General features: G+C 37.6%; 4 protein-coding genes across 4 annotated transcripts; all 4 read left to right on the forward strand.

Moving 5' to 3' along the window:
* The first annotated feature begins 12,267 nt into the window (after nt 1-12,267).
* On the forward strand, nt 12,268-16,899 carry LOC139716432 (sulfotransferase 1A3-like). Its single transcript, XM_071627978.1, has 7 exons — nt 12,268-12,277; nt 12,758-12,940; nt 13,226-13,353; nt 13,794-14,043; nt 15,227-15,321; nt 15,920-16,118; nt 16,790-16,899. The coding sequence occupies exons 1-7, from the start codon at nt 12,268-12,270 to the stop codon at nt 16,897-16,899; spliced, it is 975 nt and encodes a 324-aa protein (XP_071484079.1).
* A 9,260-nt stretch (nt 16,900-26,159) lies between these two features.
* Nucleotides 26,160-40,087, forward strand: LOC139716434 (sulfotransferase 1A1-like). The gene is made up of 7 exons (XM_071627980.1): nt 26,160-26,181; nt 26,759-26,941; nt 33,069-33,199; nt 33,883-34,123; nt 34,623-34,717; nt 37,687-37,873; nt 39,978-40,087. Exons 1-7 carry the CDS (start codon nt 26,160-26,162, stop codon nt 40,085-40,087), a joined length of 969 nt encoding a protein of 322 aa, XP_071484081.1.
* A 12,001-nt stretch (nt 40,088-52,088) lies between these two features.
* Nucleotides 52,089-58,798, forward strand: LOC139716435 (sulfotransferase 1A1-like). The gene is made up of 7 exons (XM_071627981.1): nt 52,089-52,110; nt 52,640-52,822; nt 53,965-54,095; nt 54,960-55,209; nt 55,692-55,786; nt 58,130-58,316; nt 58,689-58,798. The coding sequence occupies exons 1-7, from the start codon at nt 52,089-52,091 to the stop codon at nt 58,796-58,798; spliced, it is 978 nt and encodes a 325-aa protein (XP_071484082.1).
* Nucleotides 58,799-62,583: 3,785 nt separating this feature from the next.
* On the forward strand, nt 62,584-70,119 carry LOC139716471 (sulfotransferase 1A1-like). The gene is made up of 7 exons (XM_071628018.1): nt 62,584-62,753; nt 63,584-63,766; nt 64,855-64,985; nt 65,458-65,707; nt 65,979-66,073; nt 67,018-67,204; nt 68,356-70,119. Exons 1-7 carry the CDS (start codon nt 62,729-62,731, stop codon nt 68,463-68,465), a joined length of 981 nt encoding a protein of 326 aa, XP_071484119.1. The 5' UTR covers nt 62,584-62,728; the 3' UTR covers nt 68,466-70,119.
* Nucleotides 70,120-72,089: the final 1,970 nt, after the last annotated feature.

Genomic DNA, 72,089 nt, shown 5'->3' on the forward strand with positions numbered 1-72,089 from the left:
TACGTAAATTCTCGATCAAACTACAAGGGTAGTTCGTGCTAGCTTCTTACAAACTATTTGGAAGGCTACTGTCATGTCTGAAACCACTTCTAGGTGAATAATGAACTTTTTAACTGAAATAAAATGAAAGAATGTTTTCAATATTTTCCTTCTTGTTTCATGTTTTCATTATGTGTTCTGTCAAGGGCAATTTGTCAATCAGTTGCAATGAAAATATCTCGGCGGAAGAATTGCATGAATTTTAATAATTACGCAGTACCTGCTGCATGCTATAAGGATTAGAACCAACACTTGCTGTCGGGCGGAAGCTCGGTGGTCTAGTGGAGATGACGCCTATCAGGAGATCAGGAGGTCGTAGGTTCGAATCCTGTTCGAGTACGTACGCCCATGATTTTTTATCATGGCTACTTCTAAAACACTCTGATCAATTCAGTATTTATTTACGTCGATGTAGGACAATTTGTCAATCAGCTGCAATGAAAACATCTCGACGGAACAATTGCATGAATTTGAATGGTCAATACTTTTTATTGAAAATATCTATGATATAAAGGTTTCTACGCCAGTAAAGACTTTTCTATTTTTATAATCTGTTTCTGTTGGTATGAGATGATAAAAAACTCACTGAAGAAGAAGGGAAATTGAATAGTAAGCGCTTGTCCCTTAGGTTATCTATGCAACGAAGTAAGTATCGGCAGTTTAAACATATTTAGCTTTTCATCTATGGTTGACATGATTATTGAAGTAAGAATTTTTTTTTCTTACATTTGCGGTCAGTATTACATTTAGGGTTTACATTAAGGTATCACATTTATGGTCGATGTTACATTTAGTGGTAAAATATTTTATATTCTATGGTCGATATTACCCTCCGGGTATAAAACATGTAAAGGATTTCCCGGTCAATTTAATACCCTTGCCGATTAAATTCGCAAAAGGGTCATTTGAATTCAACGATGCCATACGTTTCGTGTGTATCGGTCATTCAATTTAAAGATAATAATCACTAACTAAACGGAAACAAAGTTCATGCTGTATTCACCAACTGTTTATTTCGGCACACAAATTTTCGAGCGATTTGCTTTTTCTGAAGTGTTGACACTGAGAGAACAATACAGCATGGTAAATATAACATGAACCTTGCTTTAGTTTTATATGTATATGTATAAATTGTACGTATATATGTGACCGTGTACCTCAAAACAAACATAAAGTCGCACACACTGATTTTGCGTGAGGACTGAAAATAAGTGAAATGGGTCAACCTAGCCGAATTTTACTTTTTCATATTTTCTGAAAGAGCGGGTCTTCTTTTACATTATGCTAAAATTTGGTATCATAAAACGGGCAGAAAAGTGTGGTTTTTTTAGCAGTGTATCTCGAACATTTTTGGTAGAATAGTGTGATTAGGTGTGTCTTTGGAATCCCTTTTTCATTTCTGAAAAACCTTGTCGACACTCTTCACTTTCAACTCTAATAACTTTTGAAAGAATGGCGCTACTGCTTTGAAAGTTGGCATTGATTATGGACAAAATGTGTTAATGAGGCATGCTTAATTTCAGTTTAATCTGATAATTCCTTCATTGTTGTTACTCTGGTGGTTTACTTCCTGTTTTTTGTCCCATTCATCGCACAGCCAGCACGGTTTGGTAAAGATTAAGTGCTTGAATAGACACTGTACTTCAGAGCCTCTTTTCTCAGTTCACACTTTTCCTGAGTTTGTGCTTTCTTTCCAATATTTAGATAGGTTAGGAGAGTCCATTTGATTTGAGTTATACATCATTTTAAAGCTTAAAGTCTGCTCTTTCAGAATATGGTCTTAACTAAAAATTCATGTCTGGCGACTTCTTGTTTTGTTTTGAGGTGCAGGGTCACATATATATAAAGGATTGTCATGCCAACACGTGGACAACTTACTCAAATTTATACGTGCATCATATGTACATGCGTGCGTGTGTATATTCATATATGGATATAATTTGTATCAATTTGACTGGTGACACCTTATGTTTGTTCTCGCAGGTGTTATTCAATTCAATTCAATTTCAATTCATTTCATTTCCATACTTCTCATTTATGGACATTATAACAGAAATCAAACAAGTTCTTTCACCTTGTAAACAATGTGCAAAACACAACAATATACATGGTGATAACACAGTAATTATATGTAATAACTGGTCAAATTCGAAATCGAGATGGGGTTGATCAAAGAAAAGTATGGCGGGACCTACATGAAAGCAAGCTTGTTTGGCTGTAAGCCCCGAGTAATCAGTGTTTGTGAAAAAGAAACGGAGAACGGATAGTAGATAAGACCAGATGATGTTAGGGTGCCAAATAAGAAAAAAATAAATAAATAAAATGTGAACTATTACCGAGACCGAGCTTTCATTGGTTTCAGGAGTACAACATGATTTGCATAATCATAAAGCCTACTTTGGTATATACACTATAAACTGTTGTTGCATTAAAGCTATCGCCAGGGTATGATCAGTAAGACACAAGAAGTAACATGTACAGCTATCAAGCCATTTGGTGTCCGCCGTCAAGCTCTGTATAGAAAGTTAGAGAGAGAAAGAGGGAAAGAGGAAGAGAGGGAAGCGAAGTAGAGTGTGGAATTGATAATGATGAATTCGGAGAGCCTGACAGCAAGACCCAAAATGGAATCTGCAGCGTGTTGACAAGAATGTTTGATCGGACAATAACATACTACAATATTACATAAGACATTACAATTATTCAGTTTCTGCAAGATATGCACTCAATAAAGACTCTGGCGACTGGAAAAACAGTTATTGGCGACTGGAAAAATTATTTCAGCGAAGAGCAGAATCTGCGATTTGACCAACTCTATGCGAAGAAAATGGCAGACACATGAGCTTGTATTCCACTTCGAATAAATTTGGCAGAACAATTTCTGATACCTTCAGACCTTTGAAATAATTCCGGACATCCGTAGTGTCATAGCTTTTAACACTGCATTGGCCAGAGTCTTTAATTTGTAATAGTTAATGTTTGAAATTATTATTCTTTTTTCTCTGTTTTAAGCTCTCTTGAGCCGAAGGTTCTGTCGAGATATTGCGTTCACTCACCATCTGGCGTCCGCCGTCCCGCGTTAGTCGTGTCTTGTGCCTCGTGCCCCTTGCGTACACTTTTTACATTAAACCTCATCGTTGAAAAGCTCATAACGGATTCTCACCAAACTTGGAAGGTAGCATTCCTAGGGAAATATAGAATGTCAGTTTGTTGAAATGAACACCATCCTCTCGCAAGGGCCCCGGGAGACCAAAACCGCCAAATTTAAAAAGTGAAAGATAAAGAGTGAAAAAAGAGTGAAATGGAGTAATAAAAAGAGTAAAAGAATGACTGTAGTTTCGAGTTTGCTCACGGCGGGGGGGGGGGGGGGATGGAACTGTCCATATTGGGGTCTATATCATTGTATATCGATATCATTCTTGAAAATTCCAAGATGGATATTTTCCTTGCAGATAGCTAGCATTCTTAAGGGGATAGGATATCTTTTGGAGAAAAAATACCCAAATTAAGGAATCTTTAGAAATTTTCTCATAAACCATATTAACCGAAGTAATGAGGTAGGGTAGAACTTTGTGTTGGTTTAATTAGTGACTGTACTTCAAATTTGTTTGTGGCAGATTGAGGGATGATCCGGAGGGGTAGGGCAAGGGAGACCATGCTAATCTAGGTAAATCTTTATATTTTCATCTTCTTTTTGAAAGCACATTATCGTATTTTAAAAAAAAAAAATTGACAAGGATTGTCACAAGGGTTACAGAAAATGTAAAATATGCAAATGGCAACCATTCACCTCCTGGGGGCTCCAACTGAAAAGATGCTAGAGAAATGGATAGGTTGGGAAAACAAAGTCCCCCAAATTTAAGTTAACTTTGATAATCTTCTTTCTACAACCAGAAGAGGTAAGCTAATACAGTGCTATGAGTTTGTAAATTTGTTACTACAACACAATTTCTACTTTTTGATGAAAACACTTTTAAATTTGTCATCAAACTCATTGCGTAATCACAACGGTGACAATTATAAACTTGATATAGGGACCCCAGATTTCCATATTTTAAAAGAAAACAAAAACTGGAAACATTCTGACTGAATACGTTTAGTGAGTGGATTTTCAAGGTTTTTTTATAGTAGATCCTGGTCTTGGATGGGGAGTGATGCGGGGAGGGGGGGGGGGCAGTTTTTAGCATTAAAGTCTTTTTTTTGGGGGGGGTGGGGAGGGGCTGCAAAGTCGCATTTTGTAAACAGAGTGTACTTGGCAGGATTTTTTTTTTTAAAACAGTGTGACATCATCCCCGCGCCAAGTACGCAATGTTCTCAGATCAGATAATAGTCTGCAAAAATTCTTGAACTTGCGATACTTTTGCTGTTTTGCTAAATTACCATAAACTCACAAGAAATATCAGAGATTGAATCATGCATATATAAGGGCCCTATCATTCAATCACTATGCCTATATTTCCGAAAGTATCTTTATTTCTAGATGTTCGTATGAAATTCGCTGGTGTAACGTTTTAGCAGGAACCTGAGCATTCAACGATTTCATTCCTCTGAGTAGTTCAATGCCAATTTCAACCATCTTATCGTATACCTTTATACAAATTACCCCGAGGCCTCGATCCATGTCAAGCTGCTGGTTATGATCGCGGTCTCCTGATTTTCCATTTTCTAACAGATAAGAATGCTTAATTTTAAAATAAATTTATTCAATCTCCTCTTTATTATTTTTTTTCTGAAGTTCGTTTATTGTAACGACATGAAATATTCTGAATGAATAATCAGTTATCATTTACATGATTTACAATTGTTAATTCCATGATTCCCTTCTAAACATTTTTTATGAGAGTGACATTATGCTATACGGCTCATACATTGAATGCTGTCATGCTCACAGTGCATGTATGTACTTTGAATTAATGTTTAAGACAGTATGCTGAGTTATACGTTGTGCAATGTTAAGTTCTTATGTACTCTTTTGTTATTTGTGATTTGGAAAAAAGGCAGAAATAAACCCAAACCAAACCAAAAATCTTTAAGTTTGATGCAAAATAATAGCAGTTCTAGTTTTCAGTAAAAAATTAGTGCATTCATGACACACGCAGAATTTTGTTGCAAATGGAGAATATATAAATATGATAACCCCATTCAGTAGTGTCCTACATTTCTCCTGCATGTGTATTGTGATAAATGACACTTATCCTTAGGGTAGAAATCAACCACAGATTAACCCTTATGCTAATAGTTGAAAATAAAGAATGAAGGTGGCAGAATTTCCCTTACCAAGAGTCGGTATCCAAACTATCTTTGCCGGTCAAGCAAGTGAGCTGCTAGCAATGAATCAAAACTATGCCTTCTTCTCGATTGTGAGTGACCTTATACGAAAACAGCTCACCTGCAACGGATAAAGGCTTTAAAAAAATGGGAAAAAAAGTGTATTACTCTAACATACGTCAGTGATGTTTGCCGCTTTGTTGATGAGCGGTGCATCTTTTTTTTTAAGTATTATGCGACAGTTTCATGGGACAGAATTCTCGGAGAGCATTCAAACACTGCGGGAACTGACATTGTATACGTTGAAATGGCTAGTGCATGTGTAAAAATGCACACGTTATAAATTGAATCACTATAAAAGTCCTCTCTTTTCCAGGGATTTCAGGCTGTTTGAACCATGGGCGTAAATCCGGGGGGGGGGGGGGATGGGGGCCCCCCCTGAAATGGAGGAGGGGGGATGGCCTGTACAATCATCCCCCCCCCCCTGAAATTTGAGAAAAAAATGGAGGAAGCAGAAATGTGATTGTATCATTTTTTGTCATATTGTATGACGTTCGTACGCCCGCCTTCAGACAGGTTACAGAGCTGAACAGTATTCTTGTAGGATAATGTATACATAATTTTCTCAAGCGCTCGCTCGCGAAGAAAGTGATATCGACATAAGGTATGGTCCAGACGTTGACAACGTCAAATAGCATAGGCTTACATGTAAACATGCTATGAAGCGAGCAACTCGGGACCATCTGCAAATTATGTACGAAAACAAACTAACAAACAATAACAAAAAAAACTATACCGCCATAATTTAACCCCCCCCCCCCTCCATTTCCTGCATCATTCCTGAAACGATGATGACTCTGATACATCTATGGGCACTCACGCAGGGATGATCAGGGGCGTCGAATCTATCTCGGGGGGGGGGGGGGGGGGGCAAAGGGGCATTTACCCCGCCCCTACGGAAATGTTGGGGGGCAGACAAATCATTTGTCCTCCAAGCAATTCCCGAGATGAGGACAACTCTCGAACTTTCTTTGTGGAAAATTGGACAAGTACCGCCAAATGCACCGGATCGCTAAATTGCAATCATGAATATGCAAAAGATCCGCTACTGGGTCCCTTTCGATAGACTTTGTACACTTTTGAGATTGACGTTTTATTTCCTTGTATTCATCAAAGAGTGTGCAGCGGATCTTTCACTTTAAAAGCTCCCTCATATGCAGAGGCGTCGATGGAGGAGAGGGGGATGGTTCCCCATAAAAGTATTGGGAACAAACATATCATTTTGCTCCTCCTCGTAACTCTCGAGATGTGGAATTGTTCTTACTTTTTTGATAGAAAACTGTCTAAATATTTCACCCAAAGACGGCTCAATTTCAATTCTGAAAATACAAAATCTCCCTAGCGTAAGAGTGGGATAGGCCTAACCCCTCCCATACCCTCCCCGTACAGTCATTTCTACTTAATACACTTTAGATCGACAGATTTCAAAATGTCTCATCTAAAGTGTGCACCAGGTCTGTTACCTTAGTTTAAGGAAATGCAAATGTTCCTTGGGTGGGAGAAAATATCTAGATATTTTCAATTAACGGAGGGTTCCCCCCCCCCCCTAAAAAAATAGTATACACTTCTGGGATTGAAAATTCCCCAGATTACATCATTAATGTGTTTACAAGATATTTGTTGCTGCCAGTAATTGCCAGCAGTTGCGCCCGGTGCGCCCCTATCCCCCTTAATTTCCTAAGCGAAAAAAGTAGAGCTACAAACGGCAGTTTTTGGACTGTAAAATATCAAAATTTTCAAGCTCGCTCGCTTCGCTCGCTCGCATTTAATCGTTATGTCATTCTCCTGATGTTGCTGTAAGCAATTGCCAGCAGTTGCGCCCGGTGCGCCCCCACCACCCTTAATTTCCTAAGCGAAAAGAGTACAGCTACAAACGGCAGTTTTGGGACTGTACAATCTCAAAATTTTCAAGCTCGCTTGCTAAGCTCGCTCGCATTTAATCGTCCTGCCATTCTCCTGACGTTGCTGCCGGGTAATTGTCAGCAGTTGCGCCCCCCCCTTAATTTTCAAAGCGAAAAAATATAGCTACAAGCGGCCGTTTTTGGACTGTACAATATCAAAATTTTCAAGCTCGCTTGCTTCGTTCGCTCGCATTTAATCGCTATGCCATTCTCCTGATGTTGCTGCCGGGTAATTGCCAGCAGTTGGGCCCGGTGCGCCCCTCCCCCCCCCCCCCCCTTTGTTTTCAAAGCGAAAAAATATAGCTACAAGCGGCCGTTTTTGGACTGTACAATATCAAAATTTTCAAGCTCGTTCGCTTCTCTCGCTCGCATTCAATAGTCATGCCATTCTCCTGATGTTGCCGGGTAATTGCCAGCAGTTGCGCCCGGTGCGAACCCCCCCCCCCCCCCCCCCCCACAGCCTTAATTTTCAAAGCGAAAAAAATATAGCTACAAATGGCAGCTTGGGGACTGTAAAATGTCAAAATTTTCAGGCTCGCTCGCTCGCATTTAATCGTTATGTCATTCTCCTGATGTTGCTGCTAGTAATTGCCAGCAGTTGCGCCCGGTGCGCCCCCTTAATGTCCTAAGCGAAAAGGTATAGCTACAAACGGCCGTTTTGGGACTGTACAATGTCAAAATTCATGATCGCGTTCATGATCTTCAGTGTAAGAATTAATACAAGAAGTTTCTCTAAATGATGCCATTTTATAAGCAAAATTGTTCAATGATAATCTACATAAAATGTACTGTTACCTTAAACATGTTGGACTGTTTCAAGTCGATAAAACACGCAAAAAGATGCATCAAATTGCACCATTTACAACATCAATATGCAAAAAGTTCTCACTGTGGGAAGGGGACACCCCCTCCAACACCCTCTTCCGCAAACAATATAATTTTTTGTGTATTATGTAGACAGGTCCCTGGGCTGCCACGTGCTCAAGCTTTTGCTTATAGTGGCAGTCCTTCTTCCTCATAATTTCTCAGATAATTATTTGGAAGATTGGTAATACGATTTATAATTTGTTAATGAAATTAATTTACACATCGATTTTCCTTCTTTGAATTATGTACTTGTAATCTGCTTACTGATATTCCATGTGATATTACTGAAAATAATTTTGATTTATGTATAGTCAACTTCAAACTTCAAACTTTATTTTCACTCTTTTTCCAACAGAATGTACAAAAAAAAACCAATATGATACATTTGGCATGCGAGTCTTTGATAATATACATAGTCAGATAGGGATAACAACATGTTCATGTCTTTATGTGTAGTACAAAAAGAAACATTTATACACTCTGTGAAAAAAAGTGGAGGTACCCACTCAAAAGGCTATGCTTGTAACATGTGGGTACCTCTGAGGGAAAAGGGGGAAAGAGGGGAAGTATAGGGGGTGAAAAACTTACAACTACAAAGAGTGCGGGAAACTGGGAGAGTCGGGGAAAAAAAGAAAGAAAGAAAGAAGAAAAAGAAAGCAAAAGTGTGAAAATAGGGAACAGAAAATGGGGAGAAGAGGAAGAGAGTGAGAAAGAGAGAGAGAAAACCTAACTTATTTTGATGCATACACCACGGGGCGAAGCCCACAGAGACAAATAGCCACGCGTTTTCGAGAGTGAAACAGTGTTGAGCTGCTTTCCAGCGGAACAGACTGTAACCGTGAGGGCACGTGGGGAATACAAAAATACTAAACGCGGTAAAAAATGGTCGATGCCTCAAGAGAACGCTGCCTATGATGAAAGAAGATACATTGCAGAATTATGTTTATTCGGTTGCATTATAAGACTTCAAAAGAAAACTCTTCAATCTCTTTTTAAAAGAAAACAATGATGGTGCATTTTTTATGTCCATGGGAAGGGAGTTCCAGAATCTTGGACCTACATAAATGAAAGTCTGTTGAGCAAGCACGGTTCTTAATAAAGGTAAATGAAATTCATTTGACTGTCTGGCTGGATATCCATGATATGTCCGGTTGCGCATGAACATGGAGTTAAAAATAGACGGAAGACCGTTATTATTATAAGTATACATAAATTGCCCGAGTTGAAACAAAAACAAATCTTTAATTTTCAGAATCTTATTATGAAAAAACAAAGGATCTGTATGAGAATATGGAACGGTGTTACAAATAATGCGAAGAGCCTTCTTTTGTAGCAGTAAAACCCTATCCAATAATATTTGATGAGTGTTTCCCCATACTAAAATTCCATAATTTGAATAGGGTAATATCAAGGATGAATACAATGTAAACAGCGAATGTTGAGGAATAGAAAATTTTAATCTATTAATAACACCTATGTTACGTGAAATTTTCTTACAGACATTTTCGATATGAAATTTCCAGGAGAGTTTATTATCGACTGTGATTCCGAGAAACTTGATATGGGAAACACTTTCTAAAACAGCATCACCAAAACAAATATCCATATTCAAATTATCTAAAGTATTACTGAAAAGCATATATTTAGTTTTTTTGGATATTTAAAGACAGCTTATTTGCTCGTATCCACTCACATACTTTTTTTAACTCAGAATTAACTGTCTGCACAAGGGTGTTTGGGTCTTCATGCGAATAAAATACATTTGAATCGTCGGCAAAAAGTATGAAAGATAAAACATCGGAAGAAACACAAAAATCATTAATGTAAACAATAAACAACAGCGGGCCCAACAAACTACCTTGTGGGACGCCACACTTAAATTCTCTCATATCAGAGTTATGATTATTCAAAAAAACATATTGTTTGCGATCAGTTAAATAACTCCTGAACCACTCCAAGGCCTTCCCACGTATACCATAATGAGACAACTTGTATAGTAAAATATCATGATTTATAGTGTCGAAGGCCTTGGAGAAGTCCAGGAAGATACCAATCATATGAGAGTGATTATCTAAAGTATGTGCTACTTTATCAACAAAATTTAACAAGGCGTGACAGGTGCTATGCTTTTCTCGGAACCCAAACTGCGAATTCGTAAAAACACCATACATATTCAAAAAATTCAACGTTCTTTTATATATAATTTTCTCTAAAATCTTGGACAAACAAGATAATAAAGAAATAGGCCTATAATTACTTATATCTAACTTATCTCCATTCTTATATATAGGAATAACTTTAGCTACTTTCATTTGTTCTGGAAACACACCCGTTGACATTGACAAATTAAAGTATGAAATTGTGTTGGAAGAAAAATAAATCAAACAAACACCCCCCCCCCCTCGCTCGCATCGCTCCCTCGCATCTAACCGCTCCCCCTAAGATCAAATCCTGGCTACGCCGGTGATAGGCCCCACTATTTAGTAGGCTTTCACAGTGATGTCGCACAAGCGGAGCAAGAGCTGAATACCACGATGTAGTCATTCAATTATCTATGAATATTTGTTTTCTTACTTTTTTATAGGAAAAAAAATCCCAAATTTCACCAAAAGTGTACACCAGATCGCTGAATTTCAGGTCTGAAAATGCCAAAGTTTCCTTGTGTGGCAGGGGGTATCCCCCTCCCACACCCTCCCCTTGCTAGGCCGCTCCGCTCCCTCGCACAGATATTCAAACTCAAAGTCCCTCCCCTACACCCCATCATTAAAACGGAACGATACCCCTGGGATGATTGCTTAAAGAAAATTGAAGAATACTATTCATAGCTACAGGAAAATATATACTAAATACAAAAAAATGGGCATTTTTGGGGGGGGGCATATTTCAGGGCATATATATATTTGGGCATATTTGGGCATTATTCAGGGTTACGCTACGTTTTTGAAAGGGGGGAGGGGGTCTAAATCGCCTGTCAGTCAAGAAGAAAGAACATCAAAAGACAAGAGAAACAACAACAAAAAAGTCTTCATACTTTTAAGGTCTGTTTTTCCGCCGAAAGTCGGCTGACAAGCAAAAAAAAAAAAAACAACCAAACAAATAAAAATAAGAACAAAAAGTCTTCATATACACATTGCTGCCACTTCCCTCCCACTTTGCATGGAAAAGAGTGGGACATTAATTGATCCCTGTAAAGTGTGTGTGTGGGAGGGGGGCGCAAGCTTCTCCCCCCCCCCCCCCCCCGTTATATGGGCTTGTAATCGTGGTGATGGTGGCTATCGCCGATCATCCCCCCCCCCCCACTCCTCAGTAGGGATTTACGCCGTTGGTTTGTTTGTTTGTTTGTTCATTTCCATCTAAGAAGATGGATGGATAGCACATATGCAGCTACGTTAAGCTAGTCTTCCATGGGGTCCAGTTGGATGAGAGGTGGGACCACTTCACCGGGTTAAACACCCTGCTCTTTGCGATGGATGAATGAAGCGGGATCTTTTACGTGCATGAGTTGTGACTCTCTCATACACGGGACCTCCATTTTATGTTCTATCAGAGGGACAGAGTGTTTTTGCCTCTTGTTTGAGGGGACGGTATGCTTACACACAACATTGCTCCGTCCAGACTCGGGTTCGAACCCGGGCCGCGTGATCATGAGGCAGACGCGCTACCGACTGAGCCAACTCACCGCTACTGTATCTATTGTATGTTTTCCGTGCATACAAAGAATCAAGTACTTGAAGTTCCGAGATAACAAAGAATCGTATGCTTCTTTTATTCCCATTAAAAGAGAGAAAGAGAGAAAGAGAAGGCGACAGAGAATAGGTAGAAAGAGAAGCGTACATAATTTCATGTTGAGGGAGTTGTGTGAGAAACTTGTTCAAAGACGAGTCATATATCAAACATTTGAATGGAGAACAGAAAAAAAAAGCGCGCAAACAATAATGGCAGTCCTCCAGGAGTAGCAACAAAGTCTACACTAGTATCCCGGCTTTTCAAGGCTTTTTATCCTGGGGCATTGAAACACAATTGGCAAGTGAGAAAAAAAAAGAAAAAAAAAACCATACCGTCTATTCTTCACTGGATAATAGTTCTCGACATAATACTGCCGTACATTCCTGGTAAGAGTGAAGTGAACCGAAGCATGGCGAAAGGTATGCAGGGCCAAGTGCATTTCAACAACAGACGACCTGACATGGTTCAAAATGGCGTCCGTTTGTTCTGCAGGTAAATACAGCGACATTCTATATTAACCGTATCTGGATAACGACCTATATTTTAACATGTTTATATGTGTGTTCAATAGCCATAGTTCTCTAGCAAGCAGCGTTCGATCCGTGTTGAGAAAGTTTCTATATTATCATCGATGTAATGTATAGGTTTTTGAAAACGCGAACTTATTCTGAAGCATGTATCTATCTCTGCATAGGCTTATACAAATATGTAGAATATATATATATTATATATGTATAATATATATATATTATATATTATATATATATATATAATATATATATAATATATATATTATATATTATATATATATATATATATATATATATATATGTAAATTACAATATCAATTTTGCAATAACTTTCAAGTCAAAGGTCATCTGCATGCATTCTTTACTCAGAGGAGTCAGTCGACAAACTTTCCAACATCATATCCTTCGAGGTACCACCCTCTGTCTTAGACACCTGTTACGAGTACCGTGGGGTGGTCATGCCGAATCACATGTCAGTGGAGTGCATGAGAGCTTTGGAAAATTTTGAGGTCCGTCCGGATGATACCTTTGTCATCAGCTACCCAAAGGCAGGTGAGACACTCTCTTTGGCATGACATTTTTTTAATCGACATGTAACCAGATGCCTATATTTACTTGTTGTGATATTGAAATTTCTTTCGGCAGTATGTTCGTATGTTCCTCTTCATTCTCTATTAAATGCACTATACAGTATGTTTACCAGTGAGTAAACATTACACATGACACACACACACGTATATCTATTTTCAAAGTTTATAATCGAAATATATATATATATATAAAAAGAAGTAGAGCCATCATATTTGACGAGCCATCAATTCGCCGTTTTCCCACTAGGTACCCATTGGTTACAACAGATACTACTGCTCGTTCGGTGTGGAGGCGACATGTCGAAGCTTGGAGAGAGGCACATGATGACCATGGTTCCCTTCCTAGACATGCTTGACGTCGTAAACTACTCTGACGTGAGTACATGAAAACAAACGAACAAACAAACGACAAACAACTCTCATGTTAACTTCCTTACCGACATGAACAGGTATTGATATTGACTTGGCCAAGTCATGAAATTAACAACGAAACTGAATAAAGCAGGTGTACAAAATACTGGTAGATTACCTATTCAAAAAATAAACAAACAATCTAACCTTGAAATAGCCTGAATATAAGTATGCAGTGCACTCATGTTATAATAACCACGGTTTTGGTAAACGAAACTCCGGGTACAACGAAAGCGTTATCTACTCTCTGTATTTTTTACTGATTATTTGTTCGGTTATAACGGGAGTTCACGCAATATGTGTTAGTATATTCATGCCGCTGTGAATGTTTAGTTTGTGTTTATGTCATTCATTTTGTTCAAATTTTGAATACTTACCATTGTGGTACAATGTTTTCTTTTCAGCTGAACGAAGCTCCTATGATATCAGGCTTTGCCAAAAGAATGCCGTCCCCTCGAATACTAAAGAGTCATGGCCGGAGCGACTGGCTCCCAGCAGAAATCAGAACGGACGATCCCAAAGTGAAAGTCATCTACGTGGCGCGAAACCCCAAGGACACCGCAGTTTCTCTTTTCCATTTCTGTCTGTTGTTATGGCGTCTGCCAACATATGAATCTTGGGATATCTTCATTGAAGAATACATGGCTGGTAGAGGTTAGAATCAGTAGGCACACAAGTTTGTGCTACAAAACAAAATCCTATTCTTTTGCACTTGTTTATGTACACTCAGCAAAAAAAGAAAGTAAACACTTTTTCAAGTTTAGATTTCTCACAGAATATTTGGCTGAAAGCTAAAGGCATCCTATACCAAATTGAAGGTAATTTAATTGACTATCAACCTGGTAGGTCGATAAAGAGGGAAACTTTACGCATGAGTGAACACCATTGATTTCCTCTTCCAGGGCACAAAAGTAAAAATTGCAAAACTGAACAAGTTGTTATTCATGCGTATGTGATCTTCCATAGAGCAATAAGAACAAACAACAAATTTCACACAAAAATAAACATGAATTAAGTTGCAAATATAAACCTTTGATCTCTATGATTTCTTTAAAGCCCAAAAGACCAATGAAGGCTAAAATTAATGTAGGAAAATAAAGCATCTTATGTCGAATCTAAATTCAACTGAAATACAAGAAGAAGTAATAATTAACAAAATGGTAGAAATTTGAACTTTTTTTTCAAACTAGGAAGTAGTAAATGATAGCTGGTTCTTAAAATTGTCACATGGATTTTATATCACTAGTTTAAAAGAAATAAATAAAGAAATTCTGCTCATTTAATCATCTTTATGGTTATTATTCCCCATGTCATTTGAAGTTGGACTTGACAGAAAATTCTTATTTTTCCCCTTTAGTTTCACGCTTTGTTTTTCTTAGAGCTTATAAAGGGATAAAGAGAACAAAAACTTATTTTTCCTATTTCATCCATGTCTCTTATTGTGTTAAACTGGTCTTTTGTTGTCAATGTTATCATGAAGGGCTTTTGCAAATGAAAGAGAACTTGTCAATTTTTGCAATTTTTAATTTTGTGCCCTGGAGGACAAAAACAAATGTGCTCACTCATGCGTAAAGGTTTCTCCTTAATTGACATATTAGCGTAATAGCCAATCGAATTACCTTTGATATGGTGTATAATACAGTGATTTTCATAAAAATCTTCTATGAAAAATATGACCTTGAAAAAGTGTTTACTTTCTTTTTTTGCTGAGTGTATATAAAGAAACAAGATCACTAGTTGTTGTTTTTTCGGTCAAATATCAGAAACGTTTGCAGTCTGTCACTTAAAGGTTCAAATATTGGTTCTAACGTGCATTATCGATTGTGAACTGTTGCAGCACCTTTCGGGTCGTGGTTTGAGAACGTCCTTCCTTGGTGGGCGAGACGAAATCATCCAAACGTGCTCTTCGTAAAGTACGAAGACATGAAGAGGGTACGATATCTTTGTTCTCTTTCTCTCTAAGGCGAAAAAGCATTAGCAGTAATAATAATGATGATGATGATGAAAATACTACTACTACTACTTATGATAATAACAAATAATAATAATAATGATAGTAATAATGATGAAAATACTACTACTACTACTTATGATAATATCAAATAATAATAATGATAATAGCAATAATAATGATAATAAGGCGAGAAGCCTTTTTTATTTATTTGTTTGTTTGTTTTTTTCATTCTAGCAGCAAGTTAACAATAAAGCATGTCAGTGTGTAGTGGAAATAACAACTCGAGACGGAATATCCCAAGGTTTGTTTCCACAACCTTACTATATACACACTATTGATGCAACTGATTAAGTCATATGATAGATATCACTGAAACTAAAACATATTTCTCTAACATCAGAGATTAATCTTTTTTTTCATAGTCCAAGTAGTCAGATTCATATTCAAGCTCGTATAAACTTGTACATTCTCTTTTGATGTATGCTGCGGATTACTACACCAAACTATCAAAAACGTCTGTTTGCATCAGAGTATAACAAAATTACCATATTCTAATTCTGATTCTACGCATTCTAGGACCATCGTAGAGTGGTGGAACAGGTGGCCCAGTTTATGGGAGAGTCCCTCTCCGATGACGTCATTGATGGAATTGTTGAAGCCTCTACCTTCAGTGCGATGAAGGAAAGCCAACAATCGAATCCTGACACCGTACTCAGAAAAAGCAACGATGTCTTCAAAGGCAAGCAGAAGAGCAACGCTTCCTTCATGAGAAAGGGTAAGCATTTACCATTAATGTTTGTGTTTAGGGTTTGTGTTCAGGGTTTCTGCTAACATTTTATGCTTCATAACCTTTGATAACCTTTAATGTAACCACCAGTACGGAATCTTGTCCCTCCAACAGAGATCAACCCACACAGTCCATTTTTCTATATGACCATATTCAACACAGATAGCTCACAGCGACAAACCATGTCTTGAATATGACGAGAGAAATATGGATAATGGTTTAGCTTTTAAGGAAAGGACCAAGCTACCGATAATGTGGTCATTTTGAAGGGTTTGAACCATAAAATGTTAGGAGAAACCTGAACCTGCAGTCGTATAGACTGGATTGATGATTCGACCACATTCATTGACAGAACTCATCCACAAATGAGACATGCATTATTCCTTCACAATAACACGTAAAGTTGGAAATTTTTTCATTGTTGTGTTTTAAAGTTCATGTGCTCAGTCATGCATGACGTTTGTAAAAAAAAATAATAGCCCTTAAGAGTTTGATTACTTTTTTCAATACGCACTGTATGTATTATTATATATATATATATATATATATATATTTTTTTTTTTATTTATTTATTTATTAATATAATCATACATACACATATTTTGCTGGATAGGTTTAGTAACAGTTTGGCTGGTGATGTGTTCTGTTCGTCCGCCCAGGTTCTATTGGCGACTGGAAAAATTATTTCAGCGAAGATCAGAATCGACGATTTGACCAACTCTATGCGAAGAGGATGGCTGACTCGGATCTTATGTTCCAGTTTGAATAACTGGACTGGGCTGTGAATTTTTGTGAATCGCCTCGGAATATTTCGAACATTTTCTTGAAAAAAAAATGAAGTACAGTGTAACTTCTAACGTATGCATTTTCTAGATAGGGAAAATGTTCAATTTGCTCCACTAAGGATTTTGGAACGATTAGTACATTACGAAGACAATTGACACATTTCGTTTCTGTAAACATATCATAGTGAAATGCGAAAGGTTTCATCAGTTAACATGCACATCGTGGCCCCTGCTCAATCTAATGATGCGCTCTATCTATTTTGTCTCAAACAATCGAACTTAAAAGTTAAGATCGACTTTAAAATACGGTATGCCGTTGGTGCCTCTTTTCAGGTTTATCTAATGTTTAAAAAAATCCACTTCAAATTGTTATCAACATTACAGAAAAAGTCTTTGACCCTTTCTTTATTTTGTTAATTAATGCCTCTATGAAAAAATCTCCAAAGTTCCATTCTTACATAATTATTGAAACTTCACACAGTCTACCATAATTTTAAGTTGATCAGGTTTATCTGTTTTAAGAATCCACTTCAAATTGTTATCAATATTACAGAAAAAAGTCTTTGACCCTTTCTTTGTTTTGTTAATTAATGCCTGTATGAAAAAGTCTCCAAAGTTCTATTCTTACATATTATTGAAGCTACACACAATCTACAATAATTTTATGTTGATCTTTAAAGTTAAAATCGACTTAAATTCTATGTGAAACACCCCGGATCAAACAAAATATTCACACTTCTTTCACTGGAAACCTCAGCTTGTGATAAAAATGTTAAGAATGAATGATTTAGATTCTCCCACCTGTAAAATTCATCTGTGGGTTTATCTTGATTTAAGACTCAGCGCCTTGTGATGATTTAGGATTTGAAAAACATGCAGCCATTAGGAAAATTCGTTACAATTTCTGAACGATTATATACTCACGAGAAACATCAGATATTTACTGTTGCGTCATTGTTGCTCGGATATAGAAAGATTTCCTGTTAAACCTTATTTTTTTTTTCTTCGTTACCTATCACGTGCTTATGAAGGGAGATACAAACATATTTCCGAGCTGCTAAATGCGCTAAAATAGACTTTAGGTAGCAAGTATGACAAATGTGGAGAATTCTAAAGCAGATGAATATACGGTGGATATAAGAACCTGCAGCGTAAGACATAAAAAAACTACTACTGGATATTTTCTGCTACATGTTGTATGCGTTCCGTTTATTTGTTTTACGGTCTGGATGATATTCTAGTTTTCAAAGACTGTTACACTAACACTATCTGGCTAATTGAATCGTTAAAAAGTACTGCATTAGAGATGTAAATAGAGAAAAACAGAAAATGATTACATGTTGGGTAAATGCATGGAATCTTCACATCGCACTCAGCAAGAGAGATTTGCAGATTCCATTTTTGATTCCTGAACAGTACCTCTGTGAATTAGGTCATAGAAAACTGTATGTACGAAAATGCTGCTTCCTTCGACCACTTTCCATTTTTGTATTAATGCTCTAAAAAAAAAGATACCTTCTCTGTTAACTTGCATCCAAAAATGTGCAATTTTTGACTGCCGTCTTGCATTACGATAGTATCATGCATCAATATCTCACAGCCGTCTGTTACGTAAAGCTTTTTTATAGTGCATAAAAAGGGTAACAATACCACCACATACTGATATGTAAAATGTTTTGTGTGTAGGGACCAGATATGTGTATGTGTATTTAATTTGTCGCAATGTGATCACACATGAACTCACTTGTTTGTCTAGATTATAGGGTATTCAAAATCAGAATTATGAAAAGTACTGGAGGAAATGAATTTAAATGTGAAGTAGATCAACTGCTTTTAATTTGTTGAAATCTGCAATACCACGATTATGCTTCACACGGTTTACATGAATAGTAAATTGACCTTTATAATGTATTATCATTAAATTTGGAACCCACTCCAAATACTATATTTTAGAACAATGGCTGAACATTCTTCCTTATCGCTTGACTTCAAAAAGAGCAAAAGAAAGTAAACTAGAACAAACTGTCTTGTTTCAAATATATACTGTACTTTATTGTTTTTTACTCAGATATAAGAAATGTCTTGTTTTTGAGTGAGTTTCTTTGGACAGAGTGGTTTTGATAAAAACAACACCATCAAATCTATTTCTTTGCACATGTTAAAATTCCCTCGTGATTGTGCGCGTATATGACGTGTGTGTGCTTACGTGTGCTTTGGTGTGTGTGTGTGTGTGTGTGTGTGTGTGTGTAGGTGTGTATGCGTGTGTTTGTGTATAAAGCGATAATCCTCGTATGTATGCTCACATTCTAATGTTAGATGTATCTCCTACAGTCATTTGTAGGTCTCGAAGTTTGTATTTTTTTTTAAACATTAAGCCCTTTTTACACTTGTGTTTCTTAACCCCGGACTTTCTCTGACCCAGGACTATCGTTAGTCCCGTACCAATTTTTTTTCAGCTTTTTACACTGGCCAATTAGTTCCGTACTATCTCTTGTCCGGGGCTAAGGAGAAAACTGACCTTTTTACACTCGTATTTCTTAGCCCCGGACTTTCCAAACCACATGAATTTCCATGATTACGCTGTGTACTGTACACGTACACGCACGCACCAGCAGCACTTGATTACCTCGTTTCTGATTGGTCAGTGAGGGTCGGATTTCGTCTCCGTCGCTTAGCCCAGGATTATTTTTCCGTTCTGTTTACACTCACTTGCTTGGCACCGCAATTGCGGTGCTAACCCTGCTATTTTGCAGGGCCAGATAGTACCGGACTATCGGTGGGGCTAGCCCACTTTGGCAAAAACGAGTGTAAACAGAAAGTGGGCTAAGGATAGTCCCGTACCAATGGTGGGGCTAAGGGGGGAGGGGGGCTTAGCCTAAGCAAAAATTTACAAGTGTAAAAAGCCCTTTAGATATGCTGAAAAATGCTGAAATGAGCGGGCACACACAGACATACACGCAGTCATCTGCTCATACACGCCTAAACACTCACACACACACACACACACACACACAGACCCACCTAACAGTAATACTTCATAAACGCAACTGTATAAGTATAATGCATATAATTTTATTGACTTGTCAAAAAAAAGTTTGATACACTCATCAATCGTCGTAATCGTGATCTCTCATTTTCCAAGGCTGTATGCGTTCTAAATAGTCATTTGGTCGTGGTGTTGTTGTTGTTGTTGTTTTGTTTTTTAATGCGGAAATCTACCTTTAAAGGGGAAGGCTAGTAACTGATCAGTGGGAATCAGTGGAAATGCTGGGAGATGATTGTTCCAATCCTTATGGGATTCATTCAAGAGTTCATTGTATATCTATTGTTGTGTGAAAATGATTTGCTTCAGAACGGTCTCATATTCAAGTAATGTGCAGATTAATGCTCCGTCACTGACCAGGGACGCTGACCTGGAAGCATTAAACCCCGGTCACTGGATACATTATTTCCAACCAGCACTAACAGTGCTCATTCTCCACTCCCTGGGGAGCATTCCAGCCAGTCGCAGCCATTTTACAGGCGCACACATGCTGATCAACCAACATAAGCTTTCTCATCCTACCGGGTACCCATTTATACTCCTGGGTGGAGAGCAGCAATGTGGATAAAGTGCCTTGCTGAAGGGCAAACGTGCCGGGCTTGGCATGGGCTCGAACCCACGAACCATACCACGCTCATGTCGTTCACAGACGAGCGCTCTTATCCACTCAGCCACGACACCTCCACGTAAACACTTCAACAGCCAATAGTACACTCTTGAAATAGGATTTGTTGACTTTGATTATTTTCAATTTGCTATACACAAATACAATACTCACCAGTTAGAGTCTTTACTGGCAGAAGTATTGTTGCTCTACTCTGACACACATTGGATGTTTTTACATGTGAAAGGGTCATGTGACCAAAAAAAATAAAATAAAAATAAATGAATAAACATTGCTGGGAAATGGTTACTCCTCTTTCATTTCTCGTCGTGCGCATGGCAGATTGTCGTTAAGGCGCTTCCCTAGGCATGGCATATTGTAGTCCCCTTGGGCTCGTTGCATAAAAGTTACAATCATGGTAACTTTGCCATCCAATGGTAACTACCATGGCAACAATACTCAACAGTCAATCAAAATCAAGAATTCCATGGAAGTTACCATCGGATGGCAAAGTTACCATAATAGTAACTTTTATGCAACGGGACCCAGATAATGGACGATTTTAATCGCCCTCATTCCCCACACTAACACACGCATATATACATGCATGCCCCCCACACAATGCGCCCAAAAGCTGATTGCGACCAGGGAGGTGAGGACGATTTTCCTCTCACCTCCCTGTTGCGACACTTCTCCAATTGGTATTCCCGCGGAGGGGTGATTTTGTGTAATTCAGACGCCATCGACGTCCGTGGTGGGTACACTGCATGTCAGTGTATACGTACCGCTACGAATACAGTCCAGGAAGTGGACTAGGCAGATTCGGCGCACTTCCCTGCGTATGGCAGAATGTAACCAGTCAGTCGTCACGGCGTGCGAATCTCGCACAGAGCGCGGAGGACGTATGCACGCTCGGAGCGGTCATGAATACATAATTAGCTGTGCAGTGTTCTTTTTAAACTATCGTTTTGCAGCCCCAGCATAACATTTACAGCTCATTTTTACATTAAATGAAAGAAGAAAGCTCAAGGTCTAATTTAATGACAATGATTTGATAATTCTGGAAAGGAAATTAGGGTAAAGATACGAGTAATTTCACGCGTTGAAAATATAAAATTTAAACCCGAAAGAAGTGGGTCAAATACTTTCTTAACCACCTTGCATCTCTTTCAAACTAAGTAAGTAGGATACTTGATTATCTTATTTTCAAAATATGGAAAAATCAAGTCACTCTATCTTTTATACCTCATGGGATCCAGCGAATTAGAACAAGATGTCACATCGCTCTTTGTTCCAAATCGTCCGTTAGCGAATTCGTACAATGCTGGATCGTGATTGGTCGGTCGCATGACATCATCACATCGTCTGCTACTGTGGGTTTTTGACTTCCTGTGTCGGGTCTCGAAGACTGAAACTCGGCTTAAACGTGTATATGATAGGTTTATTCTGTCATATTCTGTCAAAATTTCGTAGATAATTATTTAAGGATTCGTTATCGTCACTTTGTGTTCGTATGGATTTGTCATTTGTTTGACTACTTGCAGATACAAGCACGTCAGCAATTTCACACGTTGGTAAAAAACAAAAACAAAACAAAAACAAACCACTTGGGTTTAGTCCCGTATACTAATATTTGTGTTACGATGTTTCTCATGCCTTTTCTTTTCTGAAATGTTCCATTGTGATTTTCTTTTCATGTTTACTTTTACATCAAGTTGTCTTGCAAGTTACGGTTTAATAAATAAAATAACCTTGTGTCTGTTTTTTCCGTGGACATTCGCACTCCTTCAAATTATATTTCTGGTTTTGATGATATGTCCGCTAGATTATGATTTATCCATTTATTTTTTATTTTAATTGTTATTTTCTTTTTAACTGGAACTTGGAAGCTGCAGCTGGGGACTACTGGTGATTTGCATGAATGTTAATCTTAGATAATCTGATGAACTATTAATCATGCCACATGTTATTATTGTTATTATCATATCTTATTATTATCATTATTATCATTATTATTATTATTAGTAGTAGTAGTAGTATTCTAGAGCCCGAAGGTCTGGATTCATGAAGCAAGCAGTTTCATTTCTTTTCAGGGTGATTATTTCAAATGTCAATTTCCCCTTCTTTTTTTTTTTGGGGGGGGGGGGGGTGGGGGGGGGGGGCTCCCGATTCCACAGAAGTATCGGTACATGCTTCCTCTGCCGAATTAAAAAAAAATAGACTATGAAAAGTTTTATACCAGCCAGGATCCAGCAAAATGGAGGTTTATGTTTCGAATACATCAAAACTACGAGCAAAATATAAGGTAAATCTAACGAGAGATTAAACATTGTATGGACAAATTTTATATCAAAATGAAGAGTACGAAACGGGTAATTGGACTCACCCCACCATGTCGAAATCGTATACACTAGCGCTAACTGCATGGCAACTGTATTGGAGCTTGTACAGAGTCTCGCAAAATCCCGTGAAACCTCAAATTCGCGAAACGGTCATGCGCATCGAGTAAACACCGGCACACGGAACCTCATTATGCCTAATTTGCATACGGCGTGAAGACTGACTGTAACCTAATGCCCCCCTCCCACACAATTCACGCACTCCTAACGACAATCTGCGCAGGGACGCGCGTCAACGACAATCTGCCATGCGCACGACGATCTGCGGGTACGGGTTTTCCCATTCCTTTTCAAACAATTTCACAAATTTTTACTTCAATTTCGTCGCAGGATGTCGGGAATTGGCCAATCTTACTTTCAAATTCGTCTTTCGTCGTTCATTTTCAAATAAAGTCCATTCAATTTAGTCATTTGGCGTACATTTTCGTCGTTTACAGTTCAAATTCGTCAGTCTCACTTGCAGCACTCAAAACAGCAGGATCGAATTCGTCTTTTGTCAATCATTTTCGTTAAATTTTCATTCATATACGTCTCATATCTCTATCCGGTGTGATTTTCCAGTCATTCATGTATTTTTTTTTTCTGTAACCATTCACATTTTACATTCAGGAATTAACATACACACAAGACTAGTGTCCCCCCCCCCCTCCACACACACACACAAAAACCACACCCTCCTCGGCCAGAAAAGTAAATAAACTGCTGTCACCCCAATCCCCTACCCTAAATATTGACCTTTTTCGAATAATATACATCCAAAGAGTGTAAGAAAAAAGTACAGCACCAATGGTCGACCGATGTAATCTGTATATGGGTGCCGCCCAAAAAGACCATTTATAGGAGAAATTTCATAACTCGACCATGCGGTTTTGCCACTCCACCGCTCCGACTATGTTGTAGTATTTCTTCAGGTACATGCATTGCATCTTGGCAACACGGGTGGTGTGGTTTCCCACGACTCTCTGTTTCCATGGAAGTTTAAAACGGAAAACGTCAAGGGACGCAATCGCCCGCAGCATCCTTAACTGTCCGTAAATGTCCGTAAGCGGACGTAAGTGTTGTGATACGTTAACTTGCGGCAAATTTCGGATACTTATGGTGGACGCCAATGAACGCAAATGGACGGGAGGTAAACATTTTTTGCGGATGGTCCGCGTCCAATCTACGGATAGTTACGTTCAGTTACGGATAGTTACGTTAAGTTACGGTTACTTGCGTAAGACTGCATCCGTGTAGTCCCTCTGCGAAATCTTGAACATTTCAAAATTTCACAGGCTTGGCGCCGTCATTTTCCGTTTCTTTACAGATTAGTTACGGAAGGTTACGTGTACATACGACCCCTGCGGATGCCTGCGTCCACGCTGCATCCCCCTGCGTCCACTCATCCGTATCTATCCGCGGCGGACGTAACCCATCGTAAGGCACTGTGTGACTGGGGCATCATTGACACCGCACAGATCAACTGTTACGACTCATCAGGGCCCCATTTCCTCAAAGGTTGATACGATAACAACTCTTGCTGGAATGACAATTGTCATGGTAACGACAAGAATCCAGTTTCCTGATTGGCTGTTGCTATGAGAAGTTGCCATTCCAGCAAGAGTTGCCATCCTAACATCTTTTATGAAACGGGGCCCAGTACTACATCATGACGCGACTCGCAACGATACCGCCAAACGATACGCCGACCTCAAACGACTACATTTAAACTTTTCATAGTAATGTTAATAGGCTTTTTAGATTAATTTGCCTAATTGATAGACCTATACCTGTAATTGTAAAGCAACTTTTAATAAAAGAGAATAAAAGATAATGTTGGAATAGTACTTATTCTCTATGACCACTGCTGAAAAGAAAAGATAATGATGGTAATGATTACGTATTAGGGCCTATACTGTAGTAAAAAAAAATAATACAATAATAAGTAACGTCATGGCAAAAAAAATATTTTACACGCCATCAAAATTACAGAGGATACACCTATGATGTGCTCTAAACTTTTCTGAAGCACTTTTTGTTGATATTTTGCTTTTCATGTTATGTGTAGCCTGTACCAGTCTGATCCAGTGATCTTTATTGAAGATCTAGACATACACCAACATGATAATGTATCGAAAGCAAACCTGTGTCAATATGTACAGAGTATATTGCCAAGGCGTCGCTCACAATCATGACAATACCAAATTTGATATAAGCTTTGGAATTTTGATAATAACCAGAACAATGATATTTGGGCATTTTGGAATATGCATAATTTCAAAATTGAAAAGGGAAGAAGGTATGTGATACTAGAGTTGAAAAAAATAAAAAATCAAATCAAATCAAATCAAAAGAAGCGTGATTTGTTAGACACAGATTCGAAAAGTTTTGGATTAAGAATATACATGTAACATGGTCCAGGACATGTAAACGCTGTTAGACTGTTAGATTGCTTACGCTTTATAACATGTTGTAACTATATTGTAAATACGTTTATGTTCACGCTACCCCTTGTATCATTATGACATGTTGTATCAATATTGTAAATACGTTTATGTTCACGCTACCCCCTGCGTTCACATCAGTCATTCCTGCACCTATTCAAGTACACGTAGGCCCTATAAGATGTTGTTATTGTTGGTAACCTTGTTTTCACCATCATTCATTTCATGACCAGATCACGACCACCAATTCACATTTCCTTTCACATCCTGATATGTACCAGTCACTCTTCATGTCCGTCCCTACTTGATTGTGGTTTTTGTGTCCACCTTTTCTCTCGCCCTTCCCTCTGATTTTTCACTGTTGTGGTCCAATATCTTAAAAAAACAAAACAAAACAAAACAAAAAACAAGAGAGAGCATGTTATGTCTACCACCACGCCTCATAAACATAATCTTATCTACCGACCATCTCACGTCTCATTGTCCTGTGTTCTTTAGCCGTTCTATCTGCCAGTTTATCACAAAGCAATGAAAAATGTAGTTTGTCTTTTCTGTATACATTAAATTGTTGGCTGTACAGATCGAAGTCTGAAACCTCAATGAAAAAAAAAACAACAACAAGCATTCGAACTCGTATAATATTGCTGACACAGAGATTACAGAATTACCAGATCAGATTTATGTCGTATCTAACAAAGTAAACAGAAAAGTTCTAGGGGCTCATAAGACACGGATAAAAAGTCGTGCCATGAGTGAACACTAGAGCTTCAACAAAATGGAGTCTTCGTGTGATACGGGTGAGTATACAGGAACTTTATCTGTTTTACTGAGAAACATTGACAATCTCTACTATAATCAAAATCAAAAACAAAAGAGCTGGAAGGTGGTCTTTTTTTACCACTTTGATTATGAACTTTTGTATGAGGGTTGATACTCAACTTCTAATCTTACCATCTTGATGTCGCATGATGACCAAATAAATAAAATCTCAAGCATATCGCTGAGGGGGATGTTAAGAGCCCTCATGGACCACCCTGTGCATGTATTCAAGTTTAAATTGTGCATGTATATAATCATAAGTTTAATCCAAAACAATTTTGACATAGTTAGCTCATACTCAAGAACAGTCTTGCATTTCTGCCGAGTTTGGGAGCTTGCTTATGGGCATTGTTGTAAACCGAGATATCGGTTTATAACAATGAAAATGGCTGGATTTCGACCTCCTCGCTATTTCGAAATTTCCCTGTATGCAGATGTGTTGTGTAAATGCCTAGTGTAAGGCTTGTATGGATGACGAAATGCTTTGGCTTCATTGCAGCAGCCATGCTGGGTTTGTACAGCACTATTTTCCTTCTTTTATTTCCCCTTGTTCAGAGGAATGTATCGGGAACGAAACAACAGGGTTTTCGTTCGAGGTTCCCGAATGCGTAGCGGCTACATGCTACGAGTATCGGGGCACGGTGATGCCAAATTTTATGCCAATTGACTGTAGACAGGCCTTGGAAAAGTTCGAAGTGCGTCCCGATGACATTTTTGTCATCACTCACCCAAAATCAGGTAAGTGTGAAGACAAGCTGTACTTCCGGATCTTTTCTTTTTTTGCCAGTGCTTTAAATCTCTCTCTCTCTCTCTCTCTCTCTTTCTCTCTCTCACACACACGCACAAATTTTCAAACGAAATAAAGACGACCAAACTGATAATCTTTCTTGAGGCGTTAAGATTAGGGATTCCTTTCGTTATGCTGATTGTAAAAGCCCTGAAGAAGACTCGAAAAAGATTGCAAGCTTGGCACTACAGGAGTTGAAAGTGCACTATAACGAAACATCCGCTCCTCCTTCCATCGGGATTATATATGTATTATATCGGGATTCAAGTGGTCAGGACAACTTCACGAGATTATAATATACAGTGCGTATAAGAAAAAAAACGCAACAAGATTTGATTTCAAATTTGTGAAGATTGTGTTAACTTTACACCAAAGTGAGTAGCAACACCTTAAAGCCACATATCTCCTCTTTCCAATGATATCTTATTTATTCTTACACGGTCATGGATGGCTGAGTAATCATTCTTTTTGGACTATGGGTCAAATTGGACTTGGGACCAAGTTTCAGTTTAAAAGACCAGCATAAATCCCTTTCAATTCTCCATTTCTTTTTTTTTTTTTGAAAGCTGAATGTCTGGGCTGGACTTTGTGGAAACGGTTTGCTCCTAGGGCCCTTCTTCCTTGAAAACAACATGAACGGAAATGGATACTTACAAATTTTAAATGAATATGTGGTTCCTGAATTGATGGAAAATTTTCCTGTGCAACAAAGGGGTGTGTTCAGACGCCTATGATGGGCACAGGATGGCGCACCAGCCAATTGACTAGTTGCAGTAAGCAAAGGTAAGAAATAGATTGGCTGAGGTATTTGGAAATCGGGTGATTGCCTTGTATCATGACGTGGAGTGGCCACCACGATCTCCGGATCTGACTTGTTGTGACTTTTTTTTCTTTGGGGTTATCTCAAGAGCAAAGTGTTCATTACCCCTCCACCTGACATTGCAACTCTGAGACAAAGAATTACTGATGAGTTTGAAGCTCTACGCCACCAAGCCCCAATGATTTGCAGGGTTTTGCGTGAGATGGAGAAAAGAGCTTATCTCTGTGTGGAAAGGAATGGTGGCCATGTTGAGGGGCATGGGATGTAATGTTAAAAAGAGATATCCGAAAGAAGACAATGGTAAGTTGCGATCATTAATTTCATTATTCCATTTGTTAAGTTAATTTCTAATAAGGTGCATTGATTCTTGCAGTGTCTAAACTTGGTCCCAAGTCCAATTTGACCCATTGTCCGAAAATAATGATTACTCAGCCATCCATGACCGCGTATGAATAAATAAGATATCATTGGAAAGAGGAGATATGTGGTTTTAAGAGGTTGCTACTCACTTTGGCGTAGAGTTAACACAATCTTCACAAATTTGAAATCAAATTTTGTTGCGTTTCTTCTATACGCACTGTATATATTAATAATAATGATAATAAGTACAGCATTTGTAATGCGCCATCGATTTAGTAACGTATTCTCAGGCGCAGAGGGACATTATTATACAAAGAATAACATACATTATAATCATAGTTGGACATAAGAAGGTTGAAGAAGAAGAAAGAGATAGAAATATATACCCGATGAACAATTCAGTGAAAATTCATCCAAAACAAGATGCGAACATATATGACTTTTTTAATGTTTCAATGCAATGATTACTGCTGATCGGATCCTCAGTGGAAGAGCGTTCCAGAGAGCTGGGGCTGCAGAAACAAAGGCTTTTTTTTCTCCAAGAGTCTATTACATGAACGGAGATTTCTGCCAGGGACGTATTCTGAAACAAGGTTTTGCAAATGTTTTGGAACTGAAGAATGTACTGCTTTCCATGTATGAAGAAGAATCTTAAACTCTATCCTCTTGGATACTGGTAACCAGTGAAGATTTTTAAGAACTGGGGTAATGCTGGAGAAGCGAGATGTTCCACTGAGGACCCGAGCAGCAGAGTTCTGAGCACGCTGTAGTTTGGCCAGTTGGTAAGATGAAGCCTTGAACAATAATGCATTTCCATAATCAATACGAGACAAAACATACGAATGAATAACAGAGGCTGCAACTTTGTGTGATAATGATTTCCTGATATTGTGAATATTGCGTAGTTGCAAATATACAGATCGACGTGTGTTTGTAATGTGTGTCGCCATTGACATTTCAGGGTCAAAATAAACTCCCAGATTCCTATAAATTGATACAGATTGTACATTGACACGTCCAATTCGTAATGATTGACTACGGGTATATATATATATATATATATATATATATATATATCATGACTCGACACTAACTTTTTTTTTGGTGGCCCAATGGGGCCACCAAAATCCTAAATTTCAAATTTTTGGTGGCCCAAGAGAAAAATTTGGTGTCCCGAAAACACAACAATAAAAAACATTAAAAGTCCTTTTTTTAATGAGTCAAATATTTAAGATTTATGATAGTAAGAATTAGAAGTTGGACATATCCACTCATAAATAAACTTCAACAAACTTGCAACACTCACTCTCAGGCATTCATTCATTCCTTTTCATCCATCCTTTGAACAAATTTAACTGCTAATTTCCGGCGCAAAAAGTTATGAAATCATTGACACACTTTTCAAAAAAATTTTGGTGGCCCGAGGCGGGCCACCAAATTTGCCCTTTTTTGAAATTTGGTGGCCCGACTTTCATTTTTGGTGGCCCCGGGCCACCGGGCCACCGTTAGTGTCGAGCCCTGTATATATATATATATATATATATATATATATAGGGTACATGCAGGTAATATGAGACTATTAAGCTCATTTGCATAAATGGCATGAAGATGCATACAGAGAAACCCATCAAACTTTGTTTTTGGGAATTAGCAACTATTCATCCTTCCTTTTATATAGCATTTGCACCAATCAAATATTTTTGTTGACAGTTAATATGCAAATTATGACATCATCGCAGAAGTCTCATATTACCTGCATGTGCAGGTAATATGAGACTGTGCATGGTAGACATTGTGTCAATGTTAAAATGACAATCTTATGTCTTAAATTCATGAGTTTTTTTCTATTGGTGTTGTATGACTATTTAATTTTAACAGATATCATATGAATATTATCTAAAACTGAGACAAATGACACAATTTTAAGCCAAAAATTGATTTTAAGCGTGAAACGCAATTTTCCGTGTGTTTGTACACAAATCTCAGAAATTCTCAAATTTGACGCCGACATGAGATTTCATTACCGACATGAGATCATTACGTAAAGGTCTTTTACTTTTATTTTTACAAAATAGGTATCAAATGTTGCACAAAAGTTCGAAGAAAAAAAGATAATCCTGATGGGCATTTTATTATATTTTATTATTCTTTTTTTTTTTTGCAACTGAGCTAGGCCTGGCCTAGCTCAGTTGCAAGAAGAAAATTGATAAAAAATAATAAAAACCGCGGAAATATCACACAAAACGTTGAGACCCCAGTCTTTTATGGTTAAACTATGAAAATTGTGAATTCAAATGTTTGAAGTAATCGTGTACAGTATCTAACACATATAAAATAACACTTAAACTGAAGATTATAGCACACCAAATTAATTGTGGCATTAATTTGGAAGCACCCTATCTAAAGTACACAAATATTAATTTACATACATGTTCATATAGCTGTGTGTTGTACTTTGTGATACATTTTTTATATACTTTGAATATAAGAAACTGTCAGAGAAGAAAATGAAGTATTTTGATGTTGGCTTCTATCTAATTAGGCAAGTCACTTGAAATCAGAGATGTCAATAAAACCTGCCCGCCATATTGACGTCTCATATTACCTGCAGCTTGTTGGGTCTTGTTGGTCCCCTTTGAAGCCATATAACACATATTTAGTACAGTACATAGACCAAAACACACTTTCTTTGGTTAAACCAATCAATGAGCTTACGTAAAATGCAAAGAATTGATTTCACACACAATAACTTTACTTACACCAGTGTAATTGGTGAAATGTCAAATCTTATATCAAGGCTAAAAAATACTGTAATTTTTACATATCTTTTCAGTATTTGGTGATATTCTCACCAAACTTTCAGTCAGCGAGCAGGAAAATCATCAAGAACTAAGCACAGTGATGATATCAAACTATAGATGGCGTTATATGCATTTAGGAAGTGGTTCAGGTGGAGTAATAAGGGTTTTTAAGTCACGCGTGCCATATTACCTGCAGTCTCATATTACCTGCATGTACCCTATATATATGACCGTGCATCACTAAACGAACAAAAAGTCGCACCCTTCATTTTACGTCAGGACTCAAAAAAGGTGAAACAGGTCAACCAAGTGAATATTGGGTTTTTCATATTTTCTGAAAGAGTTACCCTTCTATGTTATTCTTAACTTTGGGATCATAGAATAAATGGGAAAGGGCATTTTCAGTTTTTCTACAACTTTTTTTTTTTAGAGTATAGTAATATCAGGTATGTCTTTAGAGGCCCCTTTTCATTTCTCGATAACCATTTGCACACTCTTCACTTTCAAGTCTAGTAACTGTTGAAAAGACTAATGCTACTGTTTTGAAAGTTGGCACTGATCATGGACAGTATGGTAATAAAACATGCTCAATTTCATCCTAATTTGATAATTCCTTCATTGTTACTCCAGTGGTTTACACCCTGTTTTTTGTGCCATTTATCGCACAACTAGCACAGTTTGGTGAAGATTAAGCGCTTGAATAAACCCTGTACTTCAAAGCCTCTTTTCTCGGTTCACACTTTTCCAGAGTGTGTACTTTCTTTCGAATATTTAGATAGGTTAGGCGAGTCCATTTCAGTTGAGCTTTACATCATTTTAAAGCGTAGAGTGTGCTCTTTCAGAATCTGCCCATAACTAAAAATCCTTGTCTGGCGACTTTTTGTTGGTTTTGTGATGCAGGGTCACTATACGGATATATTGTACTGTATGTTTACAAAAATATGATTTAGCGACACAAGAGAAGAATACAGCTGCTTATTTTTACTCGTATTAATTTCATTGCAAACATGGGTCTAACATTGAATGATATTCAAATAAACAATATCATGAAACAAAATATGTATACGATATCAGGGCTCAACACTATTTCGACACTAAATCATTTAATCGGAAATGTCGGTGTCCGAAAAAGAAGTGCATTGGTGAATAAAAGGAAACATAGCAATCTCTTTGGCATTATAAATGTCCATCGGGCCATCAAACGTTATGGTCTTTGAATGTTCAGTGGTCAGACATTGATTTTGAGTTACCACAGGCCGCAGAACCCGTCCATAATGTTGATGCCTGCATGTAAATATGCATGGGATCCATCAAAATAAGCGATAGTAGATTTTAAGGGTATAAGTGTTTTGCCTTTTTTTTTTCTTAATAAATTTCAATCTAAGATTACAAACTAACAACATGCATTCTGCCGTCTGTCTCTCAGTGGACTGAAAGACCTTCTGTGCCGCTTAGTTGTTGTTTTGAATCAATCTTTGCACAAAATCTCTTTATCCAAGAGGGGCCCACACTTTACAAAGTCTGTCATTTTTGTGGGTCCCCCCAGTTTTTTTTTCCACATAATGCATATTGACAATTATTTCACTTTCGTTACTTCAGCGACCAATGTAATGTATCCCTACTGTTATTTTTAAGTATTGTTTTCTTTGTATACACATGCATCATTTTTGTTACTGAAGAAAGTGAGATTTATGTTTGCATATTATTTCACTGTGAAAAAAAGAATTTGAACTGAACTGAACAAAATATGTTTAATAACGTAGGATTATGTTCTTTGTATCATGCATATTTCGTAATGTATCAGCTTACGTGTACTTCATAATTATGAAATGAAACTGTCTGAAATCGTTTCTGTATGTGTGTTTTTTGTGTGTGTGTGTGTGTGTGTGTGTGTGTGTGAGCGGGGGTATAAGAGTGATTAAAGATTTAAAACATACAGAATATTAATGAAAACCAACAATTTATCAGTATATAATGATCAGACTAAGAAAAGACACTGTTTTAATGTCCGAGTGGATTAATGAGAGAGAGAGAGAGAGAGAGAGAGAGAGGGGGGGGGGGAAGAAAATGATAGAACACGTTATATTCCTGTTCCAGGCACAACGTGGATACAACAAATCATGCTGCTCGTCAAATTCAACGGGGACATAGCTGAGCAAGGAGGGAGAAATGTGATGGAACTGGTTCCTTTTCTGGATATGGTCGACATCTTTAGCTCGCCTGACAATGTAAGAAATTCATATGGGTTTGTATTTCATTACGCAATCAAATATAGATGTTAAATGAAATCGTCCGACTCTGAACTTTATATACGTGTATTCATGCAAACATATTTACATATTGTTTAATTCAAATCTGCAGTTTTGAAAACAAATATAACCGAACATTTATGTCGTCATCCTGCTATCCATCAAGATTTCAAGATTTTTTTTTCTCTGCTTTTTATCCTTGAGGTAAAGTGCCCAATAAAATACTACGGAAATAAAACGATCAGTCCGATAATCATGTAGCAATGAATAGGACGTTATCAGTGACGGCGAGAAGAGTGACAGATGTTTCTGTAGCTGCACAAACATTCTGTCAGCTGCTTCGTGACGCTTCGTTGCAGCTAGCTTATGATTTGTGTCTGGTCACAAGAAGATTGTTTATAGTTCGAGGCATGTGAGAAGTAAGCCGTACATATTTTGCTGTTTACATGCATTGTTCTGATCTTGTTTGTGGTATCTGTAGATTGGGTATACATAGGGCCCTACATTATTTACGTCGATGTAGAACAATTCGTTAATCAGTTGCAATCTAAAGGGCCTGTTATCAAATTCCATTATTTCTTTGCAGAGCAGTGGGGGATTTTTTTCCAAAGTGTATTTCCTTCTTTCTTCTACCATAATTTTATATTTGAAAGTTTGAGGAGGCTACACGTATAATTCTCACTGCCCGTGACATGCCGTCCCCGCGAATGCTAAAGTCCCATGCCCCTACTAGGCTTCTGCCAGTGGACCTCAGAGGTGATGAACCCAAGGCAAAGGTCATCTATGTCGCTCGGAATCCCAAAGACGTTGCCGTATCTTACTACCATTTCTGCCGATTTCTAAAGGGTCTTCCTTTCTACGAGACGTGGGACCTCTTCTTCGAAGAGTTTTTGGCTGGAAGAGGTATAAAGGACAATATCAAAGCGAGTCCCTATATAGTTATGAATGAATGAATGATTGACTCAATGAATTCAATTTGCTACTGTATATTTAGAGAATAATTCGCCTATGAATGAGACGATTCATGAAAACATTCCGTACTGGTCATGGATTGCGTGTATCAGCTCGAACTTATCCATTTTAGCTCAGCCTGTTTAAATGTCTTACATGCTGTATTTGACAATTCACGCATGCTTTTTTGTCATGCTTATGGTTTGCTTGTTGAAATGTGGAATATGGAACAACAAAAACAAGCAAACAAACATACAAACAAGCGTAGATGGAATAGTTGCCATTTTCTCATTTCTCAAGGAACCGGACTCTGACAATACATATTGATTTTTTTTTGTGTGTGTGTGTGTAAGGGGGGGGGGGGGGGGAACTGATACGCTGAGACACCACGAACAATGTTGGAAGTGGAAAGCTCAGGAGAATAATTAATGTCGTTGTTGATTTTCAACAGCACCTCAAGGAAACTGGTTTGAGAACGTCCTACCTTGGTGGAGAAGAAGAAATCATCCCAACGTGCTCTTCTTGAAGTACGAGGACATGAAAAAGGTGCAAAGTTTGTTTCTTTCCCTTAGATGAATGTTAGCATTAAATTTTCACTACGTATTGACTCTTGCTGGAGAGCTTGACTTTGCTAATTTGGTGCTACAAGCAAAAACAAACAAACAAACAAACAAACCGACGCTGGATAAGTGGATATAACCACGGACCGCCCGATGCATAATACTTTTTTTTTTTTATGATTATTGCCGTATTGTACATTCAATACTCATTGCTCAGTCTTTTGGAGGGAACTTTAATGGCAATTGACCTATGGCAGTGTGTTCAATAAGCGGCCATGTATAATCAGGGAGGTGTCAGAGGAGTGGAATCAAAATTTGTGCAAATTATTTATGCAGATATAGCTTTCCGCTGGCTTCGATGTTTCATGTTTAAAGCCGCTTTTCCATAGATTTATATATGTATATATATATATATATATATATATATATATATATATATATATATAATATGTATATGGAGACCAAATACAGAAGAAGATCGTAATTTCAGAGGCAACGTTGAATCCCGAGTGGAACTTTTTGATTATACGTTACGAAACAAATCCTTTCAGTTTTTCTTCATGATTTACCTTCTTGTTATCAATACCCCTTGACTGAAAAAAAAAGAAAGAAATACATGTACTGTTACTGCATAAAAAGTTAGTAATCAGCCATCTTGCGCACAGTGCATCATCTTATTTGTCATGCAGGTTCAGTACCTGAATGTGCATTTTTAAAAATTAAGTATCTGGCTGATTGTGTGCTTTTGCGTTTGTAATGGCTCCTCCCAAGTATAAGTCCAAAGTCGAGCACCCTGAAACCCAACAATTTTACTCCGAGGTGCCGATATCAACGGTTGGGCATGTAATGTCTTATATCTCTTTGATATTAGGCCCCTATACCCATTTTTTGTTCGCAATTCAATTTATTTTCATGATCTGAGAACAAACATTTTGAAGGTTGTGTTCTTTTAAAAAGCAAACTGAACGTTAAAATACCGTATGTCCCCCATAAAAAACAACATACAACGGGACCCTCCGCAATGATAACTTTAAAAATAGTGAATCAATCCAAATACGATTTTAAAAAGCAAACTGAAGGTTAAAATACCGTATGTCCCCCACCCCCCCCCCCCCCAAAAAAAAAAAATACAACGGGACCCTCTGCAATGATAACTTTAAAAATAGTGAATCAATCCAAATACGAATTCAGGGTGTGAAACTGTAACTTCTTAACCACATCTTACAGAAAATCCTATCCGATTTGCTTCAGTGGTCAATAAGAAATGAGGAGTTTGTAGAGCATGTCAGTAATCTCCTTCCTTCAAGTTCTGTCCATTGTACGAGTTCACACATTGATATGCAGTTCCAAGAGCATCCAAGTGCGTACAACGTGGAAGAATCAGACCCATGACATGCGTTAAAACTATCCACATTTCTCTCTGACCACGTTTAACCAAATTGAATGGGGTTTTCTGCATAATATAGCTACAATGTAGATGTTGTATTTTAAGATCCTGGAGTAGCATTTACACGGTTTAATCATATTGGAAGTTATCAATGCAAAAATTCGATTGTATTTTTTTTTTTTTGGGGGGGGGGGGTCATAATTATTGTACATGTTAGGTTGCAAGTAAGAGTTGTACTGGTTCGACATGGTAGCGACAACTTGTTGACAAGCTAAATACTCAATTTGTTTAACACCTCAGCTTTCAATCCATTGACAATGAAATCTAGTCAGGGTCCATGAGTATCTGTTGTCTTCAGTCACTCTCAAAGAACCTCAGAGGTTCATGAAAAATGAAACATTAACGAAAACGTCTCACTCATCCAGGGTAGCATGTGTACCACCCCTAGCGGGCCCTGCCATAAATATTACCAAAACACTGTACTTAACACTGGGGTCAAGAGAGACAAAACGTTTGACACTCTTGATAGCCTATTGTACGGAAGCCCATTCGTGCCACGCAAGGATATAACTTTCCGTGGAGCTAAGTGGCGGCCGCCACATAATTTTCTGGCGGCCGCCACTTAATTATCTGACGGCCGCCACATGATTATCTGGCGGCCGCCACTTAATTATCTGGCGGCCGCCGCTTAATTATCTGGCGGCCGCCACATAATTATCTGGCGGCCGCCACTTAATTATCTGGCGGCCGCCACTTAATTATCTGGCGGCCGCCACTTAATTTTCTGGCGGCCGCCACTTAATTATCTGGTGGCCGCCACTTAATTATCTGGCGGCCGCCACATAATTATCTGGCGGCCGACACTTAATTATCTGGCGGCCGCCACTTAATCATCGTTTAGCGATATCGATAATTATGAGAAATATCGACCACAAGTAGCGTTACTACGGAAGCCCATTCGTGCCACGCAAGGATAACAACGGGACAGCACCTCGTCATATAAAAGACGTCTGAGCGGTGATGAAGGCGATCGACCAGCTGTAGACTGAATTGAGATCTGTAACGCTACTTGTGGTCGATATTTTTTCATTATCGATATCGCTAAACGATAATTAAGTGGCGGCCGCCAGATAATTAAGTGGCGGCCGCCAGTTAGCTCCACTGAAAGTTTTATCCTTGCGTGGCACGAATGGGCTTCCGTACTATTGCCTGTGCTCGCTGGGCGAGATGCGAATTCCAAAGGTCGAGCCCAGAACCACTGGGGACCCTCACCCTTTTTTTATTATCATGAGTGCGCATGGTAATAATTCATTATACATGGTATCAGCGAAAAGAAGCAGTTGATTGTTACCAAATTTTATTTTTCAATTGAATGTAGGGCCTATTACAAGAGCACATATTCTATTACTTCATTACTAATAGTGAGTTCAAATACTTTTTACGGTTGTATGGATGGTCCTATAGCTTACTTGTACGGTGTAGTTAATGGATGGTCTTATAGCTTACTTGTACGGTTGTGTGGATGGTCTCATAGTTTACAACTTGTACCTACCTATTCTATTCTCCAGAACCTCAAGGGAGCAGTCAAACAAGTGGCTCGCTTTATGGAAAAATCCCTCGCTGATGACGTCATCGACCGTATCGTTGAAACTTCTAGATTTGACAGGATGAAGAAAAATGTTCAGTCGAATCCGGACTCCCTTTTCGGGATAACTGACACTGCCAAGAAAGAGGGAGCTTCATTCATGAGGAAGGGTAACAATTTATTGCTGTATATGGGAGCTTTGAGTCCTCCATCGGTTTATGATAAAAATAATTTGCAGACGCTTCCGGACTGAATTTCGTCTTTATTTCCTTTCTTAATTTGCAATTTGGAAGCATGAAATCAAGAACTAATTTAGTACTGTTTTTAAACAGTTGTATGAAAGCGTATAGACCTATCAAAACCCCACAGAAGCTCGATACCAGAGGCGGTACCTTTGATAACTTCACATTACATTCAATAAACTGTTGTGAATGAGCATACTGAATTATACACTGTAAAACATCGGCGTTAGATTTAACACCACGGGTGTTAAATCTAACACCGATCAAACTTCAATAAAGACCCACACCCACAGGTGTTGAAAATGCACTGTGATGGTGTTGAAAAGTGTTCACCTGACACTTCGTGGTGTTAATTTGACACTGTACCTGGTGTTATTTTGACACTGTACTGGTGTTAATTAAAAAATGACACCACATGGTGTTGATTTGATATTTGTTGGTGTTAATATCAATGGTTTAACACCCGTCCAGCTTCAATAAGAGACCACACCAGCTGGTGTTACTGTGGTGTAGATTTATTTTCACATTTTTTCAAAAATCTAGTATTCTAATATAAAATTCTTGATCGTCTTGTTTGAATTAAAAATCAACAAGAAGTGCAGTTACTAAGAAACTCTTCAAAAAACAGTTTCACATTTGGAAATGACACACGGTGGTGTTAATTTAACACCATAAATGAGCACCGAAAATTTAACACCAGCTCGGTGTTCACTATTTAACACCGGACTTTTTGCAGTGTAGGTTAAATCAATCTTTTCTCAGTCTTTATCAAAGACCTTTAAAATCTACCTGTGATCTTCCCGATAAAGAGGGTAACTGAATACATTGTGAATAGACCGTATTCGAAAACCCCTTTTTTCCTAAATTGGCGTTAGTTTTCCATGACCTTATTTGCTTGGTTATGGATACTGAGTTTACAATTACGCTCTTTACATTGCCACATATTTGACGACTTTCTGTTGTTGTTGTTGTTGTTGTTGTTGTTGTTGTGTGTGTGTGTGTGTGTGTGTGTGTGTTTTGACGCTTGGTCAAGTGTGAAATAATGACACAAACTAATAGTACACGATACTTGTAACCTTCAAAGCACGGCCGGCGCTACGTTTTTAAAAGTGAGTCGGAAGGGGTGCAGTTTATATATCTGATGCCACTTCGAGGTTTCATCAGCGAACAAGCAAATTTTTACCCGCACTTCTTTCTACCACTTCCAGGTTTTCAGTCACATTTTTTTCCCCTGGTGCTTTGGGGGGGGGGGGGGGGGGGGAGGGGGGGGGGGGAGGGGAAGTGGGCTCCCCCAAGTGATTAGACTCTATCTATTCCTGTGTATTTAATATGCAAAAAAAAAAAAAGTGGGTTGGGGGCGAGTACCCCCCCCCCCCCCCCCACCGTTGCGCCTGCTCTGCAAAGCTTACTTTACGCACTTATCCTATTTAGCAGTTTATCTACATGTCGTGCTAGCAGCCTTTAATACATCAAGCGTTAAACAAGTTAAATTGGTTAATTGCTTTAGGGAAATGTATTTTACCGTATTTACTCATTTCCGATGTCTTGAATGCTAACTTGAAAATGAAGTGTTTTCGTAGCAATCCTCGACCGGCACTTAAGAGAACGTGTGATAAACACAGCAAAATAACAAATTCCTCATCAAGACACTAATGGCACAACATAAACTGACACAAAAATGTGATATGTGTCCTGATTCACAATGCCAGCATCCTGCTCATCACATGCTTACGACAATAGAGAATTTGGTTGAAATTAACGCCGAAAAATTTGCAGAATAACTAATTTGTTTCCTGTAGCTACAGTGTCGAAAAAATGATTGCAAATTACGAACTTTGGGTTTCTTTGTTTTGGTTTTGTTCGATTGTTTATGTGTTTGTTTTTGCTCTTGTAGGACATGATGCATTATTTCATCTTTGTATAAATGTCTAGTCCACGTACAATTGCCTGCATATACACAGTAAGGCTAACATACTTGTTTAACCGTCTTTGTTGATAACCGTTTTGCATTTTTTTTCCTATACATTTTCAGGAGCCGTCGGAGACTGGAAGCACTACTTTACTGTTGACCAAGATCGTCGGTTTAATGAGCTCTACGCAACGAAATTGGCGGGAACGGGATTGGTGTTTGAGTTTGAATAGTTTTTGCTCATGGAGTTGAGATCAAGCACGTGCGCAGGATGTTCCAACTGCATGGCTATCCCGATATTTTCACTTATTAAAACTGATTATGGTTATATTCGTTTCATGGATTGCGGATGACGCTAATCTACATAGCCTAGCTTAGATGTGTTTGGAACAGTCTTGCCGCTCACTTAAAGGAAACAAAACAAACAAACGAGAATACACATGCTATAAGTCTCTCTTTTTTCCGTCTATCTGTCTCTATCTTTTTTTTCTTTCTCTCTCTCTCTCTATATATATGTATATGTATATATATATATATATATATATGCACCAAAGACACTGTTTTGCATAAGATTTTAATGTCTTCGCCTATACATCCGCGTTTCTGCAAAGATGTTACGATACCTCCTAGAATATAATCATAGATATAGGTATAACATAAGGGACAGTAGTCGAATAAAAAAAAAGGAAAAAAAAAAAACAACATTTTGTCTTTTGTGCCAGGGGTCTGACAGTTTCGAAAAACAAATACAAAAAAGGAAAAAAAATCAGTGAGTTGTTGCAAACGGTTCTACACTACTATGAATGACAACTTTTGTTTTCAACATACAATAAATGTATATAACGTGGCTCCCTCTTGTGGCAAAACATCCAAGGAGAGAGTGATGAGCCTACTGGAGATCGCCACATATGCAACAGTATTCTCCTGGCAAACACTCCTGATGAACATAAGACATCACGACGCTGTACTTGGCATGCGCCAAATGGGACAGACCATCAGACTGATTACATCTTGATGCAGAACCGCTTCCGATCCAGGATTTGCAGTGCCAAGACACGGATCGTACCAGATTTGGAGGTGTGGAAGTGACCATGACCTGGTGATGCTGGAATTCAAAGTCAGGCTGAAAAAAAAAAAAAAAACAGAAGCCCAAGAACACCAGAATTAAGTTCAGCTTGGACAGACTAAAAGACCCCTCCATCGTCGAGTCCTTCCAAGTGGCAATAGTGGGGAAAATAAACAGCACTGCTTCTACTAGACGAAAATGTGGAAGTAATGACAAAAAAATTCAACGAAATGATGACAAAGACCGCAAATAACCTTCTGGAAAACGGAAAACTCAACCCTGGATTACAGATAAAACCCTGGAAATATATTGTGATACAAGAAGAAAACTAAAGAAAATCTGAACTGTTTATACTGAAATAAAACTGAAACTATTACTCATACAGCATATTTTACGTTTGATTCTCTGAATAGTGATGAATTTTATGATACAGTCAGACACTCTTCAGAGTCCGATATGGCAAACAAATGTTTACCCTCTACAAAGAATATTAATTGAATAGATATTATGATTCGGCACGAGAATTTTATCATAATCCTGATTCAAATGATCTTGTGCGTATGGAAAGGAATACATTGAAAGGTGTTATTTACAGCCCCCTAAATCAAATTCAAACGATTTCTTTTATATGCATACAAAATTTAATGTAAAATCCTATCCTCATGAATAGAGATGTATATTTGACGCATGCATGCAATTTGGATTTTTTTTTTTTATTATCCATGAAGAGGTGAATATCATGACTGATGTAGTTGAATTCCTTTTTGATGACTTGATGAATTCATATGAAAACTATACTTATATATATATATATATATATATATATATATCGATAGGCGTAATTTTCAGACCCCCTCAATAAGATCAAAATTATTTCTTGATATGCATTCTAAAGCTCAGATCCTCACAAATATGAATTTTGATGGGTGATTTGATATTGATCTCATGAAATTTAATTCCCCCAAAATCGCCCAGGAATTTGTAAAAACATTACTCTCTGCTCTTTACCGCTAATTTCAAGACATACTCGTGAAATCAGCTACAACTTAACTTTTTTTTTTGCCACATTATTGTTCCACTCCGTAGGTCTAGAATAGTCTCATTAGACATTTCTGACTACTATCCTACGTTTGCACAATTATCAATTAATTTGATGACTCGACAAAATGATTATCTGAAACGACGTGGAATTACGATTGAGAACCTCATCAATCATCGAAACAGTTTTACAAGAAATCGATTGGGCTTATGTTTGTAACACTGATTACTAGTACGTCAATTGGTCTTATTATTACTTTGTCGAAATATTCACCTCTGAGATTAATAATCATAACTATTCAATTATTCATTACATTTAAATGCAAATTGAGAAAACATTGGATTTCAACATACACCATTGGATAATCAAATTGATTATGAAACAACATTCGTGCTTTCTCCTGTCCTGACGATATAGTGACGTTTTCTATTATACAGACCTCTCTACACATTTTCCTCTGTTCTGTCCTCTCTCTTGTTGTTCCCCGTTGTCTTGTAATGTTATTGTGCTCTCTTCCTTAAATGATGTCATGTCTGTTATATATGCATGTGGTTTTTTTTATACGTGTGTGTGTTTTTTTCTGCAGGTTGTAGTACTGTTAGCATTGCCTATTGTATATATCAATTGTGTGTGTGTGTGTGTGTGTGTGTGTTTGTGTGTGTGCGTGTGCTTTAACACTCTTCTATGAGTCTGAAAATGAGTTTTAAACTTTAACTCTAGTGTTGCAAACTCAAACTTTAACTCTAGTGTTGCATGGCAACAATTAACTTTGTGTCAATATCCCAAGTTCTAGTGGAAATCAGTGTTCATTTGAAAACTGAAAAGAGAAATTAATGGAATAAGGGGTATAGAAAGAATAATTGTTAGATTGTACTATGAGGTATCAAGACAATCCATTATCATCATCAATTGAAATTTGATGTTAATTTTCTCCAATCCAAATAGAGCACGGCGAATAACCTTAGTCCATACTCGTATCAAACCATAAGATACACTGCATCATTCAGTGGAACTCTATATTGATTTGTAATAGACCTGCACAACACTATCTTCAATCAGTCTATAATATTCAGCTGAACATATGAGTCTTGAAGAAAATATATTGATCATTAAATTGATATCATTTAAGCATCTAAAGACAAAGGAGTAGCTATTGCAAGAGAATGGTGAGATGTAGGGACAGTAGGACTTTAAATTCACTTCCTTTGAATGGCATAAAAAAAGCATCCATGTTAAATTCATTCAAAGGACATTTTCATTTATGTAGGCTCTGAAATATGACAAATCCTCCCTCAACAAAGAACGAAATGTATTATAGAATCGGGCTCATAATGTATTTAACTTCAATGATAGGCCCTATATGAGTTTTAGGAGTAAGTTTTGAGCTGTTTTTTTTTACTTTGTAATTTTACTTTTTTGTTGTTGTATATAAAGTTTGTGTCATTTATACAAACGTCTTTACAACTCAAACTGAGGTCTCCCACGGTGCCGTGAGGGATGTTCGATAAGTGATGCTATCCAGCCGTACATTTCGTGTATATTTCCATGATTGATTTTGTTTTTGATGGAAATAAATACTAACCAAGCAACCGTTTTGTCGTATGGTATAATCAACGTAGAACTTGAAAACAGAAAATTGAATTTGAACCTTGACTCTTTTGTTTGTCGGCCTTACAGCTAAAAGCGATAGTAATCTACCACGCACGTATTAGAAAAGGTTTGTGTGAGCAAAATATGAACATTTACACAGAGAAACTAATTGGTGATTATTTCAAAAACAATGAAAAGTAAATTGTGAAATACTTTCTATGAAAGAGTGCCTTATTTCCAACAAATCCTCACAGACAATCGTAAATTGAGAATGAATATCTGAAAACAAAATAGCTCTTATATCTAAACGTGAATTGTGATGTGATGAAGTATCAAAATATGCACAGAGTCACTGAAATAATCAAATTTTGATTTTTGTTGGGTATGTGTTCACGATTGAATGAACAGGAAACAGAGTGAAAAATCGATTTGCGCCAGTGCCCAATGTTTGGTTTGTGATGTTTGAACGAAACTCTATAGAATAGTTATTATGATGATTATAATGTCCATTTTTAGTATCTTTGTTGTTGTTGTTTTGTTGAAAAGAACCAAAGCTATGCATATAAAAACACAACATCAATACATTTATACTCTGCAAACACAGCAATACAATGTACAGCAAGATAATAATAAATAAATAGATAAATAAATATTGTGCTCATTTTATGCGGTCTGTATCTGAGAGCCTTGACAAATCTGGGCATCATGCACATTTAGTTACACAACTACAATATTCATTATGGTGTTTGATTGAGTTAACCATTGTATAGTATTGTTTGTTTGTTCATTTTCATGTGAGAAGAAGATGGCTGGATAGCCCATATTCAGCTACGTTATGCTGGTCTTCCATGGGGTCCAGTTGGATGTGAGGTGGGACCACTTCACCGGGTTAAACACCCTGCTCTTTGCGATGAATGAATGAAGCGGGATCTTTTACGTGCATGAGTTGTTACTCTCTCATACACGGGGCCTCCATTTTATGTCCTATCCGAGTTAAAGAAGATGATTGAATCTGATGTATGCAGATTTGATATGCTCATTGATTTTACGTTTTTATCCGGTTTGGTGTAAATTACAAAAATGATAGAAGATACCTCAACTCCTTTGTCAACTTCTTGTGGTGCAAGGCACTACTAACTCCCCCCCCCCCCCTTTTTTTTTTTTTTTTTTTTTGTTCTCGCAAACTTCAAGTGAAGTTAGCTTCCGGCTTCAATTGTTGCACTTTTTTTCCATATTTTTTTCGAAAATATTCAATTCTGTCAAATATTGACACTTACAGTGTTCTTCCTCCAACAAAGGTCATAAGTAGGACCCTATACAGTACATGTGTATGTAGTAGATAACTCAATGATATGTGTGTCATTGTTTGTGTGTGAGTGAGTGTATGTACAAGCGTGTGTGTTTTTTGGGTGTATATATGCATGTGTGTATTTGTATTTGTATTTGTATATATGTGTGTATGCATTTGTGTGTTTGTATTTGTGTGTCTGTGGGTCCACGTGTGTGTGTGTGTGTGTGTGTGTGTGTGTGTGTGTGTGCGTGTGTGGGGATGTTTGTTTGCATGTAGGCCTACTTGGGCCAATAGATTTGAACATTGTATGTATCGCGAGGCTGTCCTCATTGATTATCGATTGTATTAAATTTGTATTTGTGTGTATGTACTGTTTCCAAAGCCATTATGTCAAATTTTCATATGTATTTGACTTTTGTTCATATTCTCATTAATACACTGATCCTCTCAGTACTCTGTACTGCTCATCATTCTTTTTATATACCAATAGATAAATAAATAAATAAAGAAAGAAAGAAATATCTTCATGTCTTACCGAAATTACAGCAGAGCTATCATATATGTGTATTTACAAAACATACAAGTTTCCACAATAATAAGACAGTCCAATATAGATGGTAACCTTGGTGTCAAAAATACACTGATTGAGCAGGGATCGTCAGAGAAAACCATATCGTACATAATTATTTATCACAGTCTGTAACTATCCGTAACTATCCAAAAATATCCGCAACTCTCCGTAAATATTCGCAACTCTCGGAGTCTCCGCAAGTGTTCAGAAGTATTCGGAAGTTTACGCAAGTCGAAAGAACAAAATGCTTGTCAATTCGTAAGATTATCCGCAAGTGGACGCAAGTATCCGCATCTGGTCGTATCTATCCGTATCGCCCGAATTTTTTTCCGTATGATTTGTAAAATTTTCTGGTGACGGCAAGGGATCGGCGGGATTCCGCAGAAAAAAAAAAAAAAAAAATATATATATATATATATAAATATACACTTGGTGATTCTATCCTTCTATGAAGCACTAGGAATTGCCTGATGATTGCGCCTCATGGAGGTTGCATGAAACTCCGAGTTGCAGTAAATACGTATGAACCTGCAGTCAACCGCGTGAACTTGTTCCAATACTTATATATATATATATATATATATATATATATATATGTATATATATATATATATTTTTTATTATTATTTTTTTTTTTGACGTAACGTGACGGCACGAATAATACACTGTACCGTAGAGGGCATTATCTCATTTTCGATGGGCTTGGTCATATTGGCACTCTGTGTTTAGCGTTGATTTTTAGTTTTTGCCGAAACCTAACACCGTTCCTGTAGTACGAGAGTTGGTGTTTCTCTTCCACTTTTCCTCCTGGACCTAGGTGAGCACTTGTGGATTATGCCCGTTTGTTATCGATGTTCATGAGCACTTTTAAATACACTGCAAAAAGTCCGGTGTTAAATACTGAACACTGAGCTGGTGTTAAATTTTCGGTGCTCATTTATAGTGTTAAATTAACACCTCCGGGTGTCATTTTCAAATTTTAAACTGTTTTTTGAAGAGTTTCGTAGTAACTGCACTTCTTGTTGATTTTTGATTTAAACAAGACGATCAAGAATTTTACATTAAAATACTAGATTTTTTGAAAAAATGTGAAAATGAATTTACACCAAAGTAACACCAGCTGGTGTGGTCTCTTATTGAAGCTGGACGGGTGTTAAACCATTGATATCAACACCAACAAATATCAAATCAAGACCATGTGGTGTCATTTTTGAATTAACACCAGTACAGTGTCAAAATAACACCAGGTACAGTGTCAAATTAACACCACGAAGTGTCAGGTGAACACTTTACAACACCATCACAGTGCATTTTTAACACCTGTGGGTGTGGTCCTTTATTGAAGTTTGATCGGTGTTAGATTTAACACCCGCGGTGTTAAATCTAACACCGACCAGGCCCGTAGCCAGGATTTTTCAAGGGGGAGGGGGGTGCGGTCACTAAAAAAACGGACCTTCGGTACCAATACCAATGATGACACACACACACACACACACACACACACACACACACACACACAATTATATATATATATATATATATATATATATATATATATATTCTTTGGACGACCGAACTACAAAAGTTGTATAAGAATTTGCGCGCGAAGCGCGCCGCAAATTGTGAATTTTGACTGTTTTAATGACGTTTTAAAGTCTCGAGGAAATTTGTATTTTTGTCTGTTGCATGCAATCGCGTTACGGTATTTCATCTAGGAAATAGTAAAAACTCATTTGAAATTCAAAAATCAAACATCCGTTAGCCATTGGAAGAAGTTGAGTGCAAATTCAGACCTCAGGCTTAGTGCTCAGATGTTTTCCTATTTGATTTGATCTGTCTTACTGTGCACACTAAGATACATACTGGAATGGTTATTTCTTATTTATTAGATTATAGTAGCATATTTGGTTACTAGCTGTCTCTAGGCATTTTCGAATTTGGGCTGCAAAGAGATCCACTACCTTTAAGTTAGAAGAGAGATAAGTAAATAATGATAAAATAAACAAACAAAAAAGAATGAGTTTTTTTTGTAATACTATCTGACAAACTTTTTATTTTTTACCATTTTACTTCATAGCTCAGCACTTTCCATTCTCTCTCATACCCTCTTACCCATTACATTTAAATGAAATACAACTAAAATGAGTTTGCGTGCCTGCATAATACTCTTTGGAAATTATAAGTGAGAATGTTCTTAGGTTTTGGCTCACTTTAAAATGAGAACCAATAGAACTGTCACAACATGAGAAAATGTATAAGTAATAATCAACAGTACATTTCCGAATTTGGCCTGCAAAGAAATCCGCTACCTGTAAGTTAGAAAAGAGATTAGTAAATAATGATAAAATAAACAACAAAAAAGAATGAGTTTCTACCGCCGTATCCAGAACAGAGCCTGAAACGGTGCAGGCTCAAGAAATCGTTTGTACTAATACGTCTTGTTTTTAAGACAGGCCTTTCATTTTGTTTTGTCTCTCCTGATCGTTCGTAAGAAATGCTAATTCATGACCACCTTTTCACAATTTGATTGGAGCATGCATTCATAATGGAAAATAGTTGACATAATAATCTATCCCCAGGCATTATCATGCCAACATGTACTTATATATACTTGTACTATATCTTTGTGAGACGTAGATATAAAATGTCTCAGGTTTTCGATTATAGTAATTTCGAGGAAATTTCTTTAATTTTTATCATATATGTAAACTTGAGGCTATTAGATTTTCATCCACTTACCTCTGTTCCTGTGAAAAAATGCAAGTGTCAACCTCAATGTCATCCACGAATCGCACGTACTCGGGCGGCCAGTGGAAAAAAAAAAAAAAAACACCGGTCACACGCGCCAAGGGCCATGGCATGCAGTGCCAATGTAATAATAGCTCGCACAAATTGATACATAACATTTGTGTTTGTGTGCATGGGAACGATCCGATGGTTCATACAACAAAAGGGTTTCCTACAATTGAGTATATGAATATAAGAACGACCCAAGTCCAATTTTTGGCCAAATTCAGTTTGACATGGGAAATTGTAGCTTATGCATGGACTCATCTTGTGTATAAATGATAAATCCTAATTACCCCCGGAAGTGCCTGAAATAAATGAGTTAAATCTTATATGAATGTAAGAATGAAGGACTTGGGTCATTCTTACATTCATATTATAGCGCCCTCTCTCGTCCTTCTCTCATCTCTATAGCAGAATATCATGTATATGAATCAAAGAACGACCCAAGTCCATATGAATCAAAGAATGACCCAAGTCCATCACACAAAATGGCCTCTCCACAATTAATGTTAATGTTAATTGTCATAATAATATATGTTCTAATTTGTATATACAATGTTGCCTTCCCATCACAGTTAAATGGAATATTATTGGACAAACAAAAAAGATATGAAGTTTTTTTTAGTTTACTCGAAATGGTCTTCCATGGACTTGGGTCGTTCTTATATTCATATACTCAATCATTTTTAACATTGTTAAACGTACTCTTCCACATTTACGTAGCATATAATGTGTCTTTATATTTATTTGGATTGTTATCTTGAGAATTGCTAAAAACCGTTATTATGAAAAAGTGGACCTTTCAGAATTGGGGGGGGGGGGTGCGTACGCACCCGACGCACCCCCCCCCCCCCCCCCCTGGCTACGGGCCTGCACTGATGTTTTTACAGTGTAGTATCTAAGACTTGCACCATCACTTGTCCATACAAGATAAGCTGCAGCACCACATGCAACATCATTTTGTTACCATCGTGCTGTTATGATATGTATACACGTTACATGTCTTTGCTGAATGTTTCCTTGACGTTCACTGAATGTAAGACGTTAGCGGTGGTCTTGTAACCAATTTAAGGGGGGGGGGGGGGAAGGAAAGACATATAAATTGGAAACACGTGAAAACTGTGTTTGCTTGCGTGATTTTTAGTTTCAAAATGCCTATTCCACCCAAAGTATGCACCATATCGCTGGAGTTCATTCCGAACTAACACACGAGATCCCACGCGGTTGATAATTTACTTCAAAGGTTCAATAGTCGTTTAATAGTTTGAAATGAGATGAGGTTCATTATTGCGAAAGTTCGTTTTTCCAAAACACACAAATTCTTTGCAGCTAGAGGTTCGGGAATCCAAAAATGAAAAAGAGTTCGTGTGTTATTCGGAAAATGAAATAAGCTTCGTTATTCTAAAGGCCCGATTAAATACGGTTCGCTAATTCAAAATGCAAAGACGACGTGTACTAAGAAATCTTCAAACTTACAAACCTTAAATACTTCCTTCTCGGATTAACAAACCTTAAAATAACGAACCATGGGATAACAAACTGTAATCTCTCCCGGGGTAGAACCCCCCCCCCCCCCCCCCCCCCACCAAGAAACAACGCCTTCCCTTCCCTTGCACTTTCCCCCAAATCATGTTTAATATGATGATACATTTGCAACCAGATGAAAAACATATTTCTGCGTACTGCAATGAACTTGACTAACGTCCATTGCACTCCATCACATCTATTAATTACCGGGAAGTGATAACCTGAAAAAGATAGATGACATCTTCAGCAACACGAATCTAAGAAGGATTATGCACAGTTTCAGAGATATAATAGGTTTGAACGAAACAGAAACTTTTCTTCATGGCTGATTCATACGTGTAACCCAACTCTTACTAAAAAGTAATTGATTTTAAATTTTGATAATGTTGAAAATATACAAAATTTATGATGTCAGGCCTGGCACCTCTATAGCCAGTAATTATCCGAATTAGTCGGTTATTTGAAACATGCTGAGTGCCAATCCCAGTAAAAATGCATGGCATCGAAAAATAACCCCAATCTTTCCCTTTCTCTCCCATCTGTTACTCTAGTTAAGCGTGATACCTACTTGCGAATGACCCGGTGAAATACCGTTCCATTCTTATGACATGACACTTCATTTGACGACATATAGGCCTAATAGTTACCAATCTAGGTCTTTGTCAAGAGATTGGAAATGAGTTTTTTACTGCATAGCTCCAATAATGGGGGGGGGGGGGGGGTTGGGGGTGGCAGGTTATGTTTTACAAAAGACGTGGTTTGCTCGTTTTTTATGTCATTTTGTTTTTGCTTTGTTTCTATATTTAGGAGCAGTCAAACAGCATTGGCAATAATCCATATCATTGTCATAAGCCACTTCGCAGTTCCACTTTGCGCACAGGAACAGAAAAAAAAGTCATTCGTACCAACAGGCATGTTGGTTTTTAAATTCACTGGGATATTCATGCAATCCTTATAAATGCTGCTAGCCAGCAAATCCACCTGACAGCAAAAATGGTATTCGGCAATATCAATAGAAAGAGATTCTTAATATATTCAATGCAAAATAAAAAATGGATGTTTTCCCAAGTGTTGATTGACAGACCATTCTGGTCATCTTGTCTACTCAAGTTCATTCTTCTCCAAACTGGCTTACTGTCTAAGCAGTCCTTGTTTCCTAAAACTACCACTTGTAACGGCCGTTTGAGATTGCAGTTAGTATACACCTCACGAGGCATGAGGATAATATGATACCAGCAAATAAATTAATAGACAGATAGATAGATAAATAAGTAAATATTGAAGAGCTTCTGCATCTAATTTTCAGAATGTAGAAGGTAAAATCGATATAAAAAAGAAAGGTAATAATTAAACCATGTAGTCACCCAAGTTTTTCAAGATGTAAGCATTATTCAGGAAGCTTTACTTCTGCGGTGGAACATTTCAGACACATTCACTGATGGTGTTACAAAAGTTATTTATACTTCTTTGTAAATTACCTTTGGCATAATATGCAAAGTCACTGAAAAAGTGATGGGAAAGGTTTTCTCAATCACGAAAAATAAAGCTATTTTGAAGTATCAAAGTCATATTCATGTGTCGATAGGCGTCAATGCTCTGTACTTATTCCATAAATCTGTTGGAATGTCCCTATTCATGCCGAAACGAAAGTTGTTGAGGATTTTTTTTTTCTATGAAAAGAAAACAACTAACACGTATTTATATAGTTTATAAAGTTCAAACGCAAGACTTCATTTTCCACGTACTTTCATGATTGACAAAGTATAGGTTCTTTCCGTGGGTGCAGCTGTGGCATAGTGGATAATACTCTTGACTCCCAATCGGAGGACCCGAGTTCGATTCCCGCCCAGTGCTAAGTACGTCATTGAACAAGATGTTTTTACACACTATGTCCCTCTCGACCCAGGTGTATAAATGAATACCTGGCAACGCTGGGGTGATAATAATGGCAGGGCCCTCCGGTAGAGCAGTGGCAACACTGAAGAGGCTGCCCTGGATAAATAAGACCTTATTATCATTTTAACTTGAGCGAAACTCACGCATGAATCTCTAATCAGAAATTGACCTTCATGTGAAAACCTGAAGATTATTGCGTGTGTTTATTTTTTCGTGCATTCCTCCCTTCAACAATCATATCATGGTGCGACATACATTTAATTGTTGACTATACAGACCGAAGTCTGAAACCTTAATGGAAAACAAAAACAAGAATTTTTCGTTTATGCTGACACAGAGATTACAGAATTGACGGATCAGGTTTGTATCATTAAATCTAACAAAGTAAATAAAAAGTTCTCGGGGCTTATAAGACACGAAGAAAAGTCGTGCAATGAGTGTACACTTAATTGAGCTGCAACAAAATGGAGTCTTCGTGCGGTACGGGTGAGTATACAGGAACTTTATCTGTTTTATTAAGAAATATTGGCAATCTCTACTCTAATCAAAATGTGTAAGTGAAGAGCAGACAAGTGGTTTCTTTTTCTTTTTCATTTTGAACTTTTGTATGCAGGTTGATACTCAACTTCTAATTTTGCCATTTTGATATTGCATGACGACTAAAATAAAGAAAATCTCAAGCATTTCGCTGAGGGATGTTAAGAGCCCTCATGGACCATTCTGTGCATGTATTCAAGTTAAAATTGTGCATCTATACAATTTTAAGTTTAATCCAAAACAGTTTTGGCATAGTTAAGTCATACTCTTGAACAGTCTTGCATTTCTGAAATATCGGTGAATAACAATGAAAATGGATGGATTTCGACATCCTTGCTATTTCGAGCTTTCCCTGTATGTGTTTGTGTAAATGCATAGTGTATGGCTGGTATGAATGTCAAAATGTTTTGACTTCATTGCAGTACCCATACTAGGTTAGTAAAGTAATATTTTCCTTCTTTTCTTTTCCCTTGTTCAGAGAAATATATTGGGAATGAAACAACAGGGTTTTCGTTCAAGGTTCCCGAATGCGTAGCGGCTACATGCTACGAGTATCGGGGCACGGTGATGCCAAATTTCATGCCAATTGACTGTAGACAGGCTTTGGAAAAGTTCGAAGTTCGTCACGATGACATTTTTGTCATCACTTACCCGAAATCAGGTAAGTCTGAAGACAAGCTGTTATTACTTCCAGATTTTTTTTTTTTCTGCCAGTGCTTGAAAACTGTCTCTCTTTCTTTCCCTCTCTTTCACACACACACACAAATTCTCAAACGGAATAGAGACGAGCGAACTGTTGTTCTTCCTCGAGACGTTCAGAGTAGGGATTCCTTTCGTTATACTGATTGTAAAAGCCCTGAAGAAGACTTGTAAAAAAGATTGCAAGCTTGACACTACAGGCGTTGAAAGTGCACTATAAACGGTACATCCACAGGCTCTTTCTTCCATTGGGGTTATGATTATGATGCAGCATCCATCCCGTAAGAGGCCAAGACAACTTCGCGAGATTATATACAATTATATATATATATGTTCATGTCGACCCTGAAGAAGGCGTGTGTATGCGTCCAAAATTTGATTTGAATAAATAGAACTGTTGGACTGAAATGCATTACCACCCTACCTCGTCATCTTTTCTGAACTGGTACCAACACGCAGACTACAAACTTATATACATATATGAATATATGTATATATATATATATATATATATATATATATATATATATATGAATATGTATATGTATATGTGTGTGTGTGTGTGTGTGTGTGTGTGTGTGTGTGTGTACATATTCTAATTTCAGGGCTCAACACTAACTCGACACTAAATCGTTAGTCGGATATGTTGGTGGCCGAAAAAGAAGTGCGTTGGTGAATAAAAAGAAACATAGCATTAGTATCTTAATTGCCTATGTATAAACATAAACGATACTTCTTCGAACAGTGTATTGCTGGATGAGGTAAAAGGACAACATCAAAGCGATGCCTAATTATGAATGAATGATTGACTCATGTGTGTGTGTGTGTGTGTGTGTGTGTGTGTGTGAGGGTGGGTATAAGAATGATTAAAGATTTAAAATACACAGAATAGTAACAAACGCAGCAATCTATCAGTATATGAAGAGCTTGCTTCCAAAAGGCGCTGAATCCATCATTTTCAGTGGATTTAGTGTCTTTCGGTTACAAGCTCTTCATATAATGATCAGAATCAGAAAAGAAACTTTATTTAATGTCCGAGTGAATTAATGTTTTAGAGAGAGAGAGAGAGAGAATATGTTTGAACACATTATTTTCCTGTTCCAGGCACAACATGGATGCAACAAATCATGCTGCTCGTCAAATTCGATGGGGATATAGATAACCAAGGAGGAAGAAATGTGATGGAACTGGTTCCTTTTCTGGATATGCTCGACATCTTTACCTCTCCTGACAATGTAAGAAATTCATATGGGTTTATAATTTATCACGCAATCAAATGTAGATGTTAAATTAACTCTTTCATAGATTTCATAGCTTTCATAGATTCATGCAAAAAGATTTACATATAATTCAAATCTGCACTTTCGAAAACAAACATAACCGAACCTTTATGACGTCATCGTGCTGGTTCGGTGTGATAATGTCAGAGGTAAAAAATTCAGAGGTTAAAATGTCATAGGGAAAAATGTCAGAGGTAAAAATGTCAAAGGTAAAGATGTCAGAAGTAAAAATGTCAGAGGTAAAAATGTCAGAGGTAAAAATGTCAGAAGTAAAAATGTCAGAGGTAAAAATATCAGAGTAAAATTGACAGTTGTAAAAATGTCAGAAGTAAAATGTTCGAGGTAAAAATGTCACTGGAAAAATGTCAGAGGTAAAGTTGTCATTTTTTTTGTCATTTCTACCTCTGACATTTTAACCCCTGACATTTTGACCTCTGACATTTTTACCACTGACATTTTTACTCTGACATTTTTACTTCTGACATTTTTACCTCTGACATTTTTACCTCTGACATCTTTACTTCTGACGTTTATACCTCTGCCATTTTTACCTGTGATTGTGCTATCCATCAAGATTTCTTTTCTCTGCTTTTTACCCTTGTGGTAAAGTGCCCAATGAAATACTACGGAAATAAAAACGGTCAGTCTGATAATTATGTAACAATGAATAGGACGTCATCAATGATGATGGCATTCTGTCACCTGCAATCCAAAGGGCCTGTTATCAAATTTCATCGTTTCTTTGCAGAGCAGTGGAGCATTTCTTTCAAAGTGTATTTTCTTCTTTCTTCTACCATGTTTTTTTTGTATGTGTAAAAGTTTGAGGAGGCAACACCTATCATTCTCACTGCCTGTGACATGCCGTCCCCGCGAATGCTAAAGTCCCATGCCCCTACTAGGCTTCTGCCAGTGGACCTCAGAGGTGATGAACCCAAGGCAAAGGTCATCTATGTCGCTCGGAATCCCAAAGACGTTGCCGTATCTTACTACCATTTCTGCCGATTTGCCAGGGGTCTTCCTTTCTACGAGACGTGGGACCTCTTCTTCGAAGAATTCTTGGCTGGACGAGGTATAAAGGACAATATCAATGCTAGTCCTAATTATGAATGAATAAATAATTGACTCAATAATTATTGATTCAATTTGCTACTATATATATTTAGAGATTTTAGAGAATAATTCGCATATGAACGAGACGATTCATGAAAATATCCCGTACACTTCATGAATTTTGTGTACCATCACGAAGTTATCCATATTAATTCAGCCTGTTTAATTGTCTAAAATGCTGTATTTGAAAACTCACGCATGCATGTTTTGTTATGTTTATGGTTTACTTGTTGAAACGTGGAATACAAAACAACAAAAACATGGAAACAAACACACAAACAAGCCTAGGTGGAGCACAGGTCAACAACAACAAAAAAAGTCCTCAAGGAATAGTTACAATGTTCCCATTTCTCAAGGAACCGAACTCTGACAATACATATTAATTTCGTGGGAAGTGGACAGCCCAGGAAAATAGTTAATGTCGTTGATGATTTTCAACAGCACCTCAAGGAAACTGGTTTGAGAATGTCCTACCTTGGTGGAGAAGAAGAAATCATCCAAATGTGCTCTTCTTGAAGTACGAGGACATGCAAAAGGTGCAAGGTTTGTTTCTTTCCCTCAGATGAATGTTAGTATTAAATTTTCACTATGTATTGACGGTTGCCGGAGAGACTGACTCTGCTAATTTGGCGCCAAAATCAAATACATACAAACAAGCAAACCAACAAACAAAGAAACAAACCGACGCTGGATAAGTGGATAAGACCACGGACCGCCCCGATACAAAATATTTGAAAATGATTGCGTATTGTACATTTCAATCCTCATTGCCCAGTCTTTTGGAGGGACAAATTGACCTATGGTAGCTTGTTCGATAAGCGGCCACGTATAATCACGGAGGTGTTAGAGAAGTAGTGGAATCAAAATTTGTGCAAATTTATGTATATTTTCTGTAGCATGACAATTGGATGTTATTAGCTTTCCGCTGGCTTCGATGTTTTATACTTCAAGCCGCTCTTCCATAGATCAAAGACCAAAAAACAAACGAACAAACAAACAAACAAACAAACCCCAAAACAAAAGAAAATCGTTATTTTACAAACTTTTAAGCAGTATTTCAGAGAAAACGTTGAATCCCGAGTGGAACTTTTTGGTGATCCAAATCCTTTCAGCTTTTCTTCATAATGTTCTTGACTGAAAAAATAAACTGTTATCGCATAAAAAGTTAGCAATTAACCATCCTGCGCACATTCGTGCATAATCTTATCTGCCAGCTTCAGTACCTGAATGTGTGTTTTTGTTAATTGTTGTTAAGTATCTGCTAATTGTGTGTTATTGTGTGTGTAATGGCTCCTCCAAGTATAACAAGTCCAAAGTCGAGCACCCTGAAACCCAACAATTTTACTCCGAGGTGTCAATATCAACGGTTAGGCATTTGATAGCCCTAGATTTCTTTGATATGACGCCTCTATACCGATTTTTTTTTATTTGATTTGTTTTCAGAATCCGAGATCAAACAATTTGAAGGTTGTATTCTTTTAAAAAGCAAACTGAAAGTTAAAATACAGTATGACCCCCACCCCCCCCAAAAAAAAAATACAACGGGGCCCTCCGCAACGACAACTTAAAGAAATAGTGAGTCAAGCCAAATACAATTTAAGGGTATGAAACTATAAATGTAATATTATCTACATCTGACAGAAAATCCTATGCGCGTTGCTTCAGTGGTCAATAAGAAATGGGGAGTTTTGTAGAAGATGTCAGGAATCTCTTTCCTCCAAGTACTGACCATTGTGTTCACACGTTGATATGCAGTTCCAAGAGCATCCAAGTGCCTAGCTTGGAAGAATCAGACCCATATGACATGCATTGCAACGATCCACATTTTTTTTTCTGTGACCACTTTAATGACCAAATTGAATGGAGTTTTCTACATAATGTGTAGATGTTGTATTTTAAGATCTTGAAGAAGCATTTAGACTGTTTTATCATTTTGGAAGTTATCAAAAATCCTATTGTGATTCTTTTTTTTTGGGGGGGGGGGTCATATTATACATGTTAGGTTGCAAGTAAGAGTTGTATTGGTTTGGCATGGTAGCGACAACTTGTTGACAGGCTACAGGGGTCGTATACATGTAGTTTTGGTTGAGACCTACCTTCAAGTTTCTAAGATTTTTGAGTGAGATAGCGAGAAGCCTCCTTTAAAATATAAAATATTATGCAATTCCAAGAGAAATTCAATTTTCATTTGATAAAAATTGGTTGTTTTTATATGTCTCAGCCATTCCGAAACCGAATTTCATCAAATAAACTTGAATTTGTCTTAGAATGGTATGCTCTGTACTATTTGATAAGTGCTTTCTTGGTATCTCGCAAAACGTCTAAAGCCCAATCTTCGCCTCCGCCAGTACTGTATACCATCCTTTTAAATACTCAGTTTGTTTACACCTCAGCTTCCTATCCATTGATAACAACGAAATCTAATCAGGGTCCACGAGTATCTGTTGTCTTTACTGTCACTCTCAAAGAACCTCAGAGGTTCGTAAAAATGAAATATTAACGAAAACGTCTCACTCATCCAGGGTAGCATGTGTTCTACCCCTAGCGGGCCCTGCATAACTAGTACCAAAACACTGTACTTTACACTGGGGTCGAGAGAGACAAAACGTTTGACACCCTTGATAGCCTATTGTCTGTGCTCGCTGGGCGAGATGCGAATTCCAAAGGTCGAGCCCAGAACCACTGGGCATGGTAATTAGGTATGGTATCAGCGAAAAGAAGCAGATGATTGTTATTATTTTTTTCTTTTACAATTTAATGTAAGGCCTATTACAAGAGCATAACTCTATTACTTCATTACTAATAGTGAGTTCAAATCCTTACGGTTGTATGGATGATCTCATTGTTTACAGCTTGTACCTACCTATTCTATTCTACAGGACCTCAAGGGAGCAGTGAAACAAGTAGCTCGCTTTATGGAAAAATCTCTCGCTGATGACGTCATCGACCGTATTGTTGAAGCTTCTAGATTTGACAGGATGAAGATAGATACTCAGTCGAATCCGGACTCTCTTTTCCCGAAAACTGACACTGCGAAGAAAGAGGGCGCTTCATTCATGAGGAAAGGTAATTGTTTATTGCTATGTATGAGAGCTATGAGTCCTCCATGTAGGTTTACGATGAAAATAATTTGCAGCCGTTTCCGGAGTGAATTTCGTCTTTATTTGCTTTCTTAATTTGCAATTTGGAAGCATGAAATCCAGAACAAGTATTGTTTTAAAACAGTTCTTTTCCTGAAATGGCCTTCTCTGTGTATCTCTCTGTGAGTTGAAAGCGTTTTGTTTGGTAGTTTGTTTGTTCCTGCTGCTGTAGGACGTACATTATTTCATTTTGTCTATTATATAGCTAGTACATCCATACTTGCCGGCATATACACATTCAAGCTAGTATATATTTTCTTAATCACCGTTTTTTATATTTTTTGCTATGCATTTTCAGGGGCTGTCGGAAACTGGAAACACTACTTTACTGTTGACCAAAATCGTCGGTTTGATAAGCTCTACGCTAGGAAATTGGCGGGAACGGGATTGGTGTTTGAGTTTGAATAGTTTTTGCTCATGGAGTTGAGATCAAGCACGTGTGCAGAATGTCCCAGCTGCATGGCTATCCTGACATTTTCACTTATTAAAAAGTGATTATGGTATTCGTTTCATGGATTGCGGATGATGCTAATCCACATAACCTAGATCAGATGTGTTTTAAACAATCTTGCCGCTCACCTGTATATACGCATATAATAGAGTACACGTGCTAATTCTGGCCTTTTCCGTCTATCTCTCTCCCTCTCTCACTCTCTATTATAGGCACCAAATACACTGTTTGTTTGTTTGTTTGTTTGATTTTTCCATAAGCATTTAAATGTCCTTGCAGACATTAAGCTGTGTCTACGGATATGTTACGATGTCTCCAGAAGTATAATCATGGATAGGTAAAGCATAAGGGAGAGGAGTCGAATGCGAATGAAAACAGTAACAACAATCAAAATTTTGTCTTTTGTCCCAGAGGCCTGGCAGTTTCGAAAAAAAAAAAAATCAGTGCACGTGTTATTGCATACTGTTCTTCACTAGTATGAATATCACATATTGATTTCAATATATACCTGGTGTGGCTTCTCCTGTAACGAAACATCCAAGAAGAGAGGGCTGCGTCTACTGAAGTTTGCAACATATACAACAATATTCTGCTGGCTAACACTCTTGATTATCATACGACATCACGACGCCATATTTGGCATGCGCCATATGGGACAATCCATCAGACTGATTACATCTTGATACAGAACCGCTTCCGATCCAGGAATCGCAGTGCCAAGACAAGGATGGTACCAGGTTTGGAGGTGGGGAAGTGATCATGATCTGGTGATGCTGAAATTCAAAATCAGGCTGAGATAAAAAAGAAAAGAAGCCCAATAACACCATACTGAAGTTCGATTTGGACAGACTAAAAGACCCTTCCATTCGATAATAGTGGGGAAAGTAAACAGCACTGCTACCATAAGTAGGCAAAAAAATGTCGAGGTAATGACAATGAAATTCAACGCAATGATGACAGAGACACTAGAGACAGAGACAAATAACATTCTTGAAAAACTCAACCCTGGATTGATACAGATGAGAACCTGGAAATATACGATACAAGAAGACCGAAGAAAACGGACCTTTTACTGAAGAGAAACTGAAACCATTACTCATGCAGCATATTTTTCGTTTGAAACTCTGAATAGTGATGAATTTTATGATACAGTCAGACACTCTTCAGAGTCCGATAAGACAAACAAAATGTTTATTCTCTACATTTATTTATATTGATGATATTGAGAATTGAGAATATCTATATTGATAGGCGCTATCAATAATCATTTGAAAACTGAAAAGAGAAATACATGGAATAGGGTATATAGAAATAATAATTGTTAGATTATACTATGTGGTCTCATGACAAGTCAGATTATCAACTGCAATTTGACGTTCGTATTCTCCAATCCAAATAGAGCAAGGTGAATTTAAACCTAAATCAATATTGGTATATATCAAACCATAAGATACTCTGCATTATTCAGTGGAACTCTGTTGATTTTTAATAGACTTACACAACACAACACTATCTTTAATCAGTCTATTATATCCAGCTGAACATGTAAGTATTGAAGAAAATATATTCATCACTAAATTAATATCATTTAAACATCAAAAGACCCAGAGTAGCTATTGCTAGAGAATAGTGAGATACAGAGACAGTAGGACTTTAAATCACTTCGTTTGAATGGTAAAAAAGCATCCATGTTGGACTCGTTCACAGTACACTTTTATACATATAATATGCTCTGAGATGTGACAAATCACCCTCAAACAAAAGAGAGAAATATGTAGTACAATCATGATCGTTATATAACTTCAATAAAAGGCCTTATATGAATTTTAGGAGTATTTAATGTGAAGGTGTGTGTGTGTTTGTTTGTTTGCTTGTTTGCTTGCTTGTTTTACTGTGTAGTTATACTGCAATCATTTTTTTTTTATTTAAAGTTTGTGTCATTTATACAAACGTTTGATTTTTTTTAAGCGTACTTTTCTTTATTACTACTTGATATCGTACGAACTTTTGCAATGAAGAAACCTATCAAAAACATGTTTGGGAGCTTTCTTTGAATAGATATCAGTTGAAAACGTTATTTGTACTAAATCCTATCGAGAGCTTTCTTTTTTCTTCTTCACGGGGACCGGAGGTCGGCTCAAGCTCCACACAGAAGTCATTGAAGAAAGACTAAAACCTTAATTACCACTCATTATATTTCTCTTTCGAATCAACATAGAATTTATATCCGGAACTCACAAATATCATGTGTTTTCGGCATCTATGTCGAAAAATGTAATCTTCCTATAACGCCTCCAGCCTCCGTGATGTGTAGTTTGTAGAGGGAATTGCCCTCATCAACCATCAACCATACTTTAAATAGTCTTGCATAGAATTCATTTCAATTTCATACCTGTCATACCAGAATTATGACAATATCTTAGGTACGAGAATTTGACCGGGTTTTTTTTTTTTTTTATAGGAGTGAGAGTAGTACCACTCAGCAACTATTAGGAACTATTAGCCACTATTAGCAACGTGACCCCACGAAAAATACACTGTATCGTATCTCATTTTCGATGTGCTTGGCACTCTGTGTTCGGCGTTCATTTTTAGTTTTTGCCGAAACCTAACACCGTTCCTGTAATACGAGAGTGGGTGTCTCTCTTCCACTATTGCCTCCTGGACCTAGGTAAGCGCTTGTGGATTATACCCGTTTGTTATCGGTGTGTAAAAGCATGTTTAAATAGTACAGTGTATCTAAGACTTGCTTCTATCAGAGAAAAAAAAATGATCAAAGATGAAATTCAAATGTAAGAATTTGCAGCATTCTGTGTAGTTGCACTAAATGACGAATATAAGTAAATAATTACAACCAATGAATGGTTCCTTTCGTTAATATATTAAAGGGTTGTTTGAAAATCTGAACCCTTATCAGATTTTCCTTGCTGAAAGACCAAAAAAAAAAAAAGAAAGAAAAAAGCAGATGCTGTTTTATTTGAAGCTACACAATGGCGTATGCCTATTTCATAGCAGAACCTGGAATCTTGACAAATATGAATAATATGTCGTCAGGATTGCAGCCAAAAATTTGACCGGCTAGCAAAATGTACTACGGCTGATCTGCTCTTTAACATGCTGAAAATGCACATTAATTACTAAGTATATCAATAAACTAGTAAACATAGAAAAGCATCTAAAAGGAGGATAATAATCATATGAAAAGTTACCCCGAAATATATTGAGAATTTTTTTTTTCGAGTAGGCAGATAATTCATTAAATGAAAATATAAGTATATAATCATCAAATGCTTAACAGAAGGTCAAGGAGGAAAAATATTGATTGCGTCATTCCCACGCTAATCTTAAAACTTGGCTAGGTTCGGTCGATTGCGCAATTTAGTGTTTGGATCTCGTTATTTATTGAAGGTACCTCCATTGTCCACCAAATTATTGAGGTGCAAAAAGGTCGCAATAACTATATGATAGAAAGGAATCTTGACTTCTGTTTTTTATATTAGTTTCTTTTGGGGGCGGGGGTAGGGGAGGGGGCATGCCTTTGAATTTATCTAAGCAGCTACATCTGTAAAGGCCAACAGGTCGTAGATAAAAAGATGAATGAATGGGCAAAAGAAGCACTGTACTCGAATAAGATTGGACATAAGTATCGCGTACATTTGCACAGCACGGCAAGTCGCCTTCCAGTGACGGTGTGTTGATATAATATCTCTACTGTGTTTGCTTATGTCAGATACGACCCGGGTGACACGCGTGGTATCATTTTCTTACGATCGAGTGTTGAGAAAATTCGTCTGTGGGGCCACAGTGTTTCTTCAGTCGAACCAGGGAGGTGGAACCATTGACGTCTCGCTGCGGCACACGTACACACTCAGTTCCTTTAAAGAAAAATGGCTTCAAGCACATCTTCTCCAGGTAGGTTTCACGAATTGCCATTTGACGTGGTTGAACCGATTGTCGTCGCTGATCACTGGTGGTGATTGCCTTTGGCTGTCTTTAATATAATATAATATAATATAATATAATATAATATAATATAATATAATATAATATAATATAATATAATATAATATAATATAGGCCGAATAATGCACGTACTTCTAAAACTGAAAAACATGCCATATCCATAATCTCGTTACTCCTGAAAGTATCTCACATATTTAGCCTCTGAGCTGCTGTGAAAAGGGATGCCTATATAAAGCAATGGATCAGGATGGAAGGTGCGCAGTGGATGATTAGTGTGTTTGTGCCTGATCACTTCGTTTTCATCTAATCATCACAATAGTAAATATGATAGTGATAAATCTAAAAAATGTTTACAGGGAAATCATAAAAAGAATGCCTGAAAGATTTCCTCTTTAATTCTCATAGAGATATGATAGACATAGAACTTGCTGTTCTTCAAAATCGATGGACAAATATATGGATAAACAGGCATTTTTGTTATCATTTCGCCATGTTACACGTTTCCATTTCAAGCTTGGTCGTGCTTGTGTGTAAAGTGTGTATGGGGGCACTTGCGGGAGTCGTTTTTATAGTTATCAACAATTTCAAAGACCGGAACATATTGAACGAGGTCTGAAAAGTGAAGCACGTACGATCGACATAAAACAAGAAATGTAAATGCTTTCAGATATCCAGTGCTCTTTCTTTCCTATCATATGCTAAAGACTTGTGATACTCTGTAAACGTGTAATCGCTCTTGTCGGATTAGAAACATCCTTTCATATATTGACCATACACAGAGAAACTCGCAGATGGGGAGCAGACGTCCTTCTCGACCGCAGTCCCGGAGTGCGTCCGGAAGAGCTGTTACGAGTACCGAGGAGTGATCATGCCGAACTTCATGCCGCTACGATGCATGACGTCTCTAGAAAACATGACAGTGCGACCAGACGATACGTTTGTCATAACATACCCCAAATCAGGTATATTTTACAAGTATAAACTTGTCGGTGTCTGCCACAGATCTCATTATCGTGGTGTTGTAATCGTCATGCATATAGGGGACAGTATAGGGCCTACATGTAAAAAGTTATCATAAGATTATTCAGGTCAAATCCTTGGAGGTACTTTTAATGTTGTACGCTTTATAAAAGTGACACAAGAAACATCATACTGTGCACTTCCGTTATAACGAAGGCCTCGGGACCGGCGGTTTCTTTCTTCGTATAGAAATGTTATCATACCGGAAGAGTATAAGCCCTACAGTACATAAAATAGAAATAGATGATAATCTTTTGACCCGAATTTTTACTCCGTTGTAGCGGGCATTTCGTCATAAATGTTTTCGTGACGGCGTGCACTCTAGTTTAAATCGGTACGTCAAATTTCATAGATGCGAAGCTCACACATGCATGACATTACATCTAAGGCAAGGAGCTTGGAAGTTCAGGGTCTACGCCTGTGTTTGAGTTATCCTTTCTTGTGTAGACATTTTGAATAGTATACGGGGTTTCATTACCACAAATTGTGTGTTGATGATCAGATCCCTGCATGTCGAAGTGCCAAAGCTACTGTTGACATTATCTTAGGTCTCTGTTCGTCTTTCATGGACTTTATTTTTCTAACGCATAATATTTTCCTCACGAATATAAAGCGAAAAACAACAACAACTGAGACTATAAAAAAAACCTATATGACTACTTAGTATATTTGGATCCCCTGATTCTGTCACGGCCCTCAGTGAGGGAGACTGGGGTTGGCAAATAACCAAAGAACATTTTATTCTTTTCAAAGTGTGTTCCACAGATTTGCCGTTTTGTAATGTACACATACACAGCTGAGATGGTGTGTAAATCGACATATGAATGAAAATGGCCAGAAAAAAAAAAGATGATGACTAAGTGCATTTGCGATTGTTATGAAAATTTTGCCATACACTTGTACTTTTTGTTTTATACTTGAAAACGCGTATTTTTGGTGATTTTACTCATACACTGCAGTGTCATCATTACGGGCCATTTGTGTTCCCCCCCCCCTTATCTCTCTCTCTCTCTCTCTTATAATCGAAAAGGTACTACATGGATGCAACAAATAATGCTCCTTGTCACTTTCGAAGGTGACATCTCTAAAATTCAAGAAGAGCACGTTACTTTGCTGATCCCTTTTCTCGACTTGGTGGACATATTTCATCACCCGCATGACGTAAGCCCACTATGATAGATACGTACTGGTTATTAAGTACATTTATTTTTTTTTTTTTTGTTATTCACGTTTCTAAGAAGAAAAAAAAATCTTAAAAATGCTACAATCAGGCTACGCTACTGAAATGGCGTAAAATCAATGTGCCTGCTTGGCCGTCACAAAAAATGGCATAAGAAGAAAATAAATATATATATAAATGATGACTTTAAATTCAATTTCACTTTCTTATTCAAAACATGGCCCTACCGTGACCATAAATTTGTCTTACTTGTGATTTCTTACAGCTTTTCTTTTTGTAATACGCTTTAATTCGATGCGGTACACAAACTACACAACCGTGTTATTTATTATGGACAATTTGCAGAATTGTGCGAAATCCTCCTCTCATTTACGGTTGGGTATCCAGGTGGTACAAACTATATATCTGAGTACATTTGGCCATATTTTTTGTCTCGTTTGTTTTTGTGTTTAGTGGGTAAACGCTCCGTCGGTTGTCGATATGGTCAGTGAAATGCCTTCGCCACGGATGATGAAAACTCACTCTCCCAACACGTTCTTACCCTTGGAGATCAAATCGGATGATCCTAAAGTCAAAGTCATCTACGTGGCTCGGAACCCAAAGGACGCTGCCGTGTCTTACTACCACTTCTGTCGGTTCATCGAATTTCTTCCAACCTATGAATCTTGGGATGTCTTTTTCGAGGAGTTTCTGGCTGGGAGAGGTTAGGCGAAACAATATCATTTCTCCTACTTTGAGTTGATTATTGAATTGCGTACTCAATTCCATTGATATAGCTTCACCCACGAGATTTGACACAAATTGGGTGACTTTATCTCGCAAATATTCACCACAGTGATGAGGTTTAATATCAAATTCTTGTCAAGAAGAGGGGAATACATACCAATAAAATATCGTTTGTTTAAATCGAATATTCGATCTTTTAAATCTACGACACTGAAAACTTGAATTTGGCTGTGTTTCGACTTTGACAGCACCACAAGGATCCTGGTTTGAAAACGTCCTCCCTTGGTGGAAGAGAAGAAATCATCCAAACGTGCTCTTCTTGACATACGAAGGCATGAAGAAGGTACGAGTTTAATTAAGTCCTTTAGGACTATTGTGACTAGCTAGTGCTATTTGTATACATTCTTCGATAATACTATCATTCTGTTCAGCTGCAATTTAGGTTTACAAAGTAAATATTTTTGGTAACTTTTATGCAACGGCAAAAGACGAATACTATTCAAATCAATATAACACGTTAATATTGTATTATTGTTACACCTTTACTAAGTCTTATGTCTTAGCCAAGTGACTTACGAACATCTTAAACTATCTTCGAAAGACATGAGCATGTAGGACCCCGATGCTCATTCTCGTAAACGTTGCATGTCAATGACAAAATGCAAGCAAAGCCAAATCTCCACTGACTGTTCCTTGGTACAGCTTTGCTAGTTCCAGAATACAGACGTTTTAGATTAGATCCTATGTGACCCTGCATCACAAAACCAACAAAATATAATTGCCAGACAGGGATTTTTAGTTAAGGGCAGATTCTGAAAGATCAGACTTAAAGCTTTAAAGTGATGTATAACCCAAATCAAATGGACTTTCTTAACCTATCTAAATATTGAAAAGGAAGCACACACTCTGGGAAAGTGTGTACTTTATAGAAAGAGGCTCCAGTATAGGGTCTTATTAAAGCGCTTAATCCTACCAAGCCGTGCTAGGTATGCAACGAATGGGGAAAAACAGGATCTAAATCACCATAGCAACAACAATGAAGAATTATCAAATTAAACTGAAACTAATTACGCTTTATTATCACATTCTGTCCATGACTGACACCAACTTCAAGCAGTAGCTTTATCTCAAGATAGACTAGATTTACCCGTTTCACCCATTTTAAGTCCTCACTTAATTTCAGGGCGTGCAACTTTTTGTTGGTTTTGTTATTCATGGTCACGTACTGATGTTTCAGTGCTAAAGGGTACGTGTATTTATGGTTCAGCATCTTCTCTTTTCTTCAAGGATCATCGTGGAGCAGTGGAAAAGGTTGCCCGCTTTATGGGGAAGTCCCTTACCGATGACGTCATCGACCGCATTGTTGAGGCCTCCACGTTTAGTTCGATGAAGAAAAGCAGCAAAGCAAACCCGGACTCCGTTGTTGTGATAAGCGACGAGGAAAAAAAGAAAGGGTCTTCATTTATGAGGAAAGGTAAAAGTTTTGCAATTGTGATTCGTCATGATTGGCGCGTAGGCCTACTTGAATTCCTGATTTTTATAAGAAGTATAAGGCGTTGGCCAATCGCTTCGAATCCACCGCTTGTCGCTATGTCACTCACATCGCCTATGTACTTGTGTATGGAAGTCCCGATTTGCCCGCTTTGCCAAAAAATTCCGATGAAATGAGTTTATCGCCGACAAAATCAGTTTTCCACTGATAAATTTAGTGTATTGCCGAAAAAAAACTTTGTCAGTCTTAAAACTCTTTTTTTTTTTTGTTGAAAGAAATTATGTTTATTGAGTGAAAAAAAAACTAAGTTCATTACGACAGTTTTGCTTGATAAACTGAGTTTTTCATTTGATGTAGAGTTAATAAATGAACTTAGTTTATCTCTCGATAAACGAAGTTTATAAGTTTTTTTGCTTTTTTGGCCTTTGGTCCTACATCAAATGTGACAGCGGAACAAGTGTGATAATGGCAATGATACTTAGAGCAATGAAAAAAAAAACTAGTACGCAAGAGCGGCAATTGATGAGGATGATATTAGTAAAAACTTTCAATTCAATTTATTAATATTCATTTTTTTCCAAAGGTTGAAAGGAAACGACCTAGCGAAAATAACACTAATGGATTAAGACACTGGAAATAACAGCAACATGAGCAATAAAAAAAGTCATGTTTTCCAAGATTAAGGCAATACTCTTCATCAAAAATACATAAGAAAAACATCAAAAGTCTTGCATGACTAGATTCAAACAAAAAAGCGGTTTCACCTCTTTACTCTCTTTCATCCTTATAATATAAACTAGCTAACAAATAACATAATAATAATAATCTGGAACATAACTGATAACTAGCGTGAATCTTTGAGATATGACCACAGACAAAATGACATTATTATTATCTAAACTTTGTGCACACACCGATAACCTTCAGACATACATGATGAGAAATTCCCATACAAAGTATTTAATTGTTACTTTGTCTTCTTACTGAAAGATGTTAGTAAGTGCGCAGGAGCAAGATAATGTGCTCTTGTTTTTCTATATTATGAGCAGATCCATCCATATTATTGGAGTATGCAATATGAAGAAAAATTATATCCTGGTAATGGTTTTGTTTGTTTCATCCGTCATTATCAGGTGCCATTGGAGACTGGAAAAATTACTTCACGGAAGACCAGAACCGCCGCTTTGATGAGCTCTACGCTAAGGAGATGGCTGGTTCGGGGCTCGAGCTTCAGTTTGAATAGATTCATCCCGAGGGTGGCTCTCCCGGAAATAAGCTCACTCAATGATGCCAAATGCATTACCATGGTTACCAATCCATATGTATTTTTACATGTTTTTCTTATTTTTGAATAACATTGGTGCGCCTAAGCACAGACATTCTCTTTTTTTTTTCTTCAGTGGAAATTTGGATGTGTATGAAACTTGGATGAAATATATGTTGTTGAGAAAGTGCGAGTATAATAGCGTGCCAGCTAAGCGTCTTAACTGAAACAAGTTCTTGAAAAGTCCCGGCGGTATTCTTTTGAATAACGTGCTCGTGTTCTTCTTTTGTCTCTCTTTATGATACCCCCCCCCCCCCCCCCCTTCATTGCGAACTTCATGCCAGTGGTTTGAAATTTATACCAATTTGGTGTTGTCCCTGGATTATCAAAAATTATAATTCAATTGAAATAGAATCAATTTGATAAAGGCCCACAATCATTGCACCGCGGGGGTACGCCAGTCTGTATTCTTCAATGCAATCATTTATCAAGGGTTTGAACTTTACCCGACGTGTTCAAATGCAAATAAGTTTAGTTTTAGCGGCCGTATACGTCTCTCTGAACTCGGGTGTATTCTGATATTTACAGAGTAGTCGTACTCGGTACTTATAACTGCAGGGATCTGTGTGCGCGGAGAGTGTCATTACTATATACCGTAGATTAAAGAGGCTGCTCTGGTTTATAATTCAAGGCATTATCATCATCATGAACACCATCACCATTATAATGATCATTACCATCACCATCAACGGTGTTATTGTCTTCACTTTTGTCATTATCAGCATCAGTTAAACTATTGGAGTATTGTTGTCATTATTATGATCATTGCAGTACTGTTTGCCGAGGCCGTAGGCTGACAAAAACGGTTACTCACATGAAAGAGCAAGACACCTCTTAGTTTGCATTGCGTCTAATGTCATTATATCAACGTCCATGATTATATTCAGTGTAAATGCCGAATCTCACGTACACAGCATATGTATAGGGTGTGGTTGGCATCTGCAACATTTCTTGCGAGCGAGTGAGAAAGAGAAAGTGAAATGAGTGAGAGAGAGTGGAATGAGTAGACTAACTCATGTCTCTAGATAGAATTGCCTCCTCTTAATACTACGGCTGAGGAGCACGTACGTCCCTTCTGCCCTTAGACAGGACCTCTGACTCCTTGACATTACATTCCAACTCGCCTGAAATTTATTGAGAACATTACAAAGACGTAGTGTACTAGTAGTCTAAAGTTTCGAGGACCAATGATTTTCCTCTTGTCACTTTCAATCAAATAGAGCATTGTTTTCCTATTAAGTTGCACCACAGATTGCGTTACTCAGACCCAAACTGCCAAATGTGTGTAGGACATTCAAAATTCAAATTTGTTGAACTCCAGTATATCATTGTTTGTTCTAGCAAGGTACGTGACACAATTGATACTATCTAGATAGCAAGACTGTTTACTGCGAATTGCTATGACTAGAGTCCGAGTGAGATTAAAACATTTATTATATGGATATCATACAAGATTCTATCTTACCAAAAAAAGTCTTGTTCGTGTTGCGATGTATAGGCATTGTGTATGAAGGAGAAATATGCATAGATCTCCGTTTCAGGTGGTACTTTCCAGTCCATTGTTTTTACTTTGTGTGAGAAATTAAAAGAATTTATCTAAACTGAATAGACATTTTCTCGGGTGTTTAATTGTACTATGATGTTCTAGTTCTTAGCAGTTGATAATTCCAGTCCTCTATTTTTTTTTTTACTATTATTCGTGCAAAAGATTTTAGTGAAAAGTTAACGTCATCCCATTCACTTACGGTTTATTTAATGAAATACAATTGCAATTTCTGTTACAATGTCTCAGAAGCACAATGTAATCGAAAGATACTCACACGCGGGTGCGCAAAATGCTTAACATTACCAGACATGCGTGTACAAGATGATTAGCTCAAACACACAAGCACTTAGAATATCTCTATTGATATAAGGAATTGGGTCATGTTTGTACACTGAATGCACAATTACAAGGGCAAGATGTTAACACCGGTATGTAAAGATGTTACTCATACCAAGGTAAGGAAGTGTGGTTTAATCTCAGTTGCATGCTGCTAAATTCTTTTATCGAAATCCATGGACGTCACCAGCGGGGGGGGGGGGGGGGGGGGGGGGTGCGTTGCAGACCCTTCAGACCCTTAAAAAAACAAAACGAAACAAAACGAACCCCCCCCCCCCCCCAAAAAAAAAAAAAAAAAAAGTCTGCGAGCGACCTCCACGCCGGACGCTAAATTATTATTCTTTTTTTGTATTATCATTTTTTTTTATTCATTTCTTTTTCTCACCAAGGACAAAAATTTCGTAGGGAAAAAAAATCGCACCCCGGGCTCTGGCAGCACTGATTTTATACATGATGTCTATTTTACAGTGTTTACTATTTATCTACCGTACAGTACATATCGTACGGTACGGAGCACGTACACGTTTGCGTATACGTGTACGTGTGCTGCAAGGATGTAGGGTCTATACAGATATGTACAGCACTCTGACCAATCCAAATTGAGAATGTGAGCCCAAGTTCGAGCCTTAGCCTCATAAAGACTTTGGAGGGGCAAGCATATTATAATTTTGCCTCCTCCCCCCCCCCCCCCTTGATTAACAAGATGAGAAGATTTTTTTTTTTTTTTGCTTTTTTAAATAGAAATCTGTCTAAATATTTCACCCAAAGTGTGCACCAGGTTGCTGAATTTCAATTCTGAAAATGCACAGTCTCTCTCCTGTGGGAGGGGGATACCCCTTCACATACCCTCTCCCGTTTGGTCTATTTTCGATGGACTTAATACACCTTTAGATTGATAGATTTACAAATGTTTTATAGAAAGTGTGCACCATCAGACCTGTCACTTCACTTTAAAAAAAATGCGAAAGTTCCGTCGTGTGGGAGGGGACAATTATCTCCTTTCAATTGACCCTCTCTCCGTTTGGTTTCCTTTCATATCATAAGTACACTAAAAGTCTCGGGGATTGAGAGCTTCCTAAATTCCAAATGTATCTCTGAGCTATTTTCATTTGAAGTCTAAAAATGCAAAAGCTTTCACGTATGCAGGAGCATCAATCACGGAGGACAAGGGGGCAAACGTCACCCTATAATTCTCGAAATGAGGAAACTTTTCTTCCTTTTTTAAAAGAAAACTGTCCCAATATTTCATTCATTGTGTAACGGATTTTCAATTCTGGAAATGCAAACTCTCCGTCGCATGGGTGGGGGATACCCCTCACACACCCTCCCCCGTTAGGTCTCCATCCATCCTTAGAATATTTCCTCAAAAACTATTCATCAAAAACTTAGCAAACTTAGAATAATTTTCCTCAAAAAGCATGTTTGATATCTGTCAGTTCAAAAGTTCCCTCATCCTCTCTGATTTATATTTCCCCCGCTCGGTTCCTACCCACAGGTCAAGACTCGACACATTTGGGGGCTGACAATATTTCGGAGTATTTCATAGAAGTGTGCATCAGGGGGCAAAACGCGTTTTTGCACCCCCCCCCCACCCCGTGCCCCCTTTAACAAATAACTGATCAATTATTTAAAGACCAAAATTAACAATAAAGTTACTTTTC

The sequence above is a fragment of the Diadema antillarum genome, unplaced genomic scaffold, assembly GCF_040938485.1.
Source record: "Diadema antillarum isolate AM-2024a unplaced genomic scaffold, OU_Dant_1.0 scf00000065, whole genome shotgun sequence".
Classification (NCBI taxonomy): Eukaryota; Metazoa; Echinodermata; class Echinoidea; order Diadematoida; family Diadematidae; genus Diadema; species Diadema antillarum.

What these genes read in the sequence shown, in the direction of transcription:
- LOC139716432 (XM_071627978.1), top strand. An exon ending in CATCAGCTACCCAAAGGCAG is followed by an intron (nt 12,941 to 13,225) that starts GTGAGACACTCT and finishes TTTTCCCACTAG; the next exon opens with GTACCCATTGGTTACAACAG. An exon ending in ACGTCGTAAACTACTCTGAC is followed by an intron (nt 13,354 to 13,793) that starts GTGAGTACATGA and finishes TTTTCTTTTCAG; the next exon opens with CTGAACGAAGCTCCTATGAT.
- LOC139716434 (XM_071627980.1), top strand. Translation starts at nt 26,160, where the DNA reads ATGGAGTCTTCGTGTGATACGG. An exon ending in AGTACGAGGACATGAAAAAG is followed by an intron (nt 34,718 to 37,686) that starts GTGCAAAGTTTG and finishes TCTATTCTCCAG; the next exon opens with AACCTCAAGGGAGCAGTCAA. An exon ending in AGCTTCATTCATGAGGAAGG is followed by an intron (nt 37,874 to 39,977) that starts GTAACAATTTAT and finishes ATACATTTTCAG; the next exon opens with GAGCCGTCGGAGACTGGAAG.
- LOC139716435 (XM_071627981.1), top strand. Translation starts at nt 52,089, where the DNA reads ATGGAGTCTTCGTGCGGTACGG. An exon ending in GGAGTCTTCGTGCGGTACGG is followed by an intron (nt 52,111 to 52,639) that starts GTGAGTATACAG and finishes TCCCTTGTTCAG; the next exon opens with AGAAATATATTGGGAATGAA. An exon ending in TCTTTACCTCTCCTGACAAT is followed by an intron (nt 54,096 to 54,959) that starts GTAAGAAATTCA and finishes TATGTGTAAAAG; the next exon opens with TTTGAGGAGGCAACACCTAT.
- LOC139716471 (XM_071628018.1), top strand. Translation starts at nt 62,729, where the DNA reads ATGGCTTCAAGCACATCTTCTCCAG. An exon ending in CATAACATACCCCAAATCAG is followed by an intron (nt 63,767 to 64,854) that starts GTATATTTTACA and finishes ATAATCGAAAAG; the next exon opens with GTACTACATGGATGCAACAA. An exon ending in GGAGTTTCTGGCTGGGAGAG is followed by an intron (nt 65,708 to 65,978) that starts GTTAGGCGAAAC and finishes CGACTTTGACAG; the next exon opens with CACCACAAGGATCCTGGTTT.